This window comes from Equus caballus, chromosome 22 (assembly GCF_041296265.1).
Source record: "Equus caballus isolate H_3958 breed thoroughbred chromosome 22, TB-T2T, whole genome shotgun sequence".
NCBI classification, from domain to species: Eukaryota; Metazoa; Chordata; class Mammalia; order Perissodactyla; family Equidae; genus Equus; species Equus caballus.
Genome location: NC_091705.1, coordinates 50168232 through 50236154, shown reverse-complemented (window position 1 = coordinate 50236154; position 67923 = coordinate 50168232). Strand labels below are relative to the sequence as shown.

The 67923-nt window shown below is 61.8% G+C and overlaps 2 protein-coding genes across 2 annotated transcripts; one reads left to right on the top strand and one right to left on the bottom strand.

Annotated features, from left to right (window-relative positions):
* The first annotated feature begins 14809 nt into the window (after positions 1 to 14809).
* Positions 14810 to 28309, top strand: CHRNA4 (cholinergic receptor nicotinic alpha 4 subunit). The gene is made up of 6 exons (XM_070247950.1): positions 14810 to 15072; positions 16321 to 16472; positions 19594 to 19638; positions 20441 to 20550; positions 23165 to 24545; positions 27882 to 28309. The coding sequence occupies exons 1-6, from the start codon at positions 14991 to 14993 to the stop codon at positions 28005 to 28007; spliced, it is 1896 nt and encodes a 631-aa protein (XP_070104051.1). The 5' UTR covers positions 14810 to 14990; the 3' UTR covers positions 28008 to 28309.
* A 7151-nt stretch (positions 28310 to 35460) lies between these two features.
* COL20A1 (collagen type XX alpha 1 chain) lies at positions 35461 to 67625 on the bottom strand. Its single transcript, XM_070247260.1, has 35 exons — positions 67210 to 67625; positions 65675 to 65787; positions 64911 to 65021; positions 59192 to 59335; positions 58744 to 58887; positions 57258 to 57416; positions 56810 to 56929; positions 56065 to 56229; positions 55126 to 55290; positions 54705 to 54862; positions 54252 to 54381; positions 53254 to 53399; positions 53050 to 53173; positions 52713 to 52849; positions 52069 to 52198; positions 51560 to 51702; positions 51261 to 51393; positions 50737 to 50879; positions 50412 to 50541; positions 48630 to 48665; positions 47179 to 47317; positions 44971 to 45113; positions 44601 to 44710; positions 43941 to 44099; positions 43769 to 43846; positions 43176 to 43262; positions 42359 to 42412; positions 39855 to 39908; positions 39663 to 39716; positions 39261 to 39314; positions 38363 to 38434; positions 37603 to 37638; positions 37436 to 37484; positions 37044 to 37190; positions 35461 to 35626 (listed from the first exon to the last, which is right to left on the bottom strand). Exons 1-35 carry the CDS (start codon positions 67488 to 67490, stop codon positions 35601 to 35603), a joined length of 4074 nt encoding a protein of 1357 aa, XP_070103361.1. The 5' UTR covers positions 67491 to 67625; the 3' UTR covers positions 35461 to 35600.
* Positions 67626 to 67923: the final 298 nt, after the last annotated feature.

The following is a 67923-nucleotide window of genomic DNA, read 5'->3' as shown; positions in this document are numbered from 1 at the left end:
GGCCCCAGAGGAAAGGCAGGCAGGAGAAAGGCTGGCTGTGCCATGTCAATGGACTCCTGAGAAGGACAAGACTGGGGCTGGGGGCAGCCTGGAGTGGACGCCAGGTTTGTCTAGGCCCTGGTGAGGGGCGTGCCCTTCCAGCTTCTGGACATGTCCTGGGGGCAGGGGCAGCCGTGACCCCATGCCCTCGTCGTGCCTTGCTGAGGTTTCAGCTCTGAAGAGACCCTGGGCACTGGCTCTGGGCAGCAGGGAGGTGGGGGTGGCAGGGACGGGAGTGAGGCCCTGGGGACGCCCCTTCCCACCTGCCTCACTAGAGACCGCATCCAGCAAGGACGGCCGTGGGCACAGAAACCCCATGAGAATCACTCACCTCTGAGTTAGCAGTCTCTCCCACAGAACACCACATCACCTTGTTGGGAGCTGAGCGCCCCCCAACATTTGCAGATAAAGAGATAAAGATTTGCAGATTTGGAGATAAAGGACGCACACACTCTAGTTACTGGGGCTTGGCCTCCCGGGGTCTCTCTAGGGGACAGAGAAGAGCCCACTGCAGGCAGAGGGGGAGCAGCAGCTAATTAGTGGAAGGTGAGGAGTGGGATCTCCGTCATCAGCCCATGAGCCTCACCAGAGTTTCGCGGAGCCTCTTCACCGGACGGGCATCTGATGTGGATGTGGACGGTCGCTGTCGGAGATCGGACACCAGCGAGCAGCCCCAGCGTGTGCCTCCAAGGGGAGAGGCCATCTGAGCTGCCCGACTCAGAGACCCCCACTCCCACTCCTCCGCCCCGTGGGCTCTGAGACAGTTCGCTTCCCTTCAGGTGTGCAGCATGTGGATTTAACGACCCCTAATTCCAGGGAACACAGGAGAACCAATGCTTGGAGGACCCCTCCCTCGGGACTTAGATTTAAAAGGCCTTCTGGCTTTAAGCAGCAAGACTCTGGATTTGGGGTTTAGAACCCCAATACTTGGGGTTCTAATACTTGGGGTTCTAAACTTGGGGATTTCTAGAACCTGGAGAGCCCTTCCCCTGCTGCGGTCACCACACAAGGACCAGCCTTCAGTCATGCCCTCTCTGGGAGCTCAAAGGATCTCGGTCAAGGCTACCCCAAGGCCCTGGCACTCCGGAGACAGACACTGGAGCTTCTTGATGCAGAAGATGCTGCTGCTGGGGCCTGTGCGCTGGGGGTCCAGGAACCTGGGCTGCATCTGGGGAGGCAGAGCTCACTGGAAGCCTGGACAAGGGCCATGGTCAGCATGTGGCCCTGGCCTGCTCGTCTGTGTCCTCTAAGGCAGAAGCACCCCCTCAGCCCAGCAGGGTCTGCCGAAATGGGATGTCGGAGACATCAAGGCAGCAGAAAGGAGGAATGGGGGCTGTGGGGGCTGCTACAGGGGAGCCTGTCTGGCCAGGGGAGTCAGAGTGCTCCAGGCCCATCTCACCATGAGTCCTGCCCCTCCTGGGCCCGCCGTGACGGTGGCCTTCCAGGAAGATGACAAATGTCAAAATGGAGGAATTAAGGGGCTGCCGGGCAAGGCCCCTTGATGCTGGGGCCGGAGCCGGTGGAGGCAGACCCAGTCCTGTTTGACGGCTGTCTACCAGCCTTCTGGGGAAGGAAGAGCTCAGGAGGGAGGTGAGACACCGTGACCAGGACCCCAAGGGGCCCATTCCCTGCAGCCCCACAGCACAGGCCACCCCCTCACCTGAACCACAGCAGCAACCTCCCACCGAGGCCCTGCTGCGACCGCAGCCCCTCGATCTGTGTGCACCACTCAGAGCCCTTGCAACAGGCATCAGGCAGGACCCAGAGACCAGTCGCCTGTGTCTGTGTTGGGCCCTGGCCGCACCTGGGGCCACCTTGGCTCGCCTGTCACCTGCCATGCTGGCCTCCAGGACTCCCAGCCTCCCATTCACCCGGCTGACTCGGTCCATCTGCAGCTTCACCCCAAACACCATTTTCTTGGACGTCTTCTTGGAGCTCGCTGTCCAGGGCAGCACCCCCATTGCTGGCTCCTGTCATTCTCTCTACTTCTTCTCAGAATTTTGCACATTTTGCATGTCTGATCATTTAACTATTTCCAACAGAATCAGTACCCCTGTTTGCCCACTGTGACGGTCTCCAGGGCCCCAGCCCAGCACCTGCCCTGTGCTCAGAAAGGGGTTGAGGGTCTGCAGCCTGGGGGTGAGCGAGGGCCAGGGAGGAGCACAGAAGGGGCCCCACGACAGGGCTCCCCACCAGCAGCTGTGGCCATGGCGCCCAGCCTGACACCCACTGCGATCCTCTGAGGGGCTTTGCTGCAAAGGCCTCTTTCTACTTGGGCTCCAGGCACGCGGAAAGGGGATTAACCATCACGTGGGAAAAGGGCCCCCACTTCAGAGACCGGCTGGCCAGACCCAGAGGGTGAGCCTCAGCCCAGGACCTTTGGCCTTGGAGCTGAGAGGCTGCACTGGACTGAGACTCAGCAGGAAGCTCAGTGTTGACTGGGAAATCTCTCTGAGCCACTTAATTCTGGGAGAAGATTGGGGTCAGGCCTGAGTAGGTGGGTAGGTGCCAGCCTCCCCCGGGGTGTCAGCACGATTTCCCTGCGCAGGACTGTCAACAAAAAGCCGATTCTGTGCCCTCCTCGTAACCCTTCTCAGCCGAAGCTGGGTTCTTCCACTGGGCCTGCGGGTGGCCCGTTGGCTCAGGAGCTGTTCCCTGACCAGCACCCTATGAACCGTGCCAGAGCCACCATGCCGAGACATGTCACTGCCCTCGACCTTGTCCCCAACCCACCTCAACCAGGCACCAGCCCTGTCCTGGGTCAGGGCTGATCGAGGTGGACACGGGCCCTGTCCTGGAGCTGCTCACATCTGGCCAAGGTGGAGAACAGCAGGGACACTGTCCTCTGAGAGGGATGTTGAGAGGGCTCTTTGGGGAGGTGGCCTTTCATCAAGGTCTCAATGACGAGGGGCCGGCCTGGTGACTCAGCGGTTAAGTGCACACATTCTGCTTTGGCAGCCTGGGGTTTGCTGGTTCGGATCCTGGGTGCGGACATGGCACCGCTTGGCAAGCCATGCTGTGGTAGGTGTCTCACATATAAAGTAGAGGAAGATGGGCATGGATGTTAGCTCAGGGCCAGTCTTCCTCAGCAAAAAGAGGAGGATTGGCAGCAGATGTTAGCTCAAGACTAATCTTCCTGAAAAAAAAAAAAAGATCTGAATGACGAGAAGGAGCCAGGCAGTGGGTGGGGCAGGCCAGCAGGGAAAGGCCCAGCTAGAATCTTCTAGAACCTCGCATTGTAGCATGCAGAGGCAAGAAAGAGGAAGGTGGGCAGATCACTTGGGTCCCCTGGGCTCGGGATGTGGTTGAACAGTACCCAGGAGCCCCTCCCTCTGCCGTCAAGACCATCCTGGATTTAAGCTCCAGGATGCAGGGTCGGGGACCTACATCATTTCAGTTTCCCATGGGGCTGGCCCTGTGCCAGGAGGTGTTTGCCAGGCTGAATGGGATGTTTGCAAGCCAATGGCCCCAGCTTGGTTCCTTCCAGCCAGACTCAGCCTGCTCTGGGGCCCTGCCGACCTGCTGTCCGGCCAGGTCTTGACCTGGGCTGCTCACTGCAGAACAGGGGTCTCTGACCTCTTGCAGCTCCAGCATTTGGAATTCTGTTTTTACAGAAACTGGTGCCCTGCTCCGGGAGCTGCTGCACCCCGGCAGCCGTACGCCCAACTGCATCACAGCCCAGAGCTGCTGGAGTGAGATCCGGGTCCTCACGGGAGGTGGCTTCTAAACCTGCCAATGCTCCTACAGCGCTACGCAAAGGTGTGGAGCATCCGGGCTGCGATGGAGCCAGGCCACCAGCCACCTGCCCTCTTGTCTGGGTGTGTCCCTGTTCCCCGTCCCCCTGCAGCAGGGCGGCCAGCCCCCGGGCTCCATGCGGAAGTGCAGGAACAGCCCCCTCCTCAGGCCGGCACAGGGCACAGGGGACGTCCTGTCCCAGGCAGGGGGCAATGCCCTCCAACCAGCAGGTTCTGAGCACGTGGTGACCATGCAGAGCTCCGTGCTGGTTGCTTGGTGAGAAGGAGGCGTCCAGTCCCTCAATGGTAGAAATGGCGTCTCCGATGGGGCTGAGCCAGAGAAAGGACATGTCCTGCCCTCTAGCCCACCTCAACCAAATCTGTGTTTCCAACACCAAGGAAACGTATTTAAACTCTGCAAATGGACGTCAGGGTAATTATCTCTGCTCAGGACTGGGACAAGGTCCAGAGCCTCCCTGAGAACAGGCCAGGGATGTGTCAAGCGCTTCGGAGAAAGACAATGAAGTGGAAGGGGGTGCTGGCACAGGGACAGCCCAAACAGACACTGACCCTGGCCAGGCAGAGAGGGAGGCACAGGTCACTCCACCACCACCTCCCCAGCTGGGAGGAAGAGAAGGATGGGGAGGGCTAGCTGAAGTGGAGGGATTGCAGCCTGCTCTGGAAGCTGGGTTGGCTTAATTCACGAGAGTTAGGAAGACACCGTGAATATTCATGAGGCTGCGGCCTTGCCCAGGTAGCTGAGGCCTCACTGGCATGTGTTGTCTTGGCTCCTTCTCCTGGTTTTTGGAGCCGTGAGGAGCTATTTGCAGACATGTCTTTGTCAACAGGAGGCAGGGCTGGGTTTACAGAGCTTTCCTGAGCAGACGGCTCTGGCACAGCTTGGGGAGGACGGTGGGGTGGGGGCAGCAAGAGGTTTGACTGACCAGGATGCTGGGCGCCTCTGTTCTAAATTGGGGGCATCGAGGAGCTGTGATACTGGAGGTGGGGGGAGAACCTGGGCCAGCTCTCTCCTTGTGTGGATGACCTCGGCTTTGTCATCCTGGGAGTAACAGAATAATAACGCTGCCCCAGATGCTTGTGACCGTCCGTCTGCTGACAAATGGTAGACATGCCGGAAATTGAAAAGTCCTCCATGCCGCAAATGAGCACCCTCCCATCTCCTCCCTCCCCCCCCAAAATGAGGCCATGGATGGGCTCAGAAACCCAAAGGCAGGTGCATGGAGCCCCCTGCCTCCTGGCAGGATGGTATTTCCATGCTGGCGACAGGCACCCGTGCTGGGGTCAGGGACACATCCAGCTGGGTCTGAATCAGCATGCTAATCAACAGAACCTAGTCACCAAGCTGCATCTCCTCCTCACCCCGTCCTGGCCCCCAGCTCCCTGTGCAGAGGCCGAATGCCCAGCGTCCCCTCCAGGAGGGGACTGAGACCAAGAGCCTGAGGGCCCACTGGACCTCACTGCGTCCATGAACCTGGGACAGAACGAGCAGCAGTGACAACGGAGACAGAGGATGATGGGGCTCTGCGGGGAGGGTGTGGCCCTTGGGGGTCCAGTGGGGCCCTCGGGAGCTGGTTTGGGAGCATCTCCACCACTCAGAGTCCTCCTCTTTCTCCCTGGGGCTCCCGCATCTCCTCTCCCTCTAAGCCCTGCCCCTGGGGCCTCTGGTCTCAGGCTGCCCTCGCTCACCTGCCCAGCTCGGCTAGAGCCCTGGAGCCTGGGGGCTGGCTTCCTCACCGAAGTGCCTGGGTACCCAGAGGTGCCAAGTGCAGCTCCATCCCAGCTGTCCCTGCAGCAGAGCCCCCACGAGAGGCCTGTCTGCCCAGGGTGACCCACTGAGGATGGGGTCGGCAGCCCCTGGTTTGTCAATGGTCCCTGAGCTGACTGGGGTGTGCCAAGTGGCCTCAGGAATCTCGAGTGCCCGGTGCTGGTTGGAGGACGTCTGAGGACAAGAGCCCTGCCCCCTTCCGGAGCAATATGCTGATTTGCAAATCCAGTTGCTTGGCAGAGGGAGCCTGTGCTCTCTGGATCAGCCCCTGGGCCTGGGACCTGAGCTCCCCCCATTGCAGGCTGGAAATGGCGGTGGTGTGGATGCCCCCCAGATTCAGTCAGGCTGTGGATGTTGGGGGCCCACCTTCCCTGCGGAGGTCCCTCCTGAGCAGGAGGGGGGCGTGAAAATGGCGTGAGTGAGTAGGGCAGGCAGGGCCCCAGGGCCTTGCCACAGGAACGAGGTCCCGTGTGGGCACGTGGGTTTCACAGGCGGTCCTGTACAAACTCATGCAGGAAATGGCCCCTGGCCTCCAGGACCGTCCCTTGGTCTCTGGCCCTGTAGCCATGCTGCTGGCTTTTGAGAGAGATGTGGGGGCCTCCTCTGCTGGGCCTCAGCCAGCTCAGGCCCCAGAGAGACCCCATGCCCCCCACAGGAACCATGCGGCTATCCCTGGTCCCATGGCCGGATGGCATTGTTGAGTTGCTAGGGGAGTGGGGCTCACACTACCACCGTTTCTAGCCTGTTTGTGGGAACTCAGGCCCCCAGAAGGTGGCCTGGAAGGTCCAGCAGGAAGGGTCCAGCCCAGCCTGAGGGGCCCCGACTGTGCTGCTCCCCAGGCAGTCTGAGATGGCCACAAGTGCAAGTGGTCTCAGCAGCGGGAGGGCAGCCCATGTCAGGGCCACTGTCCTGGGACAGCCACGCTGCCACCTCCGCCCGTGCCCACTGAAGAAAGGAGCTTCCCGCGTCTGCAGTGCCTTCCCTGGGTTGGGGACATCCCTGCTCTCAAGGTCTGGGAAGAGAGGGGCAGCACCCCCATTCTACCTGTGGGGGGCAGAGCCGAGGGGACGGAGCTTGCTGAGGTCTCGTGGCCAGAGGGGCAGAATCAGGCCTGGGTCTCCTGACGCAGGGTCCTGGGCCTCGCACACTTCCGTGAAAGTGGGGGGCCCAGGACACGTGTTCAGGAGTGGAGGTGACAAGCTGGGGAGGAGCATCTGCTCTGCCCCAGGCCTGCAGGAAACAGAGCCCTCCTTGCTCGGGCAGCTGTGGGGCCCAGGGGCCGGCAGGGGTGAACGCATCTGCACCCCCTCCCCCGGGCTGGTGAGGCCCGTTTCTGAAGATTGAGTCCTGATGGCCAACCCCAGGAGGAGCTCCTTCCTCACCTGGAGGTCCCTCGGGGGGCTCTGTGGGCAGCAGCCAAGTCTGTTCTGAGCAGGACGTGCCAGTGGCCTTCCCTGTGCCACCTCCAGGATGTCCTGGCAGCTGCCTGCCTCAAGGGGCTCAGGGCCTGGTGGGGTAGATGGACACACAGCCAGAGATTTTAGGCCCTCCTGAGTCGGCAGAATTGGGCCAGGCCCAGAGCACACTCATGGCTGTGCTTGTGGGAGGGAAGCTCCACAGGTGGCCAGGGGACCCCAGAGCGTGAGGTCGAAATGCTGAGGTGCTTCCCTCAGCCCAGAGGGGCCTCCTGCCCCGGGCAGAGCTCCATCAGGAGCTTCGGGGGTCTCTTCTCTACCTGGGGCCAGGTTTAGGGGCCCAAGAGAGGGCAAAGTGACAGGAGGTGAAGGAGAAAGAAAAGAATTTGGCAGGAGCGCTTCTCATTCTCCTTGGAGAGTGGCTGAATTCCCCTCTGGGTCTGTCTGCAGCCGCAGTGGCTGCCTCAGCTCCGCTCAGTGGCTCACCGTCCACACACACAGCCGTTCAGACCATGGCCTGTCCTCCCTTCCCGGCCCCCTCCTCCAAGGGAAGCTCAGACCCTTGGCCCTCCCAGGCCGGAGCTGCATGGATCCGACCCTCCAGGACATCTGTCTGCAGGGCTCAGGCTGGGAATCGCCAGCAGACAAAGGGCTTTTCTGCGCCAGAGGCCTGTCAGGAGGTGATTCTTCCCAAAGTGCCAGACTCGCTCCCCCTTCCATCATCTACCTCAGGGGCAGCTGCCGGACGGCTTGGCTGTGTCTGCTGGCTCCAGGGACGGACAGGAGTTCAGAGACCTGCTGGTCAGAGGCTGGGTTAGGCCACATGGGGTGGAGCCTCAGGTGGGGTCCCGGGGCAGCTGGCAGGGCACAGACCCTGTGTCTGTGGGCTCCACACCTGGATTCTGAAGGCACTTGAGTTGAGACCCTGCATCCAGCCCCTTAGCCGTCGGCACAGGCACCTTCCTCTGAGACAGCAGAAGAGTAACTGCCAGAGGGCTCCCAGCAGCAGCAGCGGCACCGACGGCTCAGCAACTGCCGGACACTGAGCCAGGTGCCAAACACACACTGCCTGGCGTCCCTGCATCCTCACGATGGCCCCTGCGTTGGGCGCTGTCGCCACCCCCCGCAACAGCTGAGGAAACTGAGGCTGGAAGGATGCCCAGCTGGCGGGTCCAGTGCCCACTGTGCTCTGGGTCAACAGCAAGACTCGGAGTCAGAGCAAGTGCCGTCACTCGCTCCTTCCAGCCAACGCTTGACTCAGCAGAGTGTTTCCCTTGGAGGCCGGAGCCCTCCTCTGGGTGTGTTTATAGATAATTAATGACTTAGCAGAGAGGCAGGCCGGGGTGTGGAAGCAGAGACACTCAGAACCGTGAACCTGGAGCCCAGCCAGTGGCAGATCAACACTTGTCTACAAGACCCTGCAGGGTGTCGGAGGACAAGGTCCCGCTCCCAGGAAACCCAGCTGTGGCTGGAGTGTTCTTGAAGGTTGGGGAGCAAGGCTGAGCCCCACTCACATGGGCACAGGAAGAGAAAGTGTCTGCAGGGACTCCAGCTGTGGACCAGAGCCCCAGCAGGATGGGCACCTGCCAGCAGCTGCTGTCTCTGGAAGGCACGTTCCTCCAGGCAGAAGCTGCGGGACGTCAAGGACGCCGGGGCAGGAGGAAATCACTGGGGCTGCAGGCCCTGACTCGGCCCAGTACGACTGTTTCATGGCTTAAATCCTGAACCTGGGGGAGCTGCAGCGTCTGGGGAGGGGCCTCTGTGCCACTGTCCACTTCTCTGCTGCAAGGACATTTGGTGTTTTCTAAACTGCGATGCTTTGGTGGAGTTGAGGCCTCCCAGCCGCCCTCTCCCCTCTCCCCCAGCTGTCGTCCCAGCATCTGGGTGACCTCCAGTTGAGCAGCAGAGGTGTCTCTCTACGGGGTCTGGTTGAAGTGTCTGCAATTGAGGACAGAGGAGAGCATTGCCCCTTGGAGATATCGACCCCAGTTCTCCTATTTCACTTGTGCTTTACGGCTTTCAGAGCTTTTGTTGAAGGGAGTGGGTAAAGACAGGGGCTCACAGGTCTTCTTTCTCCCATCAGCCCCAGGGTTGCGGATGGGAGAGGCTGGAGCTGTCCGTGGTGCTGAGAGCAGGGAGGCCGAGGGGGCCTGGGAGACAGGACGGGGAGGAGCCTTGCCTGGGGGAGGTGGCCAGTGGAGGCCTCTGCCCAGGAGGGTATTTGATTCCATGCAGCGGTCAGGGTGGCCTAGGAGCTAGACACTGTTCCCTCAAGCCCTCCCCGGTAGTGTGTGCTGGACCAGGGCTCCTACTGAGGGATTTGACCAAGGTCAGGCCAAGGTCGTCCTAAGAGCCCCAGGGAGAATGCAGCCAGGGTCAGCTGAGGCTCTGGGGGGGCAGTGTCCACTGCGTGTCAGGGGGAGGGTCCCATGGACAGGACTGGCTGAGAGGAGTGCTTCATGGGCCGCCCGGCAGCGGGAACGACCCCTGACCAGTGGGAGGGCAGGGTGGCCTTGTCAGGCCCAGTGAGGTGAGAAGCATTAAATTCACTCCTGACCCATCCTTGACAGATGACAGGAAAATCGATGAGGTGGAAATGGAACCCTCTCCAGTTCCCAGCGTCCCTGCTCCTGCCTGACCCAGCATGGTCATTATTCCTCCCTCTTGGGGTTTCGCCTGCTGGTAAGCCCAGAACCAATCCCAAACACCTGGATCCTCTCAGCCTGAACGTGCAAGGCCCGGATCAGGGTGGGGTTGAGGTGCAGCACAACTGGAGCCCACTCTGGATCCCCCTCCCTGACAGTCTCCCGGCAGGCATCTGCTCATCCATCCATCTACTCATCCACGCATTCATTCCTCCATGCATGCATTCATTTCTCCATCCATCCATCCGTCTATCTGTCCATGCATTCAACTTGTTTACTCAGCCCCTACTAAGAGCCAGGCATCTTTTTTTTTGTTTGAGGAAGATTAGCCCTGAGCTAACTGCTGCCAATCCTCCTCTTTTTGCTGAGGAAGACTGGCTCTGAGCTAACATCCATGCCCATCTTCCTCTACTTTATATGTGGGACGCCTGCCACAGCATGGCATGCCAAGCAGTGCCCTGTCCACACTGGGATCCGAACTGGCGAACCCCGGGCCGCGGAAGTGGAACGTGCGCACTTAACCGCTGCGCCACCGGGCCGGCCCCAGAGCCAGGCATCTTGAAAAAAGCAAAGAGCCTCTCATTCATTCATCCACTCATTCATCCATCCATCTAGTCAGCCACCCATCCACATGCTTCCACATGTTTACCCAGCCTCGACTCAGACCCGGGCATTGTGTGCAAAGCTTAGAGCCTCCCCTCACCAACTTACATTACTAGCAGGGGTGGGGGTGGAGGTGAGACCAACAGATGACACGCAAAATGATGTCTGGAGATGAAGAGTATGGGAAGAGAAACACAGCATGTTATGGCGCAGTAGCGGGGGGCGGCAAGAGAAAACACATCTGGAAAGTCCATTTACAAGAGAGCACAGCACTTTTCATGTGTGCCCTCTTTCAGGGCTATTTGGGCTTTAAAGGGCCTGCTGTGACTGACCTTAGGAAGAAAAGGAGGGACATCAGATACAGTGTCACCTGGGTAAGACGGGGGTGAGGCCTGGCTGGAAAGGTGGAAGAGGAAGTCCCCCAGGGGTGTGGGCATACAGGCAGGACCCCTGCGCCCCTGCTGGGCTGGCCAGCACTGCCCACGGCTCCCATGGGTCACCAAAGCCCCACTGGGTCCCGGTGCTGATGGGCCCGCCTGTCCCCTCCCGGGCCCACCTCTGCTGCCTCTTTCTCGCCTGCCTCCCTCGGCCCCCAAGAAGATTCCTTGTTCCCGTGCGGCTCGGACTTGGCACTCAGCTGAAGCTCCCACCTTTAATTCAGATTGCTGTTTATCCAACAACTGGTTACCATGGAAATGTCCTTCGAATGGGGTGGAGGGTGGAGGGCAGGCACGGCACGTGGGGGGGGGCCGGGGGGGTAGCCAGAGAGAGAAGCGCCTGCAGAGGTCACTTTCCACGTTCCACGTCAGCCGGTGCCAGTGGCTGTCTTTGGAGTTGGCATGACATTGGCTGGGGGGGGCGGGGTGTGGAGAGGGGTCTTTGAGGAGCCTGCTCCACAACCCTCCCCCTCTCAGCCCCCACCTGCAATCACCCTCAGAGGACGTGGCCCCTGCCACAAAGGCTCCCCGGGGCAGGGAGGCTCCCGGGCCCCAAAGGCCTCATTTGTCTGTGAATTGGGGGTTTTCCTTTCCTCTGAAAGAGGCTTTCAGAAGCAGCAGAGGGAAGGGCCCAGAGGCCTGGAGTAAGGACCTAATTCAGTGGCTGTCATGATTACTAGGTTCCCATGACAAGTGCTTTCCAGCGGGCGCAGGTGGGGAGGGAGGGCCGTGCAAATTAATGAGTTAGACATGATTAATCTCGCTGCATTAGCAAAGCCCCAGGGAAAGCCAGACAAGGTTGCACAGATGTGTGTGAGGGTGTGCACGCCAGCCACAGGGCTGTGTCTGCAGGAGCCCCCGGGACCTGTGCTGACCCCAGTCTGACCTCAGGTGCCAGGAGAGACAGGCCTGCTGGACTTGGCTGGGCTCTCTGGCTGAATTCACCTGTGGGATTGGCCATGGAGAGTCACCATCTCGACAGCTTGAGCCCAAGTGAAGAGAAACAAGACAGGGAGCTGACTCAGCCTTTGAGTTGCTGCAGCTCCTGCTGAGGCCCTGCGCTCCTCTCCCTGTGCAGATGCAGCCCAGGGGGCAATTCCAACACCCGGCCAGGGGTGGGGGCCAGCCTGATTCTCTGCATGAGTCCTCGGGTCAAATCAGCTCTGAGTCTGAAGCCGCCTGGAGATGGCTGTCAGATTTGGAGGCCTTGGCCCAGGCTGAGTAGTTGTCTGGGGGTGTGTGTGCCAGAACCTGGAACTTAGGCAAACTCCCCACCACGTGCCTGGCCGTGGGTGGACATCCATGGTCCCTGGGACTACCTCCCTGTATGCCCCTTCCCCCAGGAAGTCTTCACGGATTGGCCCAGCTCACCGTGACCCCTCTCTCCTTTGACTCCAGCCTAACATTCGCAGGAGCACTCAACTTTAATGGGTCCCTTGGGATGAGCCTAAAAGCAGAGGCATGAGGGAGCATCCTGGTTTCCGACAGGCATTGGTGTGTCCCAGAATGACTGGCAGATATTGCTTTATCAGCCAGCAGCAAACCCCGGGTATGCCTCACCTTCCTAGTGGTCACATGAGCGTAATGGTGACCTCTCTTCATGGGGATGCTGAGATCATCAGGAGAGGCTTCCAGAAGGGACCCGGAGCACGTGGGATGGGCTCTGCAGGTTGTCGAGCAGGCACTGTCCCGTTTGTTCCGGGACAGTGTGGAGCAGGGACTTTCTCATCGAGGCAGGATGTGAAACACAGGGGGCAGCGAGCATGCTCCCACCCAGGAGCCCCTGATGCTCGTCGGGCTCCCTGGGTCTCCTCCCTGAGAGAGAGGCTCCGGCAGCTTCTAAGGTTCTAAACTTCATGTGGCTGGTGCCCTGGGGGGCAAGTGGCCTCTGCCTGCCAGTGGGGGAACGTCCCAGGGAGGGCGAGGAGGTCGCTGGTTTGCCCTCCTCCCTCCCTTGCACCTGGTTAGCAATGGCAGAGCCTGTTCTCCAGCTCCTGGTTCAGGACAACTCTCCACTCAGCTTGGAGAACCTTCTGGTTCCTAGCACAGAGCTGGCTCATGGAAGGGGCAGAATAGATGCCAAGAAACCCAGGGTCTGACACTGCCCGGGTGGGTGGCAGCTTGGCTGAGAAGGAGGAACAGGAAGAGGGGTCCTGCCTGGAGGGACTGTGGCCTGCCTGCAGAAATGGATGCCAACCAGACCAGGCTCCGGCCTGTGGGCTGACCTGTGGGAGGGTGACGCACTGGGCTGGCCTGTCCAAGAGGTTTCCCAGAGCACAGGCTTCCCTGGCTCCAGGAAGCACGGACCATGGGGCAGCATGAGGAGATCATCTCAGTGGGGCACAGGCGAGCCTTAGGACATGCTATGCCCGAGGCCCAGAGCAAGCCAGGGTGCAGTCCCTGAAGCCTGGGTTGGAATCCCACTACCAGCGACACGACCTTGGGCATGTGGCTTAACCTCTCTGTGCATCCATTCCTCATCGGGATGCAGGAATAACAAGAACCCACCTCACAGTGGTGTTGTGAGAGCCCAACTCGTCCAGGTGTCTCAGTGGCTTGGGCCAGTGTCTGGGAAGCCCACAGACTGGAGCAAACATCACTGCTGAGACTGGCTGCTGCTCAGTAACCAGCATTTTGAAAGCTGCGTGCCTGGGAGCAGACAGAAGGCTCCTGTGGGAAGATCCCCTGGAGGCCTCAGAGCAGGTGTGCCATGAGCTAAACCTGGAGCCAGAGTGCTTTCCGGCTGGGGGCAGGAGCGGGGGGGGGGGGGGGGGGTACAGAGGTGATATGGGGCAGGGAGAAATGAGGAGGGGGCAGGGGGTGATGGGGGCAGGGGAGATGGGCTGACAAGGGAGATGGGGAGGGGCAGAGAGAGAGAGATGCAGAGGGGCAGGCAGAGATGGGGAGGGGGTAGGGGAGATAGAGAGGGAGCAGGGGAGATGGGAGTAGGGGAGATGGGGTGCAGGGGGTGATAGGGGGCAGGGGAGATGGGGAGGGGCAGTGCCTGTCGCTGGCCAAGCTGCCACCTTGGCCCATGCCTGTTACTGGCACAGGATCCCCTGCATGAAGTAGAGGAGGCCGAGGGAGCTCCTGACCCCCATTCTGCTCCCCAGGGGTGGCTGTGGACGCCAGGGGAGCGCCGGGGCCGGCTCCAGGCCTTCTCTGCCCGCAGCCAGACCGAAGCCTCCGTTTGGCGCTGGGTCCCCCTGCAGAGCTCCGGGCGGGGGCTGGCGCGCGGGGGTGGCCGAGGGTCCCGGCCTCTGCGGAGCGGCACCGTCTGCTCGCGAAGCTCCAGCCCCACCGCACAGAGCGGCCCCTCCCGGCCCCTCCTCCAAGCACCTGCTGCTCGGGCGGCAGCCGCCTCGACCCACCTGAGGCGGAGCCCCCGCCAGGCCCGGGCGCCGCGGTCTGTTCTCCGGGCACCTGGCCCAGACCCTCCGCCTCTGTCCACCGCGAGCGGGATGGCGGGACCGCCCTCACGCCGCGCAGTCCGCCGGCTTGCAGGCCGCCCGGAGGTGGGGTGGAGACCCGGGCCTCAGGCCGGACCTGGAGGCGGCTCCGCCCCGGGCGGGGCGTTACGGTCCTTCCCTGTCCCCAGAAAGGCGGGCCGCGGGGCCTGGGCTCCCAGTGGATGCTTCCCGGTCCGCCAGGGACGGGCGGATGGGGGTCGGCTCTTTCCTGAACGCCTCGCTGGGGAAGGCGACGAGCGACTTGTGATTTCCAAACTGCGAAGCGGGGCGGGGGGGATGGAGTTAACCAGACGCGTGCGGGGCGCCCCTCCTCACACCCGGAGCCCCTGGGTGCGCGCCTCGCCTCCAGGCAGGCGGCGGGGGCACTGGGGCTGGAGACGGGGTGGGGGTCAGTGTCTCGTGGTCCGGAACCGGTGCCGGGATCCCTCAGTCGCATGCGGTGACTACGGGGCCCCCACATGACTCGGGCGCGCCCCCAGCCGAGGGAGGACGACGAAAACTTTACCCCCTCGCCGGCCGAGCGCAGCCTCCGCGCCCCTCCCGCCGCGTGGTCCGTCCCCCCTTCCTCCTCCCCTCGCGTCCCTCGCCCTCCCTCCTGCTCCCTCCTCCCTTCCCCCCTCCCCCTCCTCCTCGCCGGCTGGCGGCGGGCAGGTCCGGGCGGGGCCGCGCCGCTGAGCCCACAGCCCCGCACTCCGGCCCGGTGTCCGTGCGCCGCGCCCCGCGGGAGGAGCGGCCGAGCAGGCCCGGCGGACGGAGCGGCCCGCGCGGCGCGGGGGGCATGAAGTTGGGCGCGCGCGGGCCTCGGAGCTGGGGCGCGGCGGAGCCGGGAGCTGCCCGCGTCTAGAGCCCGCTCGGCGCGCCATGGAGCTCGGGGGCCCGGGGGCGCCGCCGCCGCCGCTGCTGCCGCCGCTGCTGCTGCTTCTGGGGGTCGGCCTCCTGCCCGGTAAGTTTCGGGGCGCTGGACGGGCCCCGTTTCGCTCGGTTCAGGGCATCCTGAGACCTTCGGAGCCAAAGGAGGAGAGGCTCCTGGCTGCGGTTCCAAGCCGCGGGGGCTCCTCCACCCACGAGACGCAAAGGCTGTGGTGCGGGGCGGGCTGAGGCCGGCGAGGAAGGAGTTAACCCGCCCGCGAACGCGAGGAGAGGGGTTTGGGTGGGGGTAGGGGCTGCCGTTTCAGGAGCTGGACCCAGAAGCTCCAACTTGGGGAGAGAGAGGCGGGGCCCATCTCCCCCGACCCCCACCCCGCCCCCATCCCTCGTCCAGATTTCCCTGCAGACACCCCGTGCCTGCTCCTTGTTTAGGGGATCAGAGGGGTGGCCTCTGCCCTTAGTGGCGCCTCTTGGGCGCCTTTTCTACTCCCCCAGGTTCCCTGGGGCAGGCAAGTTCCAGCCCCCTCTGCCTCCCCCTCCCCTCCCATCCCCTGGGCAGCCCCGGGGGTCTAGGACTGACCCCAGGGGAGCTTGTGAACCCCTCCTGAGGTCCAGTCTGTGACTCACAGCTGAGCAGGATGGAGCTGAGAGGGGGAGGGAGCGGGGGTCTCCTGTCCCCTCCCCAACCCCTCGTGCTGTGTAGGCACCAGTGCAGGGAGGCCTCAGACCACAGCTTGGCTGGTGGGGCTGGGCTGAAGGAGAGGGCCCCTCCCCAGGCAGCAGGGGATTCCTTCTGGGGGTGAGTCAGAGTTGCTGGCAGCCACAGGAAGCAGGCTCTTGGTGGGCAGACCTCACTCCCCTTCCTCTGTCTCCCCACCTGGGCCTGCACCCTCTGCCCTCTGGCCCCTGGTGTCCTGTCCTGCGGTTACCCCTACCTTGCGCTTGGAGGCAAGGTTCTCCGAACTCTGCTGGTAGCCAGAGATACAGCCTCTCCCCCCAAAGTCATGGTCTGACGAGGAGACTTATCCAAATTGGCACTTATCAGATCAGTTCCCAGCTTCTGTGGTGAGGTGCAGGTTGCTAGGAAGGCCTGAGGGATCTGGACAGGCTCCCCTGAGGGAGTTACTTTTACACCTAAGAGGAGAGGAGAAACCCAGGCGGAGAGTCAGGCAGCACATGCAAAGGTCCTGAGGTGGGTGGAATGTGCTGTGAGGTACTGGAAGGAAGCCAGGGTGGTTGAGCATGGCCTGGTGTGAGGCCGGCAGGGGTAGCCTACATGGCCACAGTTCCTCACCCCTGAGCCACATGCCTGCCCGCCCAACAGTGAGCAGCGATGTGGAGACCCAGGCCCACGCCGAGGAGCGGCTGCTGAAAAAACTCTTCTCTGGCTACAACAAGTGGTCCCGGCCTGTGGCCAACATCTCGGATGTGGTCTTTGTCCACTTCGGCCTGTCCATTGCACAGCTCATTGACGTGGTAGGTGCCGGGGGTGGGGAGCGGGGCCTCGGGGCTTGGCCGTCACACATAGGTCAGAGGGTCACCCTGGAGCGAGCACCCATGTCTGGAGGAGGCCCCCGGGCGGGGGGAGCCTGGAGGAGCTGGAGGGCTGCCATCAGCTCCAGGTAGGCTGGGTGTTGGGGCCGCGCCCGAGCCCCGAGGAAGGGCAGGTTCTGTGGGAATGGACCCCAGGCCCCACGCTTTCCTCACTCCACCAGAAACACCAAAATGCCACATTTCACCAGTGGGTCAGGGCCGTCACCTTTAGAAGCAAAGAGCGGAAAATGCCTCTGTGGGTGGTGGCTGGCCTGCAGTGCCCTGGCGGCACCTGACCCCCACCTGGTCTGGGAGGTCCCCATTATCCACCCACTGGCCTGGAATATTGGGAATGCTGGGTCCCTGCGAGTCGGTGACAGGTGTGAGTATGTCTGCCTTCCTGGTTAGGGACCCAGGAGCTGCTGGGAGGCCGCTGGGGGTCCATGGCTCTGGAGGAGCTGGGGGCCCATCCTCAGGTGCCGTCTGACTGGGTGGTGGGTGCACAGCCCAGGCCTTGGAGTGTGGGCTCCGGCCTGGCGGGGAGGGGCCTCTGGGAGCCTGGCTGGCTCTCCGTGAGGAGGTCAGAGGCCCCCTGGGATAGGAAGGGCTTGGGTTTCCACACTAAGATCCAGCCGGCTCTGGTTCTGGGGAGGGAGCCGGAATTCGTCCAGGTGCAGGGGGCTGTTGATACCTGCCATGCCCACCCCGCTCCCCTGCCAGGACCCCAACCTCGAGTCAGCTTGGTGAGGGGAGAAGCCACTAGTTTTGGCATCTGGAGGCCCTGGCTCCAGGCCGGTGCCGTCACCTTAGTGACCGTGGCCACCGTCTTCTCCCATGAAATGGGATGGGCACAGCCGCGCCGTCTTGGGCTGCACAGCTGTGTCTGAGGGACTTTGGGAGATGGGAGGGCCTGTGGCCACATTCAGAAAGGCTCGAGCCTGGGCCCGTTAGCAGGGAGACCCGGTCGGTCTGCCCTGTCCTCAGCTGTGTCCAGGCTTCCGCCCTCAGGTGTCTCGGAACTGGGCCTCCAGGCTTCCTGTAAAGTGCTCCCGGCTGGGCCGCAGCCAGAGGCACGGGAGATGAGCAGGGTTTGCAAACCCGAGGTTCGCAAACACGGTTCCCAGCGGCGGCTGGCAGAGGGGGCCCTTGTCTGCTGCTCAAGGTTCTGGGTCACCTGCACCACCGCCTCCCACCTGAGCTCCTTGGGTCTTGCTCATCGCTCCCCACACCGCCACCTGTTCCCAGCTTGCCCAGGAGAGGGTGAGGCCTGTAGCACACGGCTCCACACCTTGGGGAGGGACCTGCTCCAGGCCCCGGGCAGCACAGGAGTGCTCTGCTATCCGCCCGAGATGCCAAGGACATGCCAGCACACGTGTGTGTGCTGTCCTTGCTTGAGTCCTGGTTGCTGGCTCGAGGCCCATGGTCACGTGTGTGGAGGGGCCGCCCCGCGTCTGGGCCACTCTCTGCCCGTGCCTTCACGGGGCTCCTGTACTTGCTGCAGGTCTGTGTCTGGGTGGGGACTGCTTGCGTGTGCGAGTTCACGCCTGCAGAGGAGCCTGAGGGATCCCAGGGCGCTTTCCGGGCCCTGGGCTGACATTGTGTGCTGTGAATACACAGGCGCCTGGGGGACAGCACGAGGCTGGGAGGGCACCCGGGAAGGAGGCCAGGCCCTGCCACCGTGAAGCTCATTCTGAGCCTGGGCAAGGGATGGGGCGGGCAGGACCGTGGCCAGGCAGGGTGGTGCGGGGCTCACTGCTGAGGTCCTTGGACGTTGTGTCCAGGCTCTGGCGCTGGGCCTGTTCAGGCCACACTTACTCCTCAGTGTCCTTTCGGGGGGTCCTGCTCAGGCAGCCGGGTGGTCTGTCCCAGGTGGCCCCTGGGGAGAGCAGGACCAGGGCAGTACCCGGGAGTGGCAGGGAATGATATGCCCTCTCCCTGAACTGGAGGATGGGGGGCTTGTCCCTTGGGGGAAGCAGGAGTGGGAGGCGCCCAGGCCTGTGCTTTAGGGGCACAAGGCCCTGCCCTGACCCTGGATGCCCTTCTTTGGCTTCAGCATCTTTCCCCATGGCCTTGTGTGTCCCTGGTCCAGGGCGGGTGAGGGAAAAGGCTGAACCGTCAGAGGGTGAGAAGAACCTTGTTCAGGTATTGCCCCCAGTACTCTGCACCCTGGGTCCTGCCCCCAACGCCCTGCACCCCATGGGTACCCTGCTGTCCGAGGGGTCTCCCCATCAGGTGCTGAGGGCCCCAGCCCAAGCCTTGGGCAAGGAGCCAGACCTGCAGCCCAGCCCTGCTCCCGAGTGGGTGCCAAGTGGGCTGGGGTGTGGCCGTGGCTGCAGAGGTCGGCATTCAGCACCCACAGGGTGGGACGTGAGGACCCGGGCTTCCTGTTCCAGCAGACCCCCGCGTCCCTGCGGGTGCCCGCGCTCCTCGGGAGGCTCCGGCCTGTGTTGGGATTTGACTGCTCAGAGGATGCTCTCACCTGCTGGCTCGTCAGCAGGAGCATGTCTGACGCCTAGCCGGGTGAACCAGTAGGGAATGCAGGGCGTGAGGCAGCAGGGTGGGCAGTGTGGTCCAGCCCTTCTCACCTGTACACCAGGGTGGCTTTGGCGGCAGGAGGTGCCTGCTCCTGGGGCCCATCTGCAGGGGGGCTGCCCAGCCAGCTGGAGGGAGCGGTGCAGGTGAGCAGGGGCCGGCAAGGTTGTCCAGGGAGGAGGCTGCTCCTCCAGCAGCCAGGGAGCCCTGGGGGCTGCCTCCCTTTCCCACACACCTGCCCTTAGCTGAGGGAGGCTAGGCCCTGGCCGCATGTGAACTTGGCCAAACCTTGTCCCCACTTTCCTTCTGGAAACGTTCAGAAGGCCTTGTCCCCACGTCCCTGAGTCCTCTCGGGGCGGCCATCCTGGGCTTGGCTGCCTCCAGGGATGAGCTGCTCATTCCCTTCTAAGGTTGCCCAGTCCCCATGTTCAGCCCTCGCTGCTGCTTGTGGGTGAGGACACTCAGGGCCGGAGAGAGACGTGTCCTGTCGCCGAGGGGACTGTGACCTCTCTTCCTCTCCTTTGTGTCCTAGGACGAGAAGAATCAGATGATGACAACGAATGTGTGGGTGAAGCAAGTGAGTGGGAGGGGAGCTTGGGCTGCTGCCCCTCACCCCTGCCTCCTCCTCACCCCTCCCCATCCCTGCCCCTCCCCCACTCCTCACCCCTCCCCATCCCTGCCCCTCCCTCACTCCTCCCCTCCCCATCCCTGCCCCTCCCTCACTCCTCCCCTCCCCATCCCTGCCCCTCCCCCACTCCTCACCCCTCCCCATCCCTGCCCCTCCCCCACTCCTCCCCTCCCCATCCCTGCCCCTCCCTCACTCCTCCCCTCCCCATCCCTGCCCCTCCCTCACTCCTCCCCTCCCCATCCCTGCCCCTCCCTCACTCCTCCCCTCCCCATCCCTGCCCCTCCCTCACTCCTCCCCTCCCCATCCCTGCCCCTCCCTCACTCCTCCCCTCCCCATCCCTGCCCCTCCCCCACTCCTCCCCTCCCCATCCCTGCCCCTCCCTCACTCCTCCCCTCCCCATCCCTGCCCCTCCCTCACTCCTCCCCTCCCCATCCCTGCCCCTCCCTCACTCCTCCCCTCCCCATCCCTGCCCCTCCCCCACTCCTCACCCCTCCCCATCCCTGCCCCTCCCCCACTCCTCACCCCTCCCCATCCCTGCCCCTCCCCCACTCCTCACCCCTCCCCATCCCTGCCCCTCCCCCACTCCTCACCCCTCCCCATCCCTGCCCCTCCCCCACTCCTCACCCCTCCCCATCCCTGCCCCTCCCCCACTCCTCACCCCTCCCCATCCCTGCCCCTCCCCCACTCCTCACCCCTCCCCATCCCTGCCCTTCCCCTCACCACCTGTGGCTTTCTCCTGTCCCGGCCCCAGGAGTGGCATGACTATAAGTTGCGCTGGGACCCCGAGGACTACGAGAACGTGACCTCCATCCGCATCCCCTCTGAGCTCATCTGGCGGCCGGACATTGTCCTCTACAACAAGTGAGCCCCGGGGGGCTTAGCGGGCAGGGGTGGCAGGTGCCTGTGTCCAGCCGTGCCAGGCTGTTCTGCTGAGGCCATGAGAGCAAGAGGCTGGCAGCGTGTCTGGGCCCCACCCTCATGAGCCAGGGCCAACAAGCCAGCCGGAAGAAGGAAGAGGGAGCAGAGGAGGTTGTCGGAGTCTGGGGGGCAGGTCCACCTGTGAGCTAAGTGCCAAGGAGACGGAGGGACGGGTGCGCGTGGGCTCCTGGGGGCTCCATCCCAGCCAGACCAGCCCCGAGCCCTGTCTCTCCTGGGGGCAGGGAAAGGGAATCGGACCCCCCATGACTGAAAACCCAGAGCTGCTCCCCTGGGGCTGCAGTCACTTTCCCAATCAGCCCCTGGCCGGGGCAGGTGTCCCATGCCACATGCCCTCACTTCATTTCTGGAAGAAAAGTCTGGGCCCAGGGTGCTCTTGAAAGAGGTGAGGAAGCTCCCAGAACTGCCTGCCCGCTCTGGCCACTGTCCCCGCTTCTTCCCTGCCGTGCTCTCAGGCCCTCCCCCACACAGCCGTCAACGCAAGTCCCCAAGCCCTGCTCCTCACGTTCCTGAGTAAACAAAGCCTGTGGCTGAGCCGGCCCAGCTCGGAAGGCTGGGCTGTAGCCTGATCATGGCAAGGGTTATTCTGTGCCAGGAGCCAGGGCTCTGCAGCCCGGCCGCGGACGGCGGGCTCAGACTTGTCCCTTCCCGGGACCCTCGCTGGGGGTCCCTGAGCCTGGGGCTGCCCGATGTCCTCTCGTGTCCCCGTGTCGCTGCCGTGTCATCGCTGGGCCAGCGGCTCTGAGCGTGATCCGTGCGGGACCCCTCGTGGCAGGCCCAGGCCTGGGCGGAGTGGCTCCCCCGGCACTCACAAACGAGCAAATGGAAGCACTTAGGCCCCTCGTCCAGCCATCTGTCCAGCCCCTGCCTCCCCACCGCGAGACCCCAGGGGGCTCCTGCACAAAGCCCCTTCCAGGGCCCCGGGCGTCGGGCCTGACCTACAAAACCTCGCTCTTTGATTAAGAACGATCGGGCTCCTCTTCAACCTAATTGATTCCAGTAATGGCAGCGGGACGCGCGGCAGCTCGTAAAGGAGCTCGGAGATGGTTTTCGGGGATGCATTAAGAGGGGGCAGCTCGGGGAGCGGGGGGCACAGCACTGCTCCCCCCGCGGGGCACGCACTCTGCTCTCCGCAAGCCGCCCAGTCTGCACCACGAGCCCTGGAGTCCTCTGGCTGCCCAGCCTCCCTGGGGCCGCGCTCAGCACCCCGCCTGGCGTAGATGCGTGGACGGCAACGCGTGCACTGTGGAGCGGCTGCCTCCAAGGCCTGAGGGGCTGGGTGTGAAAGGAAGTGAGGGGGGGCAACGAGCAGAGGGTCTGGGCAGCTTCTCCAGTTCAGCCGTTGTGCCTGAGGGACACGTGGTAGCCGTGCCACCCTCTGTGCTGAGACCAGCACGCTGTCGGTGGGGCTCCGTGGGGCTGTGGAGAGGTCTCCCGGCAGCAGCTTAGAGTTGAAGAGGGCAGGGCCTGCCCCAAGGGGCTTGAGGGACGGCCGCTGCCTCTGCCTGTCTGTGGGCTCCACCCACAGTCAGCGTGGATGGGCTGGGGCCTTGTGGGGAAACTGAGGCCAAGAGAGTGGCACACCACAGCCCGGGGTACACGCCCGGGACCAGACTCGGGAGCAGACCCTTCTCGCTGCAGAGGGAAGGGCATCGGAGCTGAGCGCAGCCAACAACAGGCACAGGCAAGGGCTATGGGGCTGCTTGTAGGTGTCCCTGAGTTACCACGAGCCGGCTGGCTCACCCCAAATGTGCCCGTGTGGCACGCCCCACCCGCAGGCATCCTCTTGGAGAAACTCAGGCGGACATCTCTGTCTGAGAAGCCCAGGGCTACAAGCTGGCGCTCTGCCTGAGGGAGAGGCAGGAGGGCCGATGACCAGAGGCTGGAGTTCACGTCCTGCTCGGATGGCCCCGTCTGTGCTTCCATGGGCTGCCAAGTCCTCACCTGTGCAGGGCGGGGGTCCTTCCTGCCTCTGAGTCGTGGGGGGTGCACGAGGAGACAGCACTGAGAGTGCTCAGTGTCGCTGGCATGCACAGTCTGGAGCAGAGGAAGGCAGCCGGACGGGTCTCACCCCGAGTTTGGCCCCCCCCAGGGGTGACCCATGGGGGATGAGGCATCCGTCCGGGAGGCCTCGTGAGGTTCTTCAGTCTGCAGTGTGGTGCCCAGGGGCCGCTTTTGCCTCTGAGGGCCTGGATGTGGCGTGGACGGCCAGGTGGGCAGAGAGGCCCCAGTCCCTGCCCCAGCCCCCAGATAATCACATCATCGACATCCCCACCAGGCTGTGTGTCAGGCACGGTGCACACACGGCTGCTTCGAGGTCTCCATCCGCGTGTGTCCCCAGTGTGGGGGTGACCGAGCTGCGGCGGGCAGGTGAGTGACGTGCCCAGCGCCACCTGCCCAGCTCTGCCTGGCCCTGTCCCCTTTCACCACTCACTGCAAGGGGGGAATGTGTGTGTGGCTGGCGCACAGGGGCCTGAGAGCTGGGCACCGGGGCTGTGGGTGTCGGCGAGTCTCACCCCTTCTCTCTCTTGCTGCCCAGCGCGGACGGGGACTTTGCGGTCACCCACCTGACCAAGGCCCACCTCTTCCACGATGGGCGGGTCCAGTGGACACCGCCGGCCATCTACAAGAGCTCCTGCAGCATCGATGTCACCTTCTTCCCCTTCGACCAGCAGAACTGCACCATGAAGTTCGGGTCCTGGACCTACGACAAGGCCAAGATCGACCTGGTGAGCATGCACAGCCGCGTGGACCAGCTGGACTTCTGGGAGAGCGGCGAGTGGGTCATCGTGGACGCCGTGGGCACCTACAACACCAGGAAGTACGAGTGCTGCGCTGAGGTCTACCCGGACATCACGTACGCCTTCGTCATCCGGCGCCTGCCGCTCTTCTACACTATCAACCTCATCATCCCCTGCCTGCTCATCTCCTGCCTCACGGTGCTCGTCTTCTACCTGCCCTCCGAGTGCGGCGAGAAGATCACGCTCTGCATCTCCGTGCTGCTCTCGCTCACCGTCTTCCTGCTGCTCATCACCGAGATCATCCCCTCCACCTCGCTGGTCATCCCGCTCATCGGGGAGTACCTGCTCTTCACCATGATCTTCGTCACGCTGTCCATCATCATCACCGTCTTTGTCCTCAACGTCCACCACCGCTCGCCACGCACGCACACCATGCCCGCCTGGGTCCGCCGGGTCTTCCTGGACATCGTGCCGCGCCTGCTCTTCATGAAGCGGCCGTCCGTGGTCAAGGACAACTGCAGGCGGCTTATTGAGTCCATGCATAAGATGGCCAGCACCCCACGCGTCTGGCCCGAGCCCGAGCCCGAGGGGGAGCCCAACTTCGTGAGCGGAGTCCAGAGCCAGGGTCCCTCACCCACCCCGTCCTTCTGTGGCCCCCTGGATGAGACAGTCAAGCCCCAGCCTGCCTGCAAGTCACCCTCGGACCAGGTCCCCACTCTGCAGCCCTCAGAGACCGAGAAAGCCAGCGCCTGCCCCTCACTGGCCCCAGGCCACCCACCTACTGGCACCCGGGCCCCAGGGATTGCCAAAGCCAGGTCCCTAAGTGTCCAGCACATGTCCAGCCCCAGCAAAGCAGAGGGCGGCGTCCGGTGCCGGTCTCAGAGCATCCAGTACAGCGTTCCCCGAGATGCTGCTGCCTCCGAGGCTGAGGACCCAGCGGCCAGCTCCTCCACTTCTCTGAAGGCCCCCTCGACCGAGCTCCCACCCCCAGACCAGGCCTCTCCGTGCAAATGCAAGTGCAAGAAGGAGCCAGCCTTGGAGTCCCCAAACACCGCGCTCAAAGCACGCAGCACCAAAGGGCCGCCCCGGCATGTGCCTCTGTCACCGGTCCTGACACGGGCAGTCGAGGGCGTCCAGTACATTGCAGACCACCTCAAGGCAGAAGACACAGACTTCTCGGTAAGTCTCTGCCCGTAGCTAGCCCCAAACAGGACAAGCAGATGCTCTCTGCCTCCCTTCCCACTCTGCAGGAGGGCGCGGCCAGTGAAAGCTCCAGAAACCAGGGCCCAGAAGGGCTGCTAGGCTCTGGGGCCCACAGCAGCCCGAGCCCCACCCTGTCCCGCTTCCCCTTCCCCCAGCCTCCAACACTAGCCTGGGGGCCCTGAGGCGGAGCTGGGGCAGGTGGCCCCAAGTGGCTAACCGGGAGGGGATCACTGGAGCATCCCTTTTGGACTTCAGGACACAGGGAGCCTGCAGTGACAGGGAGGGGTCTGCTGGCACTACCTATGCCCAGTGAGCCTCTCCCTCCGCCCCAGGCCCTGGCGTGCACCCTTCCCCGTGGGGCCCTGGGGAAGTGCTGGGGAGCCCTGGAGGGACTGGAGGAGTCTGGGCCCCAGGGTTGGGGTGAGAGGGGCTGAAAGGAGATAGGATGGGGCCAGACAGCCTCTTTGGCCTGGCGGGAGGACAGGAGGATCGGGGTCTGGGACACAGCCCTGCCCCTTCAGCCAAGCAGAGTCGTGTGGGGGTAAGGCTGGCCCATCTGTGAGGCTGTGCAGGGACCCGGGGAACCCAGAGAGCTGGTCCTCCTGAACAAGCATGGCTGGGAACACCATCAGAGGGGCACCTCAGTCCCCAGCATGGCTGGAGGCCGGCCTGAAGAACGTCTCGAGTCCTCTGCTAAGTGTCGCCCTGAGACAGGATGGCCCCATGCCTGCTGTACCTGGGTCACGAGCGAGAGGTTACAGGGTGTGCCCGGGCCCCCAGCCGGTGCGTGGTTGGCCAGGTCTGCCCGCACCCCACCTTGGGGGAGTTCCTCTTTCCTTCTATAGACATTGACCTGCCCGGCACGTGTAAGGTCTCAGGGGCCAGGGGTCCCAGCTCAGATGTGGGAGACTCGGGACCCCGTGGAGATGGGAGGGCAATGGGACTGCTCCCTGAGTCCCAGGCTCTGCCGGCCACGTCTTGGAGCACCCGTGAGCATGGGTGCAGGCTGATGGTGGAACCCCCAGTTCAGAGCATGGGCAGAGGGAGGGAGGGTGGGCCCAGCACGCAGGTGGGCAGGGGGAGTGCCCTGCCCACCCCAGTCAGTCTGCTCGGCCATTACTAGCTGCTCAGCCTGGGGCCTGGCATCGGTGGGGCTGCATCGACCTTGCCCTGCGTCAGCTTCCTCCTCTGCTGGCTGGTGGCTGCCACTGCCCTTGACACAGACTCTGGGTTGGGTGTGACACAGCTGTCCCCCCTCCCTGACCTTCATCTCATCGTCAGCTCCTCGTTCCGTCTGCCTACTCCGAAGGGTCGCTGCCTCCCTGAGGCCCAGCCTGAGACAGTTTATCGGACACGTGTGGTCCCTGGGGACTGTCTGTCCCCCTAGCTGAGCAAGCCCTGGAGAGGAAGCAGGGCCCCCGTGCCCACACACCACACCCCTGAGAAGTGAGTCGGTCTCCCACAGTCACCCCACTGAATCCCAAGAGTCTGGGAGTCCGTTCTGCAGGTTTCTGCAAGTTTGGCCTGGGAGAAGCGGGCTCTGGGAATGCGTTTTGCTGCCAGCTCTTGAAACTAAACAGGTCCCCAAGTTGGCAATGTGACGACGTGACGTGTGGGTCTGAGCGGCTGCTGAGTGACCGCTGCCTTCAGAAGGGTAATGGCAAACATAACAACATCCAGCGGTCGGGTGGCGCCATCAGTCAGGGCTGGCTCCTTGGTCCCATGCCCTTCATCTGTATCGCCTTCCGGCTGCCGCGACCTGGTTCTGGTTTCTGGGCGTCCTGGGCTCTGGGGCGCGAGGCACTTGACAAGAGTGGACCTGGGGTGAGGATCAGGGTGGCTTTGGTCTGCGAAGGCTTTTCATCCTGGAACCGTGCTCAGACGGAGGATGAAGGACGGCGCGCGGCTGCTGCAGGGCCTCCCTGGCGCCGAGGGCCAGCAGACTTTTCATTTATAAGTGACCTGTGTGCTCTCAGGTTCTCTGTGAATAAACACGGCCCTTTCAGCTGGTTTAAAACCATCAGGACGCCTCTGATGAGAGAATCGGGGCGACAGCGGCCATGAAGAATCCTCTTCCCTCAGCACCCGAATCAGGTCAACTGAGCCTGCCCCTCCCCGGCCGTTGGACTGTTAGCGCCCAGCTGGCCTGGGCCCTGGGGCTGCATCCTCTCTGGTCACTCAGTGCTGACAGGCTGCCCACTCAGGACCTGCTGTGGCCTGGCCAGGCTGCTGCACCCACCTCCCCACACCTTTGCTCCCGCTCAGCCCCAGGGAGAGGCCAAGGGGTGGGGACCCGGGACCCTGGGGAGGCGAGGGCCAGGGTCTGCTCCACTCATAGAGGGGGCACCGTGGCCCATCCTCAGGTACTCTGTGTCTCAGTGTCCCCGTCTGTAGACAGGACAGTCCCTCCCTCATCGGGTCTGAGTGAGCAACTGCAGGTGATATGTCAACCTGCCTCATATGCGCTGGTTCCCACGGCCCGTCCCCGCTCCGGCATCCAGGATGCCCCCTCAAGCCTGCTTTCCCCAACCTCCCCTCCGTGGAGCCCTGTGCCCTGAAAGCTCTGCCTTGCTCAGAGCCTGCTCGTAGCACCGGGCCTCGCCCAGCTCTGGCATGTGCCTTCCCCCTCGAGAGACTTAGGGACACAGCTGAGGGGCCTTGGGCCCCCCTGGGGCAGGGAGGGCGGGCATAGAGGGAGGGCAGGTGTCCTTTGCTGTCACTATCGGGACATGGTCTACCCCCAGGGGTTCTTGTTAGAAGTCAGGTCCTTGTTACCCAGCACGCTCCTGGCCCTTGCCCTGCACAATCAGGGCTGTGGGCGCCCCCTCTCTCAGCCCCCCTTGCCCATCTGCAAAATGGAGGATGCCCTTGGTGGCCTCCACAGTGCCCCTTCAGCTTTAGCAAACTGAGGGCAAATTCCACATGAAATGGCCTGGGCCCTGGTCTTCTTCCAGAGGCCCTCACTGTCCCACCTCCGTGGAGCCCAGGCACCCTGCCAGGCAGGTGAGGTCTGGTGGGGCCACAGCACCAAACCCACCTCCCTCGGCATCTGCGATGTTGGCCCCCCTGTTACAGGGCGCTGACCTGTCTGCAGCCCGCAGCTTTTCTGAGCCCACACCTCAGCTGGACAGGTCATTTCTCTGCGCCCCTCCCTTCTCATCACCTCAGTGCAGGTGTGCCGCAACCCTGGTTCCCTTGGGGGCAAGGACAGGAAATGGAGAACCTGCCATGTGAAGCACCAGGTTCTAGAAGGTTCTTGCTGCCCCGTGGCCGAGGGTGGGGATCTGGGAGTGACTGTGTGTCTGTTTGCAGGTGAAGGAGGATTGGAAGTACGTGGCCATGGTCATCGACCGCATCTTTCTCTGGGTGTTCATCATCGTCTGCCTGCTGGGGACCGCGGGCCTCTTCCTGCCGCCCTGGCTGGCTGGCATGATCTAGGGGGCCAGAGGCTGGAGTGGCCCAGGCACGTGCAGGACACAGGTAGCGTCTGTGGGGCCGATGCCGGCTCTCTGCACTCTACGGGGTCACGCCATTTGCTGAATTGTCCCCCATCTTCCGTCTCATGTAGGACGGCCTTGGAAAGAGCCATTGCCTCCTGGGGGAGCCGGTTCTGGCTCAGTCCTGCTGGGACCTGCCCCGGAGGTGGCCCTGCTGGAAGGGGTGGCTGGTAGATGCCTATTCTCATCTGTAGGGCGGTGTCACTGCCTGAGTCTCATTAAAGTTTATCCAGAGCATGGTGACACGCTGGCTTCCTGTCCAGACACACGTCTGACCGCTGTCTCGGCAAACATCCCGGCAACCCAACTGTCCAGGGGCCGCGACCTCCAGCCCCACTCAGCCCCAAATGCCCTTCATCCATATGGGGTCCCGGAGGCCCAGACATCTGAGCACCTGGGTGTGGGGGTGCTCCTCAGACCCTGCAGAGGCGTCAGCCAAACCCTTGGATCTTGTTGGCTGGGTGCGTCCTGGCAGGGACTTTGTTTTGTTCTGGGTAAATTAGTGAAACCCGGGATTTGTGCCCAAGGGGCACTGGGAACTGGAGACGATAAACCTGGTTCCACTGGGAGGAGAATCAGGCGGCAGGTCCCCCATAGGTGAGGTCCCTCGGCCCCAGAGTCCGGGCATCTGCCTCTCAGAGGCTCTGGGGGGTCTTGGTGAGCACTTTTCGGGGGCCCAGTGAGGTCCCAGGCCCCTGTGGTTTGTGAGGGATCAGAAACAGGGCCCAGGGCTCCCTCAACACCTGCCCATGGGTTGCCCTTCTGCTCGCAGCCCAGGAGACCCCCTCTGGGGCACAGACACCAGGAAGGACGTCCTGACACGGTGGCCGTGGTGAGGCCAGGGCCTCGAGGAGCAGCACGGGGGGGGAGGGGACCCCATGAGCCTCCTGCCCTCGGGCCTGTCCCCCACTAGGCTCACTGCAGTGTGGGAGCCCCTGCCCAGAGGGCATCACTGGGGCCCATCTCACCCTCCCCCAAAGGCAGAGCGCCGGCAGCACCAGCAGTGTCCCCCGTGACCCTGAGAAGACCTGCCCCGTGGTGTGGGGTGGGGTGGGCGTGGGCTGCCCCCGTCTCCCTGATTCTCCTGAACCCTCAGGCTCCAAGTGTAGGGAGGGGGGACAAGGACCACGTGGCCCCTCCCCTGGGAGCGACATCCGGGAGGAGGAAGGTGGCCAGAGGCTGAAGGAACTGCTCCTCCTGCCTCTCCAGTCAGTCCGCGCCGTGCAGGTTCCAGACGCGATCGCACCATCCTCCTTATGTAAGCGGACCCGGCACCAGATGTGCGCGACAGCTGCTAGGAGGCCTGGCGCCCGGCCCAGCCGGGATGTTCTCTTCTGGGTCGGGAGAGGCCGCCGAGCGGCTGCCACGAAGACGCCTCTCCCTTTCTTGTTTTTGGCTTTTTCTTTTTTTTGAGACAAAAAGAAAACTCAGACCATCCACACACACAGAGCGCCCATATCCCCGCCACACCTTGAGGACCGCCACCGCTGTCCTGGCGGGTCTGCCTCCAGTGTGTGACTGCGATGCATACGACAGACAGTGACCTCGCGCCTCGGGTCAGGGGCTTAACCCGAGTCACTCCTGGCCCAGGGACCCGCTCCACACCAGGACGCACCGCGCGCTGCCCTCCAGCTGGCCCCCACACGGAGGCTCCACCTCCTTCCCCAGGGAGGGTTTGGCCTGTTCTTGAACTTGGAGTCAGTGGGTCCCCAGCGCCGGCCTTTCTGTCGGGCCTCTGCACTCGAGGGGCATGGCTGAGGTTTGTCTGGGGCCTCGTCTCTGTCGGCAAACAGTCTTGTCGTCAGTTGCTGAGCAGTGTTCCTCTGTCTGAACAAACCAGAACCCAGTTTGTTTCTCCATCCCTGACAATGGGATTCGTTTCCACTGTCGATGGTTACGACTTGAGCTGCTGTGAGCACGTGTGCACTGGTCTTCACCAGTGGGTGTATGTTCCCATTTCTCTTTGTATTAAGCATATTTTTATTTTCTCTGTCTTGTGACGTTTTGACATCTTGGGGGCCTTATGGACCCGGGTGGAGACTGCCCCTCCAGGGCTGGCTGGTCCCGGCGGTGGACGACCTGCCCGGCGCACAGCTCTCAGGTGCAGAGGCCCGTCTGGAGCCTGCCCACCACACTCCTATCCAAGCCTCACACACCACGCTGGATTTCCCCATCCCACGTTGCCGAGGGCCGGGCACCAGGCAACCCAGGCAGCCCCTGTGCCTGGAGCCCACGGGCACTGCTCAGACTGACCCATCCGGGGCTGGCCACCCTGCCTCGCTGCCCTCAGAAACCCCAGCAGAGGCTCCAGCCAGGCCTTCCCCTCGCTCCCTCTGCCTCCTGACCCGGGCGCTGCCCTGAGGCCCTGCAGAGCCCATTTCTCTGGGGAAATGAAGTGACAGACTCTTCTTTCAAGGGCCTTGGCCTCTCTGTGTCATCCCTCCGTCAATTTATGAGCTGAGACCCGGCACAGAGCACTCTTGGTGCATGCTCTTGTGGGGTCGTGCGGTTGTGGGGTACAGGCACACTCACTGTTTTCCAAAGTGGCTGTACACTCTGCTTTCCCACTGGAAATGGCTGCCAGCCAACCCTCGACGCCAGGGATGGCAGGCCCGGCCCGGCCATGACGAGTCGAGTTCTGTGGGCACACGGCCCCGTCGTTCCTTATGTGTCGACAAGGGCGGGCCTGCCAGGTTATGACAGAGGCCCCATGGCCACAAAGCTGAGTCTTTTCTGCCCGGCCCCTCACAGGAGCGTTTGTGATCACAGTGACCTTGACAACAGGTTCTGTGCTCTGTGTGTTTTATTCTAGTTGCTTCCGTTTCCATCTGTATAAAGATGGTGGTTGCAACCCCTAATCCTCTCTTGACTCTCAGCTTGAAGCGCATGGCTTAGGACAAAGACTGAGGCCTGTGCTGGGGCCCTGGGGTTCACACGTGCCTGCAGCAGATGGTGCCAGGCGCTTCCACAGGGCTCCACCACGGCACCCCTGCTGCCGGGCATGGGCATCCCCCACCCACATCCTGGCTGACACGTCTGGACACTGGCCTGGCTCACGGGTGACACAGAATCACGGAGGGCACAGCTCTGTCCGTCTTCCCCCAGTCTGGCCACGCCCACACAGCCAGCCCGAGGCCTCCACCCACCCCACACGCAGGCTGGCACCTCCTCTGGGCGTGCCTGGACTTGGGTCTCAGCAGTCACACAGCACGTGCTCTTGTGCCGGCTCCTTTCTCCCCCTGGTGTCTGAGCTTCGTCCCTTTGCCACACGCACCACGTCTGTGCATCCGCTCTGCTGTGGGATCCCGAGGTGAGGCCACGCACCGCATAGTCATCCGCTCTCCTGCTGGCGGGAGGTGTTTCCAGTTTGGGCTGTCGTGAGCAATTATGCGCGAACACCTGGAAACAGGTTTGGGGGCACAGGTCTGCGCATTTCCGCTGGATGTAACTGGGGGTGGCTGCTGCGAGGTGGGTGGCACGTGCGGTTGGTGTGTTGGCTGCCTTCAGGCCGTCTGCAGCGGTCATGCAGTATGCTGCTGCCCTCAGGGCTGGATGTGGCCACGTCTCTCGCTGGGTCTAGTTACGTTTCTCCAACTAGTGGTGAGGCTGGGTGTCTTGTCAAATGTGAATTGACTGTTGGTGTTGCTTCCGTAAAATGCTCATTCTTGTCTTTTGTCAGTATTTTGGATCTTCAATATTGATTTCTAATTTAGTTCCGTTGTAGACAGAGAATATTCTATTTGATTTCAGTTCTTTTAAATTTGTGACACACGTTCTGGGGCCAGCGTGTGGTCTCTCAGCCTGTGTTCCACATATGCTTGAAGAGGCACTCGCCTTCTGTGGTTCGGGGAATGTTCCAGAACTGCCCGCAGGTCGAGTTGCTTGAGCGTTGCTCTGGTCTCTGGCGTCTTTGCTGACCCTGTCTAGCTCTTCTGTCTTCCCGAGGGAGGAGCGCTGACGTCACTGAGACCGTGGTGGGCTTGTCCAGGCCCCCCCAGCTCTCAGCTTGTGGGTTCTGCATTTTGAAGCTCTGCTGCCACACTGAGGGCAGTTGTGTGCTCTCGGCAAATTGCCCCCATTCTTACATAATGTCCCCCTTTTTTCTGGTGATTTTCTGTGTTTCGAGTCTACTTTTCCTGATGGTAACGCAGCCCCTTGTCTCCCTTTCAGTGGTGTTCACGCGATGTGCCTTTTCCATCCTCTCGTCACGTCACCGCATGTAAAGTGGGTTTGTAGACCACAGGGTCTACACCACACCCCAGTGAAGGACAGAACATCCTCATCACCGGGGAAGCTCCCCCCGCCCCTTGCAGCCAGCCCCCTCCGCACGGCATGAAGCCGCGCTGGATTTCTGTTGCTGTAGATTCCTCTCACACGTTCCAGAACTCCTCATCGGTGGGACACGCCCGCTGCGTCCAACCCCTTGGGCTCAGCACGATGTCTTGGCTCCACCACGTTATGGGCATGGGATTCACTCGTGTTTATGACTCGAGCACTGTGCATCTGTTCACTGGTGGGCGTTCCGGTTGGCTCCCGTTGGCTGTGTGGGGCTCGATCATTCCATCAACAGCAAACTTCACTACCCTGGGGTTTCCACTCTGTGGGGTCTAATTTCTGATTATTTTCTGTTTCTGCGGAATACACTCCCAACTGCATTTCAAGGAGGATCTTGTGTTACCCTCTCAGACTCTCTGGGCCTCAGAATATATTTTTGCTCCATTCATTGCAGCGATAATTCTTCTGGATTGAACACCTTGAGGTCATCATCCTCATGTCTCCTGACATCGAGCCGACTCTTATTCCTCCATAGAGAGATTTTTAAAGAGTGTTTCCATTGTCTTCATTGGGTTTTGCATTAATGAATCCAGGAGTACATTCTAAAAATTGATCCCATTTGGCACTTTGAGCCTTTCAATCTGAGGTTTCAAATCTTTCTCTAACTCCTCATTCTTTAAAACTACGGATTTTGATATCCCACCCTCATGCACTGAGTGTCCCTCCTCCTGGGCTGGCCTGGGGAGGGGGGCCTCACTCTCCTCTCTCCCTCTGCCCTCGCCGACCCCACAGCCCACTGTCTGTGCCCTGACCACTCGGCCCTGTGCTCATCTTCCTGCTTCTCCATGGATGTTTTCCATTCTGTATTTCTGAGCATTTCTTCCTTATACCTGTTGTGGTTTGTAATTAATGGACCACAGAGAACGTGCGTTCTTCATCTGGCCTGTCCCGCTCAGTGCTTTCGCTCCTCAGATGCCTCGTTTTCCCCTTGTTAACTCATCTCCCAAACCCAGGTGACAGTGGTGTGTGCATGAATGTGTGTGTGCATATATGAGGATACACGTGTGTGTTTGTGAGTGTGTGAATGAGTGTGTGTGCACGTACAGGGATACACGTATGTGTTTGCATGTATTGTACATGTGTGTATGTGAGTGGGTGTGTGCATGTGCACATATGGGAATATATGTGTGTTTGCATGTGTATGTATGTAAGTGGGTGTCTATGTGTACATGCATGGGGATACATGTGTGTTTGTGAGTGTATGTATGTGTGTCCACATATGGGGATATACATGTGTGTGAGTGGGTGTGTGTGTGCACGTATGGGGATATACGTGTTTGTGTGTGTGCATGTGACTGCGGGTGCACGTATGGGGATATATGTGTATATGCGCGTGCATGTATTGGGACATACGTGTGTGTGTGTGTGTGTGTGTGTGTGTGAACGTGTGCATGTGCATGTATGGGGATATACGTGTGTGTGTGTATGTGAATGGGTGTGTGTGTGTGGAGAGATCCTGGGAGGGATGGCTTCTTGTCCTGTAATGGCTTCATGTGGACGACTACAGTCTGCCAGTCAGCCATGACAGGTCAAAGTGCAAAGGGCCAGCAGCTGGGTTGGTGTCTTTCTCCAGCCTGCTGAGCCCCGCCAGAGGCAAGGTGGTGCACGCAGGTGGGGACGTTGCTGGATGAGCAGGCCTGTACCGGGAGCCAGCTCCTGCCGTCTCTCCCTTGCCACAGTGGCAGCTCCTGGAAGAGGCACTGCTGTCCCCACTTCCTGCTCCGGCACCAAACACCCCGCAGCTCCAGCACCTCCTGTCTTCCTCTCTGGCAGCATCCTGACAAGGGTCTCTGCTGCCGCCCACGGCTCTCCCTCCCAGCCTCCGATGACAGTGCCTGGGGCTCCATCCTGGGAACCCAGGGAAGCTGGCCCCGTGGCTTCCACTCACCTCTACATGGCAGCACCCACTCTTCTGCCCCGGTGAACCCACGGGCCCTGCCCTTCTCCCCTGGCTACTGTGGGTGCCTGGACCTGCTCTCTGGCCCCAGGACCTGTTCGCAAGGTCTCCCCACCTCCCCCAGGGGACCAGCCTCCCACCTGCCCTCCGCTTCCAACCCATCAGCTCATCCAGAGCCGCCTCCACTCAGTCCAGTCACCTCTGCTCAGCGGACTGGGGTGAGGTCCCGGCCCCATGTGGCTCCCTGAGGTCTTATCGACAGGTCATCTAAAACAGACACCAGGCTCCTCAGTTCTCTGCTCAGAATCCCCAGGGGCTTCCAGTCGCTCTTAGGACAAAACCCAGACTCCCAGCCCGCACCCCGCTGAGCCCTTTCCTGGCCCCGTGCCTTCCTGCCATTTGGGTGGTGCTGGCAGGTCCAGCCTCGGCCTCTCACGTGTGTGCCCCCGACTGGAACATCTGACCATGTTCCACCCCTCCCTTGTTCTTGTCTCTGCTCAGACGTCACCTGGGAGGTCTTTGTTGGCCCCATGTGTAAAGAAGCCCTACCCCAAATTCCCTGGGCTTTAGAAAACTACTTGGCATTGAATCGGCCACAGCAGGTGCCACCCAGAGGCCCACAGCTTGTGAGCTCTCCGGGTGAGTAAGTGTGGACAGCCGGCTAGGGGAGTGGTTAACCTCCAGGCTGGTCAGGGGGAGGAGGGGGCGCTGGGCAGTGACAAGGCCTGGGACCAGCAGGTGAGTGGATGTTACTTGAGAGGAGGGACCGGACCAGGGAGATGGGAGCCCCCGAGAGCACCCAGACGCCGACACCCAGGCTGGGCCCCGAAAGGTCACATCAGCGTCTGAGGGCAGGCCGGGCACCCACCTCAAAGCCCACACCCACCAGGTGACTCAAAGTGTGGCCGAGGCTGAGAACCCCCAGCCTGGGCGGGGACTAAGCTCTGGGGAGCCTGGGACCGCAGTGGCCTCTCGGGAAGGAGGGGTGCACGCGAGGAAACAGGGAGTCTGTGGGGGGTAGTGCTTGCGGCAGCTTCTCTCAGAGAGACGGGGTGTGGAATCTCAGACTCCAGGTGACAGGGACAGCCTTGGGGCCCACGACCCGCCCCCCGCCCCCCGCCGCCCTTCCCCCGTAATGAGCAGCCACCTCCCTTGACAAGCACTTGGTGGTTTATCTGAGGTTCCAGGTCCGTCTTCTGCCTCCCTCTCCTCCCACCCCCAGGCCCTTCCCAGGATGCGCTTTCCAGGTCCTCCAGCACGGCCGCTCCTGGCGTCCAGAGGATCCAGGGAGGAAGTGCAGGCTCAGTGGGGGCAGCACAGGGACTGTCCTGGCAGGGGAGAAGGGCGACCTGGTCCAGGAGGCGAACAGCTGGCAGCCCAGCCCATTGGCACCGTGTGCCCAGGCCCCCCAGAGCCCTGGCGTGTCCAGCTGGGCCGTGGGCAGAGCAGCATCGCTGTGAGCCCTCTGCATGAACCTGCTCCTCGGGTCGCTGCTCCCATGTGCCCCCTGCCCTGACTGAGCTCCCACCTGGCCAGGTGTCTGCCGTGGTGCACACCTGCTCCCCACACCTGCTCTGCATACCTGCTCCACACACCTGCTGTGCTGACCCCGATCAAGGGTCCCCTGGGTGCCCACTGGGCCAGCTCAGGTCCTGGCAGCTCTCCTGGCTCCCCACACCCACCTGCAGTCCTGCTGGGCTCCCCCAAGGCCCAGGAGCCTCTCCATGCCCCTCCTGCCCCAACCCAGGGTCCGCTGGTCTGTCTTTCCTGTGCCCCTACCCTGGCCGCCCCTCAGGAGTTCCCCTTCCACAGACCAAAGTCTCTCGCTCCTTCCAGGGGTTCTGGAGCCTTGTTCTGCTGCGGCCCAGGGCCGCCTATCTGGCTGAGGGCTCCAGGCTCAGCTGAGAGGAAGGCAGATGTGCTGGGCCGAGGGGAAGGTGGGGTGCCTGAGCCCCTCCTTGGGCCTGGGGGTAGTAGGTCCAGGCCTCAGGTCAAGGCTGAAAGCTCAGGGATGGGCTCCTTGAGCCCTAAACAGGCCCCTGTCATTGGTTCAGTGGCCCGGGTTTAGTGTAAGGTGGGGGGCTGGGTGGGGGAGGTGCAGGGTGGGGTCCTCATGACAGCACCTGCCAGCCTTGTCTAGATGGTAGGAGCAAAGATGGGGCGTTTATCCCAAAGGCAAGTGTGGGGGACTGTGACAGGCCTGTGGGCCCCCAGGGGGCTTCTCCCAGGGGGAGCCCTCTCCTCCCAAATGCACAGCTGGAGGGGTGCGGTGGGACCCCCTCTTGCCCACAGTGCAGAACTGTCCTTCCTGCCTGACCACAGTCCCACCTCCTCCGTCTCTTCTCTCCCACCGAGGCCCATGAGCTCCGTCTCCCCATCCATCTCAGCACCTGAGCTGTGACTGCAGCCCGGTCAGAGGGACGGATGCACGACAGGGTCCCTGGACCAAGCCTCCTGCTGCGTCCCGAGACAAGGAGTGGGGGAAGGAGTGTGCGTGCAGGAGAGGACCGATGGGAGGGACAGAGGGCGGGGACATGGTGCCAGCCCAGGCTTCCTGGGAGACTGGGGAAGGGCCTGCTTCGAGGAACCCAGGAAGCCAGGCAGCCTCCATTTCTGTGGTGACCAACCTCTGTGTGGGCCCCGGGGGCTGGTGCTGGGGCTGCTGGGGTCCACACAGAGTGACCAGCCCCAGCCCTCAGGGGAGAGCTGCAGTCCCCCCACACCCCTCCCCCAGGGGCCTGGTACCTCTGGCCTCAGGGCGGTGACCACCACGACCCCCTTCTCCAGGGAGCCGGGCCTCGCTGGGCGTGCCGGGGGGCCTGGGGGCCTCCAAGATGGGCATGGGGGGCCTGGTGCTCTCGTGGAGGAAGGAGTTGAACTTCAGCATGTGCGCTGAGGGGCGGAGGTGAGGAGGGGTCAGCAGCAGGACAGCGGCACGTGGAAGACCCTCTCTTGCTTTCCCCTTGCTCTGCACATGGCTGGGGAGAGTGGCCACCAGGCTGGGTGTGCCTGGTGACTGGGCCCCGGGGCTTCCTTCCAGCCTCGTGGGGGTGAGGACAGAGATGGGGGGAGGGCAGTGGGAGGCTCAGGGGTCCTCACGAGGAGGCTGGGCCACTCACTCTGGATGGCAGACTCGCAGGCCTGGCTCACGAGCTGGTAGACGGTGGCCAGAGACTGTGGCTCGCCCTGCGAGGGAAGACAGGCCATGTGGCCGAGCGCCATGACCAGCCTGGCCAGTGTGCACGCCAGTGCCTCCTGTGACCCCTCGGGCAGTACCTGGACCCCAGACGCTGGCCACACTCACCTTCTCTCCCCGCTCCCCCTTGGGCCCCGGCAGCCCCTGAAGCAGGAGGAGACGGAGAAAAGCAGGTCAGCAGAGTGACACGCTAAGGGACTCCAGCAGAGAAGCCTGGACTCCCGCCACCTGCTCACAAGCCTCCAGGGGCTCTGGGCAGTAGAGGCCTTGAGCCGGCCTGGGTCAGCTTCTCCTGACTTCAGGCAGACCTGACTGCCACTCACAGCGTGGGGGGTCCCATCCATACGGCGGGAGGGAGACCAGCCTCCAAGACCCGCAGGGCGGGCAGAGCCGAGGGCCCATCCTGAATCCCTGGTCTAGGAGGGCTGGCGGCAGGGAATCCTCAGGGGCAAAGGACCCACTTTTTGCCAATGCCAGCTGGTCCCCAGCAGCTGGGACGCTGCCCCAGGGGAGAGCAGACATGCTGAAGGGCCCAGAGCCAGCACCCAGGCCTAGAAGCCAGCCAGGCGGCACAGAGCACTTCCCTACCCCGGCTCACCTCCCTCCACCTCCCGGGAACCTGCTGGAGCCCCCACCCTCTCGAGCCCACAGGATCCCCTGCCCCAGGCCCTGGTCTGTCCTGGCCTGCAGGGGTGGCCCCGCTTTCTACTCCCACAAGCCCCAAACCCAAGCCCTGCGCAGGCCTCGCTTTACGAGTGTGCTGGTGGCAGGAAGTCCCTGAGCGGTCAGCGAGGCCCGAGTGGTCAGCAAGGACAAGTTTGCACACCTTCGTCTTCCCTCTCACCTTTGGTGTGGGGAGGGGACTTACCGTGGGCCCCACGACCCCTGGGGGTCCTCGCTCCCCGCTGGTGCCCCTGGCCCCTGCCACACCCCGGAAGCCCTGTGAAGATGCAGAGCCCGGGCTTGGCTGCAGCCCCGGCAAGTCTGGCCCCTGTTCCCTCCAACCCTGGCTGCCGGACATCCCGGTCTCCACTGCCCTGGACCAAGACCAGACCCCTTGCTTGTCCCCAGCCTCCTGCAGGCTGCACATCATCACCCTGCCCAGGTCCCACTGTCCCCACGCTGTGCCAGGACAGACCCCACCCACGCCACCCGTAGGCGCTGACTCTGCACTGCGCAACCCCTGGCTGTGTTCCAGTTGTCCCCAGCGTGACCACAGGCCAGGACCCTGCAGGATCTTGGTGGGGGCCGGGCTGCCTGCCTCAGACCCCGCTGTGGAGCAGCTCCCAGGCGCTGAGCTCAGCACTGACCGCCGGGCTTGGAGAGAGGGTGTCTGAGCACAGGGTGTCCTCGGGCTGCCAGGGGGTATCGTGCTGCTCTGGACGCACAGAGGGGAGAAGGGGGCCTGGGCCATGTCCCCACAGCCAGCCTCACCTGTCTGCCCTCCCCAGGCCAATCCGGAGCACGCACCTCCTGGCCGTGTGGAATCAGGTGCAGGCGTGACTGGGGTGCTGTACCAACTGCCCAGTGGGGGTAGAAAAACCCTCGCCAGAGCGGCTGCTGCCATACTCCAGGGCACAGGACACCCATGTGCCCAGCAGAGCCCTAGAAGGTTCTGCCCAGGGGAGAGAGACCTCCCCAGGTCCCCACTTGGGGGTGACCAGGCTGCAGCCAGGATGTGGCCGACTGTCCAGTTCAGCCCCGAGGAACCTTGTGGGGAGTGGTGGGGGCGGGCATGGGGGGCTCAAGGAGGAGGCGGTGCCTACCCTGGGTCCGGGGGGTCCGGGCAGGCCAGCAGTCCCCTCCAGGCCTCTCATTCCCTGAGGACAAAGGAAGGGGTGAGCTGGGGCAGGGGGCCCCTACCCGACGCGTCCCTCCCATGGTGACCCATGTGGCCCCCGCGAGCAGCACCCAGACACCCCATGACCCACCCTGTGAAGGCGGGCTGCATACCCGCCCCTTGCTCTGAGAGCAGACAAGGCCGGCCAGGCTCGGGGCTTGCCCCCGCCCCGGCCAGTGACCACACCTGCCCCCCGAGGACTGATGCTCCCTCCCCCCGCCCAGACCACCTGTGGGGGCAGGATGGGGTGGGAGTGGGGGGTGGAGAGGAGAAAGCCCCCTCCACAGCCTCCATCTCAAGACCCTCCCTGAATGAGCTTCTCTCCCACCTTTGGTCCCTGGAGGCCGACCTTTCCGGGGGAGCCCTGGTGGCCGGGCCGGCCCTGGAAGAGAACAGAGGCGGCTGGCCAGGCCAGGGCCAGGGTCTGTCCCAGAGGAGGAGGCCCGGTCCCTGAGACCTGCATCCCAGCACGTGCCGCCATCCCTGCCCACACGCCCTGAGTGTGGTCTGACCCCGCTACCTGCAGGCCCGGGAGTCCATGGTCCCCCTTCTCGCCTTTGACCCCTGGTGGACCCTGGAGGGGAAGACGGACTGGGCAGCAAGGCAGAGGGGAGAGAAGGGCTGGGGTGGGTGACAGCGAGCAGGAGGGAGATGGGAGGCAAAACCTACCATGGGTCCCTGTATGGTGCGACCCTGGGTCCCTGGCGACCCCTGCTGACCTCCAGGACCCTTGGGTCCCATCTGTCCGGGTGGTCCTGGCTCTCCCTGGAGACACAGGGGGAGGGCTGAGAAGGCACGCAGCCCCTCCTGCAGCCCCTCCCCGATCCTGCCCTCAGTGGCCCACCCAGGCCTCCGGCCAGCCATGGTATCCAGACCCAGGCCCACACGGAGGCGTCTGCTCTCATTCCCTGAGGACAAAGGAAGGGGTGAGCTGGGGCAGGGGTCTCATACCCCACACGTCCCTCCCATGGTGACCCATGTGGACCCCATGAGCAGCACTGCCCCACGCTGGAGGGGTCCTGCCACGGCCCCACCTAAAGCCAGGAACTCGCCAAGTTCGCGTCACGGGTCACAGAGCTAGTGAACAGGAGTCGGGAAATATAAACCAGTCTGTCCAGCCCCAGGCCAGCCCGCGACCCTGACTCGGGTTTCCAGTGGTGGGGGAGTTGGGGGGACAGTGAGAAAACCCCGACGGGCCAGTCACAGAGCTCTGAACCCCAAACACCAGACTCAGACCTCACTGAACTTTCTAGCAGACCTCTAAGGGAAAGACACCAACGCTACTTGAATAGTTTGAGACGGTGGAAGAAAGGAGAGAATGCTTTCAAACAATTTTTGTGAATTAAGCAGATCAACGTACCAAACTCTGTAAAGAAAACAGCAGACGTTGTCATTTATGAACATCAGAGAAAAACCCTAAATAAAACATTAGCAAACGGAATCCTGCAGCATTCGATGGACAGGAAGCTCTCAGTGACCAGGCTGGCTTTTTAATGGATGCAAGAAGAGTTCAGTGTTTAGGAGTGAACCTAAATCATTCACTAAACCAATGCTCCAAGAAGAAAAATTATTTGACTGTGTCCATAGCAGCTGAAGAAGCACTAAATCTTATTTAATATCCAGTCTTGACTTTTAAAATCTCATTATAAAATAAGAATACCACCACATGTCGCTTAACAACGGGGACACACAGAAACACGTGATTAGGCGATCTCTTCGTCGAGCGAACATCAGAGTTACTCACACACACCCGGCAGGTAGCGCCTCCAACACACCCAGGCTCTGTGGCACTGATCCTACGGGACCACTGCTGCCTGTGCAATACGTCGTTGACTGAAACATTGTTATGTGGCCCCTGACTGTGAATGGACTCTACTATCACAGGACAGAACAACCTGTCCCGGTTCCCAGGCCAGCACCACACTCAGTGGATGGACAGTGGGGCCTTTCCATTCAGTCAAGATGAGCGGGTCTGCTACCACTGCTGCTCTTGGACAAAATTCTGGAGTTTTCGTCAACACCATCACAAAAAAAATAATGAGAGTCATAAAAATTGAAAAGGAGAAAGTGAAGTAATGTTTTTCAGGTGATGTAAATTTAAACCAGGAAATTCCAAGAAAGCCATGTGAAAATAATAAATTATTACAAATGAGATCGTTGAGTAAGAAAGGAGAGCACAAAACAACACGTGGAGACCGAGGTTCTGGGAAGACGGAGGCAGAGCCGGGAGCGCCAGGAACGGGTCTCCACCTGGACAGCAGCCATGGCAGGCTGTCCGCAGTCACCGCTGGGGACTTGAGCCTGTGGAAAGCTTGGGATCAAGAGTGAGCTTAAGTCAGGGAGGGGCTGGTGGTCCATCACAGTATGGTGAGGACTGGGCGGTGGTCTCACCTTATGCACAATAAATTTAGAGGAACTGACGTTTGAATGTGTAAAGGTTCTGGAAGGAACGAGAGGAAGTGCCTCTGTGCTCTGACTGAGGAAGAGCTTCCGAAACGGACCGAGACAGGCAGGACCCACGGCAGACAGACCCATAAGCCTGACCAGATAAAGGTCACCTGAAAAAGCTACACAGACATGCACACGGCCAGCAAGGTCAAAGGATGACAGAACGGCGTAAAGCTCGTCGGCCTCAGCCCCCAGGTGTGGGGCGTCAGTTCCCATATTGCACAGGGCACTCCAGGAATGGACGGGACAGGGAGCCCGTGGGGAAGGGGCCAAAGGACCAGAGTCCAACAGAAAACCCCAGCAACTTCCAAAGGGTGTCGAGCTGCTTGTAAGAGACGCAAATTCACATGTCGTGGACAGACATCTTCACCTACTCCTGTGACCCTCCTTGTTCTCGGGTGCAGGGTGGGGAGCTGGCCCCTCACTGAGGAGGGGAGGGTACCTGCTCCCAGTTGGGGAGCCCCTACGCCTGGGGGAGGTCACGTGGGGCTCACTCCTGCGTGTTTGCGAATGTGCTGGGGGCTTCTTCTGGAAGGTGGGATCCAGGACCCCACCCCAGGACTCCCCACGACTTACCCTGGGCCCTGGGGAGCCCTGCTCTCCTGGCGCTCCATTCCTCCCGGGGAGGCCCTGCAGGAGTGCAAGCAGGGCTGAGCCCCAGCACCACCCGCGAGGCCGGTGCACCTCGGGGCCCCAGCATTGCCCTGGACTCCAGCCCCACCTCTGGGTGGAGAAGGGGAAGGGGATTCTGGGGCGAGGTCACCCTGACCTGTCCTTCCCTGCCACGGCCGCTGGTTAGGTGCGGACTCGGGTTCAGGGGCCTCCAAGCTCAAACCCTGGCCCCTCCCTGCTGAGGTCTGTGGACCACTGAGCACCGAGTGAGAGCTCGGTGACTGACCTTCACCCAGCACCCTGGAGCCTTGGGCTGGCAGAGGGGCTGGCCTGCCCCATGTGGGGCCCAGGGCCTGGAGAGCTGCCTCCCCTGGGGCCTGGACGGAAGGGCCCCCCTCCTCCGGGCTGCCCCACAGCCCAGAGTGCCACGTCACACCAGCCTGCCATCACCAGCACAGTGCTGCAGACTGGCTGGGCCTCTGCCCCCACCTCAGCGGGGAAACTGGGGACATGCTGGATCTCACACCAGAGCGGGGTCGGCTTGGGAGAGGGAGGCCAGTGGGAGGAAGGGGCTTGCCAGCAGCAGGCTCGTGGGCCGGGGATGGACGAGGCAGCAAGGAGATTCATGAAGTGGGTCCCATCTGAGCTGCAGGCCTGGGGACGGCTGATGCGGCCTGCGTCCCAGCTGGGGGCGTAGGAGGGGGCACCCTCATCTGCCAGTGGCAGTGAGATGTTGCCAGGAGTCCCTGGTCACCTCCAGGGGAGGGGCTGCTGGACTCACTGGAGGTCCTTGTGGCCCTGGGGGCCCAGGGCTCTCTGAGGAGCAGGTGCAGGCAGAAGGGAAGGCCGGGCAGGTCTCTCCATCCTTCTGGAAGGAAGAAGACCCCTGCTCATTATGTGGACCCTCTGCTAGGCTCCTGTCTGACCCTAGAGCTCAGGGTAGCCATCGACATCTGGGTCCCAGGAACCTCCAAACCCACATCTGGGAGGTTGGGGGGAGGGGAGGGGACCCCATCCTGGGCGCCCACCCCTCAGGCTGTCCAGTACAAGCCCCAGACAGGACTCCCTCATAGGCCCCCAGCATGGTCAAGCCCAGCGTAGGGACATGGGGAGTCGGCAGGCCCCTGCTCACACCTGCCCCTAGAAAAGCGAAGTGGTACAGCAGCAGCCACCCTTTCAGCTGGGGGCTCCCTGGCCCTCTGCAGCCTGCCCTGCCGCAGGACCTCCAGAACTCTCCCATCCAGCTGCCTGAGGTCTGGCTCTGCCCTTGGAGGCTGCCTCCTCCAGGAAGCCTGCCCTGATCTCTCCCAGCACCCATGCCCTGGATGGCCATCTGCCCAGGCTCCACAGCCTGGGAGGGCACTGCCCACCTACCGAGGCAGGGAGCTCGCAGCACCTGTCCTCCTCTGCCCAGGAGTCACTGCACACAAGCTGCAGCGTCTGGAGCTGGAACTACAGGCAGGAAGAGCAAGTCAGTCAGTGCAGCTTGGGGCAGGAATCTGCTGGCCCCACTGGCCCAGCCTCGCAGGACTCGGCCCAGGCTCACCGTGGCAGAGCTGCTCCGGAGGCCCCGGGCCTTGGCCAGCCTCCCCAACATGACAAAGCCGGTGGCGGGAGGGCTGCCAGCCTCCCCAATGGGCCTCTCAGCCACCTTCTGGCAGTCCACGTAGAGCCTGACCCTGGAGCGGCCCACAGCCACGTGCACCTGCAGGATACCACGGGAGGGTCTCCTGCAGCCCCAGCCAGGAGGGGCATCCGTCCCTGCCCACGAGGCCAGGGCCAGATTGGGAGGGTGGCAATGCCCATCACCTGAGGCCTGACCATACCCCAACTCTCATGGGACCCCCCCCCTTCACTGGGCCTCAGTTTCCCCTCTGCAAAATGGACCAAATGACACCTGCCAAAGGCCCCTCCCAGGAACTTGTGGGACCCAGAGAGAAGGGCTGGGATGCTCTTCAACCCAAATTAAGATGGGGATGTCCAGGGCAGAGGGGACCGCAGGGGCAGAGACCCCAGACGGGCTAGTGCAACTCTCAAGGGAGGTTCTAGCATTCGGGGGTAGCCATGGCAACCAGGGCAGCCTACGGTTGGGAGGCAGCCTTGTCCTGCAGAGCCCCATGGAGGGGTCTGTTCCAGAACCTGGGGAGCCGGGCAGGGTCTCAGACAGGAGGAGGCCCACTGTGATCCTTCCAGAACCTTCCAGGACCTTGTGGAAGCTCCCGAAGAATATCCTCCTCACTTCGGGCAGGTCGAAGGTGACCTCTTGCAAGGTGGCCCTGAGGTCGTGGTTGAAGTAGGTCAGTGACTTCCTGCTGGCTGTGAAGTGGGGCGAGGAGCACGTGAGGCCTCCTGGGGCAGAGGACAGGGAGGACCTGACGCCCCCCAGAGTGGAACAGGGGCGGCCCCCACGAAGGCGTGAACCCCAGTGCTCCCCAAACCTTGAAGGCTGGGCTGTGGAGAGCAGCCCCATGGGACACCTGCCCCCCGCTGAGGGCCAGAGGCAGCATCGCCCAGGACCCACAGCCTGCAGGGCTTCGAGGGGCGACCGAGGCCCACCGCCCTCCCTCTGGACTGACCGTCCAGCAGGACCCCCAGGACAGGCTGGAAGTCCTCAGCCGTCATCTGCCACAGTGCGAAGGCCTCGCGGGGTGTCTCAGGGAGCAGGCGCAGGAGGAAGACAAGTGTATGTTCCGGGGGCAGGGCGGCTGGGTGGATGTCGCTGTGGGGCAGAGGTGGGGCCACCACGGGCCTGAGAGCAGGCCGCGCCCAGCCGCGGTGCTGCTGTCCCCAGAACCCAGACCCCAGGCCCCAGGACTGCAGAGCTGCAGGGGTCCACAGGCCAGGCTGGGGCCTCTCCTGCCTTGGTTTCCCCATGAGTGGCATGGGGAACTCCCCCCAGGGCTATCGAAGGAGTCAACAAGAAGTACCCCTACGGCATGGCACACACTCTGTCCCCGGGGGCTGGCCAGGACCAAAGGCCATCCCACCACAGCTAGTGTCCACCACAGTCCCAGGCAGAGCTTTCCAGGACCCCGTTCCTCATGGTCTCTGTGTGGTGGAGAGGATGCAAGTCAAGGGGACCTGCAGGAGGGTCCCTGGGACTGTCTCCGGGGGTTCAGGAGCCCACAAGCCCAGAGGCAGCTCTGCTGTCAGAGTGCTCAGACTGGGTGGGCAGTGGGCGTCTACACCGGGGCCAGTGCCCACCCAGGGGGCTGGAGGGTGGGAAGGGGCAGGGAACAGGGTCTTGGGTCACCCAGTAAAACTGTTCCTAACAGTGCACCCTCCCCATTTGCTTTCATTTGCTCTCAGGATGACCAAGAGCCCACAAGACCCAGCCCAGCCATGTTCCTGCTGGAACTGGCCCCAGGGCCTTGGCACATGCTTCTCTTTCTTCCTGGGTTCCCTCCCCTCCCCTATTCTCTCCCTAGTGGCTCTACTCATCTGCCACCTTCTCAGGGAGCCTTCCTGTCCCCATTACAGGGAGGGACCTCTCCCACTCTTAGTGGCCCTGGAGTCTCATTCATGGTAGTTATCATGGTGGGGGGGCCACACCTGTGCTGGGGTCCACACCTACGCTGAGGAGCCACACCTGTGCTGGGGGCCACACCTGTGCTGGGGCCCACACTTGTGCTGGGGGGCCACACCTGTAAGGCCGTCCACCCCACCTCTTGGGCTGTGAGCTCCAGAAGGGCAGACAGACAAACGTGAAGCACCCATTACACTGTGAGGCCCTGGGAGAAGTCTGTCATTTGCAGAAAAGGGGCAGTTATGGGAGAGCCACCGCAGCATTCAACCACCGCGGCCGCCTCGTCTGCTCAGGGTTTGCTGCGAGAGTCGGAGCCGGGGTACGAGGAGCAGAGACTGCAGCTGTGTAAACCTTGGGGCTCCAAGCCCCAGATTAAAGATCGGACGGGAGGAGGGGCCATCAAGGAAGAGACAGGCGCTAGTCCCCTGCACAAAAAGTGCACCTTGCACCCCCCTAAAAAGAAACGAAAGTGGGGACAGACGGCAGGGGGTGCACACAGCAAAGATCGGGCAGGAGGCAGAGGGTGGTGAAGGGACGGTGGGCAGGCATCAATTCAGCCACGAAACGCCACGTGTGATGGGGCCAGCCCAGGGTGCCTACTGTGGCCGTCCTGCCACACCAGTGCTGTCTGGGGAGAAACAGACCTGAATCTTACTAGCATTGGGTGGGTTTTGTAAAATTACATATTTTGTAGTTTTCAAATTTCTATTACAGAGCTTGTGACAGACATTTGTAGTTTAAAACATTTTAACTTAAGAAAAAATGACGCCGTGCATATCAAAGTTCGATTTACGATTGCAGATATTTCCACGAACACAGAGGCTGGTTGCTTGACCCGAGTCGTCACGAGCGGAGTCAGAGCAGTTGCTTCTGACGAGCTAGGACATTTACCGATTCGCCTCATCAAATCAAACGCCCACAGGAGGCAGGGTTCTCAAGGGGACAAATTTGGTGGCTCCTTTGCAGAAGTCTGCAGGTTGGACCAATCGTCAGGCCATGTGGGGAAAAGCACCCACATGTGGCCTTATTCCACCCACGTGAGATTCATTAAGGTAAAAATTGAATTTCTGGAGCCCACATGCCGAGTGAGCACCGACTGCTGACGGGTCCGGGGCCTGGCTGGCTCTGGGGGATGGAGCCCTGGGCCTGGACACTTCTGCCTCCCGCCACCTCCCCTGGAGGGTCATGTGGGGACGTGGTGGGTGCCCCCACTGCGCCTGCCCCCCATCACATCACAGCCCGTCCCGCGCCCTCCCACCTGGCCCGGCGTGTCAGCTGAGCATCCTTGAAGAGTGTGAAGGTCCTAGTCGGGCCAAACGCTGAAGGCTCCATGGCCACACCGCGGACAGAGGCGTACTCCTTCTCCACCAGGCCGAAGGCCCCCATCAGGTCAAAGCCTGGACCAGACGTGGGGAGGACCGAGGGTCAGTCAGAGATGGGAGGTGTGGGGGGGAGGGGCAGGAGGTAAGAGAGGACAACCAGGTGTCAGGGTGACGGCAATGAGCAGGAGAGGAGAGAGAGGAAGCCCAAGGCAGGAGCTTTGGGCAGAGACAGGGAAACGGGGAGACAGAGACGTGGAGATGGCAAGGTGGGGAGAGAGGGAGACAGAGACATAGAGACAGGGAGACAGAGATGTGGAGATAGAGACGTGGAGATGGCAAGGTGGGGAGAGAGGGAGACAGAGACATAGAGACAGGGAGACAGAGACGTGGAGACAGAGACATGGAGATAGAGACATGGAGATGGCAAGGTGGGGAGAGAGGGAGACAGAGACAGGGACGCAGAGACGGGATTGGGTGAACATGAAGACGTCCAGAAAGGGAACACGGGGCCCTCAGGTGGGTGGGAATCTGGAGCTCAGGGCCTGGGTGGCAGGCAGGGGTCCACCTAGGTGCCCAGAGCCCCCACTGGCACCCCCGCCCCAGCCGTCCCTTCCCCTTGCCTCCGTCCTGACCGGGGAAAGGACACACAGGCAGCACTGCCGGCTCCTCTGTGTTCGCAGTTGTCGGCCCCCTCACCACTGTGTCCCACCCGCCCAGCAGAGCCCAGCGGTGGTCCCACCGCCCAGCCCGTTGAGGCCAGCTCAAAGTGCCCGTGACTTCCCCAGCGTTGATGGCACGAAGTGAACGAAAGGTCTTGTTTCTCTGGGTGCTCAGTGCGGCCACAGGGCAGGAGCGGGCAGCCTCGCCTGCCCCACCGCCGGCCAGAAGCAGGCCCTGCTCTGCAGCAGGTCTGAGCAGCCACAGCCCTGCTGCTCGCTGGAGACCCCGAGGGAGACTCCACCCTCAAGGGCCACCCTCCCCGCAACCTGTCCCCACTGCCCCAGTCCGCGCAGACCGTGGTGGGGCCCACACGTCGGCCCTCTCTGGTGAGGGTCTCAGACCCACGAAGAACTAAAGACACTGTGACCCCTTCGCCCCTCACACCGCCCAGCTCCTGGCCAGCAGAGGCTAGCAGAGGCCACACAGGACCCAGGGGCCCCAGCTTTGCCTCTGCTCTGCCACGTCCCAGCCCTGACCTTGGACGAGCGACCTTGGACAAGCCTTTGTGGGAACAAAGGCACCAGCCAACAACGTGAGGATGCCCCTGGAAGGTGTGCGCCCTGCCTGTCGCACGTCATCTTGGTTCCAGGCCACCCTCCCCATGAGGACCCGAGAGGAGCAGGTGGGGGTGGAGAGGGAGCAGCTGTCACTCAAGGGCGGGGCCTACCTGTGAGGGAGCCATCCGCGTGGAGGGCCCGGCAGGCTGCTGAGAGGTGACAGGGGCTTGGGTCAATGGTCTCCTCAGGCCTGGGTCTCCATGCCTCAGGGATGGGGAAACAACAGGGCTGCGTCCTGCGACCTTGGGGGTCTCACTTCCACGCCCCCAGAAGACGGTGCCCGCTGGGGGGGTTCTCGCTGGGGGCCACTTCCCAAGAGGGTACCAGCCACCCCGACGTGCCCCAGACGGCAGGGCCAGGGAGACGCCTGGGTGCGCAGACACTCCCATCAGGGGCATGTGCAGCACTGCGGCCTGGCTGGCAGGCCTACTCCGCTGCCGGGCGCATAGTAGGTGTTCAGAAGTGTTTACAGGTGAGTGAGGCAGGAACTGGGACCCAGAGGGCAAGAAGCAGCTCTCCCCTCTAATGGGAAGGGTGCGGAGGCTCGGCAGCTGCCCACTGAGTAGCGAGGCCCCCTTCCCCAGGGGCATTCAAGCCAAAACTAGATGGTCTCAGGAAGGGGATGAGGCGGTCAGGCTGACCAGCCTTCGAGGGCCTTCTGGTCTGAGCGTCTGCGACTGTCCAAGAGAATCAGCATAAACAAAACAAAAGCAATAGGTTCCTCTCAGCTGGGCCTGGCCTGCAGGTGGCAGGACCCCAGGACAACTGATGCCATATCCACTGCCGGGAGCATCAAGGCAGGGCCAGCCCGTGGGCCCTGGACTCTAGCTGCAGCTGCCCTGGCACGTCCACCCACCCGCCCTGGGATCTGCATTCGGCTTGCCCACACCCGCAGGCTGGACATCTGCCCCGCACCTCCTGGACGCGGATACAGGAGGGACACAGGCCTGGGCATCTGCAGGCGAGGTTATAGCTGGAGCCCTGGCTGCATCAGCTGCACAAGGCTGGTTGGACAGGGGTGGTGTTAACACTGCGGTTAGCAGTTGGTGTTCTACGATATGGAAGGTTTCACATGAAAACTCTGAGTTCCCTCTGCAGCACTGGGCCCCATGTGGGAGTGACAGGGCCCACACGTCCTGCTGAGTGGCCCCTCCAAGCAGGTTCTGGACTTCTGGGTGCTGGCCAGGGTCAGGGTCTGTTTGGGTCTGGGGGCCTGGCTGGTGTCTGGGGCCTGGCTGGGTCTGAGGGTCTGGGGCCTGGCTGGGTCTGAGGGTCTTGGGCCTGGCTGGGTCTGGGGTCTGGGGCCTGGCTGGGGTCTCAGGCCTGGGGGCTTGGCTGGCATCTGGGGCTTGGTTGGGTTCTGGGAGCCTGGATGGCATCTGAGGGCCAGGTTGGGGTCTGGGGCCTGACTGGGGTCTGGGGGCCTGGCTGGCATCTGAGGGGCAGGCTTGGGTCTGGGGCCTGGCTGGGATCTGGGAGTCTGACTGGGGTCTGGGGGCCTGGCTGGCATCTGAGGGGCAGGCTTGGGTCTGGGGCCTGGCTGGGATCTGGGAGTCTGACTGGGGTCTGGGGGCTTGGCTGGGTCTGAGGGTCTGGAGGTCCACCTGGGGTCTGGGGGCCTGGTTGGGGCCTGGGGACCGGGTGCCCAACTGGGGTCTGAGGCCCTGGCTGGGTCTAAGGGTCTGGGGTCTGGTTGGGTCTAAGGGTCTGGGGCCTGGCTGGGTCTGGGGTTTGGGGGCTTGGCTGGGTCTGAGGGTCTTGGGTCTGGCAGGGGTCTGGGATCTGGGGGCCTGGCTAGGGTCTGGGGCCTGCCTAGGTCTGAGTGTCTGGGGCCTGGCTGTGTCTGGAGTTCTTGAGCCTGGCAGGGGTCTGGGGTCTTGGTGCCCGCTTACCTGTCCGGCCTGTGGCTGACACAGCCATACTCTCCCCTGCTCCGTAGACTGCAGAGACCAGCACCCTGTACTTGGTGGCTGCCAGCAGGTCGGGGAGTATCGCATGGCTCCTGGGTCCTGGAACAGAGATCTGGGGGGACAGCTCCCCTGAGCAGCCCCTCTGGAGTGTCTTTGCTCGTTTAGGCATCTCCGATCCCTTTTGTCTCTGTGTCCTACCCTGGAAGATCTACCACTCTCAACAGGCAGAGTGGGCTGTGTTGGCCCCATCGCCCCCAGGACCCAGGGGCCCACAAGGCGACAGCTTCCTGGTTCCACCAAGACCCACCGATTTCTCGGGTCCTGAGCCTGAGGCCAGCGTGTAGGTGAGCCGGTAGTGGAGGACGTGGCCACTCGGGGGCGTCCAGCTGACCCGCAAGCTGTTGGGTGACTCGGAGGCCACGGTCAGGTTGGAGGGTGGGCTCCGGCTGACTGTGGGGAGAGCACAGGGGCTGGGAGCCTGTGCCCTGTACCACACCCATCGCCCCCACTGCCCCCACAGTCCCCCACCACGCCTGCTGCCCCGTGTTTTTGGCAGAGACAGGGCCACGAGGTCAGCTCTGGGACTGTTTTGAGCACTGTCACCACACCGGGTGACTTGGATCCTCAGCCACCCCCAGAACACCTGCTCTGAGGGCTCAGGGAGGCCCTGGGGACCCAAGGGGGCAGGCCAGAGGGTCAGGGGCTTGGGGAACTGCCTATCAGCGGTTCTGGGAGTTTGGGGTCCTGGGCCATGGAACCAGGAGAGTCTGGGGTCCCTCTGGGCTGTTCCTGCCCCCCACACAGCTGAGGGGCAGAGCAGGGGTCACCTACGGGCAGCGTAGCGGAGGGACACGGGGTCGCTGCGGGCCCCGTCCCTGTAGTAGGCCAGGATGGTGATCTCGTACTCCAAGTGCCTCCCCAGGCCGGGCAGGACAGCTGTGCCCAGGTTGCCAGGGACAGAGATCTGCAGAGAGGAGGGACCAGGTGTCCACTCTGTGGAGTAGTGTCCACGTTGGGGCCCGGCTCACAAGCCACAGGCAGGCAGGTGTCCCCAAGAAGCTGCAGTGGGCTCTGAGCAGCCCCAGAGCTGGGGTGTGGGAAGGGGGTGGTCCTCTCTCCCCACCCCACACCTCATGGGCCTTCCCATCTCCCAGGGGTGTCCACTTGATCTGGTAGACGAGCACGCCGGATGCCGCTGCGGCTGCCCAATGCAGCTGCACCTCGTCCCCAGGGAGCTCTGTCACTGACAGCTGGCTAGGGCTGGGGACTTTCCCTGGAAGACGGAAGAGGGAGACTTCGCTAGCACAGGGCCACCCTTGGAGAGAAGGCCCTTGGGGGCAGAGGGCACCCCATCCCCACGCGGAAGCCGTGCCACACACGCCCCCTTTCCCAGAACTGGGCTGCGGGCTGGGCACAGGCCCTGCTTCCTAAAGGTGCCCCAGCCCCCGCCTTTGCTCAGCCCTGGGGACCCTGGGTCCCTTCGAGGGCCCTGCACCCCAGCGTGACACCTGTCTGCCTGTCCCCACCTGGTTCAGCGCTGCACAGAGCAGACACCCCAATATCCGTGTTGACCTGAACTGTCTGTCGGGGCAGAAGGATGCAGCCCAGCCTGGGGACCCCTCAACGTCTGCCTACTTACGTGTGGTCAGGCGGCCGGTCAGTGTGGAGGAGCTGCCACCAGGGTAGAGGCAGGTGACTCTGACGGTGTATGTGGTGGAGGAGGAGAGGGGGCCTAGGGTGGCCGACGTGGCATTCCCAGGAGCCTCCGTCTGCAAGGCAGGTGGGGACACCCGCAGGGCCTGGAGCCGACTCCCCAGGCCAGGGAGTAGGCAGCCCCTGCCAGGATGGAGACCCAGGCTCGGGACCTGCTAGCCAGGACTGCCCCGTGGCCACCCCTAGAATGGGGAAATTGGCATAGACGGGGGCGTGGGGTGCAGGACCCACCACACTGGGGTCCTTGGGGCCTCAATCACCCCACCCACCCCCCAAACAGCCTCTTACAACACCACGTGCCCCTGCACACATCACACCGTCATCTACACATATCTATCTGACCCTTTGCCTCATGTCTGTCTCCTCCCCGCCCCTGCCAGCCTGGGGTCCCCAAGGGCTGGCACACTGCTCTGCGCTCCCCCTGCCCCAGGCCAAGGCTGGAGTGCACCAGGGGCGGGGGTTTTGGAGGGCTGAGGGCACTGGGCCCCCTGTGGACAATTCATTGCCCTGGATGCCAGGTCCCGCGGTGGTCCCACAAGACATTGGGTCCCAGGTGGGGCCTTCTCTCACCTGCCCGGAGTGGCCGCCCTTGCTGGAGACGTAGCTGACCCTGAAGAGGCGCACAGGTCTTGGGGTGGCCTCCCAGAACACACGGGCCGAGTCGTGGCTCACATCCGAGAAGCCCAGTCTGGTGGAGGCCAGGGCAGCTGCGGAGCACACCAAGGCCTCAGGGACCAGCTGCCGCTCCCTCCCCATGTGTATGGGGGAAGGGTGGGTGCTGGCCAGAGCTAGTGGGGCCACCAGGTAGGGTCTGGCATCCTCCACTGTGTGGAAGGCTCAGGGGACCAGAGTGGGCCTCTTCCCGGGAGTGCGAGGGGGTGGCAGCCTGATGGGGCCAGGCACTCACGGGTCCTGGCGCGGACGCCCCGGCCCTCGCTGGCCTCTGCCCCTCGAAGGCTCTGTACCCAGACGTCGTAGTCCCTGCCCGGCTCCAGGCCGTCCAGCAGCACCTCTGGCCGCCCCACCCGCACCTGCAGGGTCAGGGCACACACGCTGGCCCCTGCCGGCCCCCTCCTCCCCCGCCCCATCCCCGCAGGCTGAGGTCACGCACCTCTCTCCTGTCCGCCTCGCCCTTGGAGGGGGCAGGCGAGCACCAGACCAAGTAGTGGGTGGCCCCGGCCGCTGGCTGCCAGGTGAGATGCACGGTTCTGGGCGTCACTGCGGCCAGGGTCAGTGCCTGGGGTGGTGGCAGAGGCGCTGTGGGGACAGTGGGCGCCTTAGGAACGCGGCCCAGGCAGAAATCCTACCCAGGATCTCGAAGCGCACTGTGCATGCGTCTCCACGAGACAGAGGCCGGAGAACAGCCCCCAGGCGGGGAGGCCCCACAGACAAGTCTCAGTCTGTCCCCAAACTCCATCTGGGCCAAGTTCCAGGCTCACAGCTCTGGGGAAACACGGCCACCCCTGGGGTTTCTGTTTAAGGCCACTTGCCTTGCGGGTGGGGATACAAGGGCCCCAGGAAGAAGCCAGATGGAAAAGGCCGTGTGGTCTCATTTTTATAAAATGCCCAGAAATGGCAAATCCCTGGAGACAGAGATCAGGGTTGCCAGGCCTGGGGGGTGGGGAGGACTGGGGTTGATAGCCAATGCATAGGGGGTCTCCTTTTGGGGTGACAAAAATGCTCTAAAGGTGACTGAAGGGATGGGCGCACCACTGTGAATACACTAACAGCCAATGAATCGCACACTTGAAGTGGGGGAGTTGTAGGCCACATCTCAATGAAGCTGTCGAAGGGGCTCGTGGCTTCTCTGGGGGCCTGCAGGCCAGGGGGGCGGGAGCTGCATAAACCCTGCGAGCTGTGACAGGAATGGACGGTGTGATGGTGGCAATGACACAAATGATGGTGCTTGGGTTCAGAAGAGAACACTGAGGGCAGAAAGGCCCAGTGACTCAGCCTCGGTCACACAGCAAGTTGGGGGAGGTGCCCTCACCTGGGTTAAGACTCAGGACTGCTTGCTGCCCCACCCTTGCTGGTGCCAGGCTCCAAGGTGATGCTGTGGGTGAGGGTAGGCCCCCCTCCCTGAGCCCAGGCCCACCTCTACCCACCCACCTGTGGTTGCCAGGCCCCGCAGGCCCTCGCCGACCCCGGCCTCGTAGACGGGGAACACGGACACCAGGTACTCTGTACTGGAAGTCAGGTTGTGCAGCTCTGCAGACGAGGTGGGCCCCTCCACCACCACCTGGAACAGGAGCTGCGATGGAACGGGCAGGGAGGGGTGCCGGGGGCGCAGGGAGACAGCTCAGGTGAGGGCTGGGGTCGGCCCCTGCTTCCTTTACAGCGGCATCCCTGGCTCCGGGAGCAGGGCAGCTGTTGGCCACAAACCTGTCATCAGAGGTGAGTGCCCGCATGCTCTGGCCTGCTGCGGCCACCGGAGGGTGCTCTCAGGGTCTGGCTTTGTGGCGGCTGCAGGCTTGGCAGGGCCACACCCACTCTGCTCAATCCACATTGACTTGGCCACGGTGGGCCCTAACTTTGCGGATGCAGGCAGGGGCCAGCTCTCACCTCCCGGGGGATGCCGCCCTTGGAAGGCCGCCACACAATCAGATGCTTGAGGGGTGGTTTCGGGGCTGGGCTCCAGGACAGGTGGACACTGGAGGAGGTCACCTGAGTCAGGACCAGGCTGGTGAGAGCAGAGAGGGGGTCCGGGGCCGGAGCAGCAGCTGCCGGCGTCACTGTGGGAAGGGAGGTGACGGTCAACTGCCCCAGCAGGCAGCTGGCATTGGCAGCTCCACCTGCTGCCCATGGCAGCCACTTCCAGGAGGGACAGTGTTTCCCCAGGTGGGGGTGCAGACCCCTCAGAGCCATGAGAACTGGGGCGAGAGGGGGCTCAGGGCATTCCTTACAGGAGCCACGGGGCCCTGTTCCTCTGCTCAAAGTGGCTGCTGTGGGCGATCCTGCCCTCGCATCACCACCCACTGCTCACCTGGGCCCCCGCGCGGGCTCCTGCCCTGGACCTTCTGGCAGATGAGGCGGCTGAGCAGGCCGGCCAGCGTGCCGAGCTGGGGGAAGTCCTGCACACTGTGGACAGTGATGTCCAGCGGTTGGGACGCCAGGAGCCGCAGCTCCTCCTCATCAGCATTCTTCACGCCTGCCCACGGGGTTCGGAGGGTGAGGACGTGCCCATTCAGCACTGGGCCCATCTTACAAACGGGACCACTGGGCCCCTTGCCTGAGTCACTCAGCGTGTTGGGGGGGTCCCTTCCCAAGCCACGTACCCAAGACCCCACAGGCCCCAGGATGGGGTCACCCGGCGGGTCCCAGTGACAGGCGGCAGCCCGGGGGCGAATGCGAGGGGGTGCTGAAGCCCGGACGGCCCCTCGCAGGCTGTGCTGCGCCTGCCTGGGTCTCGTGGCATTTGTGGCCAGGAGGGAGCCCAGTGTGCTTTCTTTGGGGTCCTGAGCACACTCTGCTGAGCTACTGCACACCCGGGGGCTGGGGTGGGGCATGTGCCAGAGGATTTGGGGCACCAAGGAGGGTTTCTGCTCCCAGGAATCCGCCCCCAAATCTAAGGTTTCCTTCTCAAGGGACAGAGTTAATAACTGGCCAGAGCAGCGAGCAGAGGAAGGCCCAAGGCGGGCTGGGCCGTGGGGCAGCGGGTGCCACACGGAGGGGTGCGGGGCGGGGAGACGTCCACAGACTGTGCTGCAAACTGGCCGACTGGCCAGGGAGGGAGCAGCCCCGCCCACAGACGCGGAGCTCCTCTCCGAGCCGAGACTCATCCTCCCCCTTCGCAGACGCGCGGCGGAGGCTCAGAGGGGCCACGAGACCTCCAGCCCAGGTGAAGCCGGGGTGCAGACTCCCACCTGCAGCCAGGGGCCCACCCCGCTGCAAGAACTCCAGGGAGAGCCCGGGGGCTGCTCACCCACGGCAAAGACGTCGACTCCCAGCTCCTTGAGGACGTGGCCAGCAGTGCGGGCATCGTCCTGGGACTTGCCGTCTGTCACCAGGATCACCACCGTGGCTGCCTCTGGACGGGGACCCGCTGTGGGTTTCAGGTTCTGCTCCAGCACGTGGGTCAGGGCCAGGCCTTGGATGCAGCGAGAAAGAAGTGCAGGAGGCCCCCACGCCCCTCCTGAGTCCTCCCCGCCAGAGACGGCTCCACCAGCCATCCACCCCAGCACTCTGCCCTCCATGCAGTCCTGGCCCCCTTGGGCTGGTAGTGCTGGGAGAGCAGGGACACCAGCTCTCCTTCCCTCAAAGGCACCCCAAGCTCCAGGGGGGTGCCCCACACCCTGCCCCTCCACCAGCTGGCAGCAGCACTGGGAGCATCGAGGGAACAGGGAGGGGCCTGCCCGTGGGGTGGACCCCGAGGGGGAGGCTTCCACTAAGGCCATGCCCAAGCCCACTGGTGGGCCCCTCCCAGAAGCTTCTATGATTGAGGAGCCATCACTCTCAGCAAGTTGGCCTGACAGACACTGTGTTTTTTCCAAAGACAAACAGGGCTGACATGCCCTCTACAGAGGCGTGAGTCAGGCTTGCCGTTCGCCAGCCCTTGGGCCTGGTTTACACACTGCAACTCTGGGAGGGTGACCCATAGGACGGGGTGAGGGGCATCAGGACAGACCTGAGTAGACCCCCAAGGGTGGGGTCACGGGGCCCAGGCAGACCTGTGAACGTGTTTCCCCCTCTGTAGCGGAGACCGCGGATGGCTGCCAGCACCTCCTCCTTAGTGCCAAAGGCGTTCAGGTCCCACTCTGTCTGGGGGTCTCCACTGTACTGAGTCAAGCCTTGCAGGGAGGGGTGCACACAGCCTGCTGGAGTGCTGAGCTGGGCAAGACACCCAGCTTCCTGCTCTGCACACAGCCTGGCCTAGGGTCACCGGAGAGGGCGCCTGCTGGCTGAGCCCCAACTTCCCACCCAGAGGAGCCACCAGAACTGGCCCCAGGAGCCGGCTGATCCTCCAGTGCGGTGGGGCCCCTCCCCTCCTGCCCAGGCTGGACAGTGGGCCAGTGGGCTAGAGAGCACCTCCCTGCTCTCCCGAGGAGGCTGCCCAGTATCCACCCCACTTCCAGCTCCTCAGGAGGGGTCTGGCCAGGCCTGGGGCCCGGTACCCACCTACTTGGACTTTATCCGGCCCTATTTCAAAGGGCTCGATGACACTGGCCAGGAAGTCTTTGACCTGCTGGAAGTGACCGTAGCCAATACTCCAGGACCCATCCACCAGGAAGATCATGTCCACAGGTGTAGGGGGCGTGCAGCGGAACTGGGGGCCGGCTGGGCAGGCGGGGATGAGGTGAGGTGCTGGGTGATGCCCATCGCTGCTCTAGGACCCCGAGCCGCTCTGGGCTGGGCTCCAGCCCCCAGGATCCCCTTCCCTGGGGCTGGGGGAGGGGGAGGGGCCGTGGGCCTCTGGCCTCCAGTGCAGCGTGGGTCCCATCACTTAGAAAACCCCACATGAACCTTGGTCCATCGTCTCAGCCCTTCCGAGCCCCCCAGAGAGGGTCAATGAGACACCATGTGCTCCAGCAGCCTTGGCAGGGCTGCTCACTGCGTGGTGTCCATACAGGGGGCTGCTATGCAGGGTCCACCTTCCCTGCCCAGTCGACACCCATGCTCAGAGGGCAGCAGCTGGGGTGGGTGAGGGGTCAGCACTGTGGACAGCTCCAGGCAGGGCTGGGCGCTGTCTGTGGGGCCAGCTCTGGGCTGAGGCTTCACCGTCGGAGGTGGGGGGTCCTGAGCACCCAGGATCTCTTTAGAGACAAAGCCAGACCCCCCGATCTTGGGCTCCCTGAGAATTTTGCAAGACAGCACTTCCAGGCGGAGCCCCAGAGCCAGGGCCAGACCCCGCGTGGAGGCTCCTGGGCAGGGTAAGTGAGGTGAGACCCCCGCCCAATGCGGGAGGCACAGCCAGGCCCTAAAGACCTTGTGTGGTGGGGAGACCATCCTGGTGGACCTCAAGCCCACTGGAGACCCAGACCCAAGACCCCACGTGAGAGGGGCTGTGCCTGTATGAGAAGGGAGACACCTCCTTCCATTCCAAATCTGATTTGGGAGATAAAGTCAGGGACATCCAGGTCCAACAGACAGGGGAGGCACAGCCCTGCCCACAGGGCCTCAGGGCCCGGCAGAAAATGCCAGGTGTGTCTGCGCTGCCCCGGGTCACACAGCGGCCCCACCCCACAGGCCAGCAGAGGTGGTGCCCTGGTGGTTTTACCTGGCTCCTCTCTCCCTCCAGCGGAGGCCCTGGCTCGGCTCTGTTTCTCCAGGCCTGGGGTGGGCTGAGTGGGCGCCTTCCCCCCAGCATCTGTCAGTGACCGCTGCCCCTCGCCAGGCACTCCTGGGGGAGGTCACAGCTCTGTCACCTCTCACCTGCACAGGCTGGGGGGCGCTGGGCACTGGAGCCCCAAGTACACCCCCAGCGGGTGACCTGCTCTCAGGGGTTAGAGTGAGCCCAGGAGGGTGGCAGGTGAGCTTCAGGTGAAGCTAGAGAGTGTGAGGTCAGATGTGAGGAAGAACTTCCCGGCCACATGGGGAGAACACGTGAGATGCTGAAGATTACTCCCTCCTCCCCGAGACTCACCCTCACCCCACTTTGACCCACCAAGAGTGGGTGGGTCTTGGCTTGGGACCAAGGCGACTTGGGGCTCAGGGTCTAGGCTCCCCATACGGGAAGGGGTGGGCTCCAGGGCTGCACCCAGTGGCCTCCAGCTGCTCCTGCCCACGGAGTTACTCTTCAAATCTGTGACTGCAGAGAGACCCGAGGGGCTGTCAGGACCCCACCACCCAGGGTGGTAGCAGAGGCTTCGGGGGCCTGCGCACAGAACCCTCGCCACAATGGCGCACCCCAGGCTCCGTGGGTCCCGGCCCCCGCGAGGCAGGCGGGGGTGTCAGGAGCTGTAAGCTGGTCTCCCAGGCAGCTGCATGGGGAGCTGGGACTCGAACCCAGGCCTGGGACTCCCAGCCCAGCTCCCGACAGCGCTCAGCTCCCCCCGCCGTTCCATGAACACTCACCCCAGAGGCTGGAATCCCAAGTGGGGTGGTGGACTTACTCACAAACTCCCTCCGAGCCAGCAGGACGTTTCCTGAGCCAGTGAGCTCGAAGATCTGCACGCTGTACCCCTTGGAGGGGCTCAGGCCGCCCACGGTGGCCTTGGGGGTCTTGGTGTTCAGCATCACCTCCTGCTCTGGGTCCCCTGGCGTGGGGGTGGGGAGAGCTGTCGAGGCCGCCAAGGTGGGCGGGTGTGGGTATGCATGTGTGTATGTATGTGCTGTGTGCCCTCCTGGGTACCGCATGTGCTTGTGTGCATGCAGGCATGCCTGTGTGTCGGGGAGAGGTCAAACCCTCCAGGTTCCTCCTCTTCCCCTCCCCTCCTCCTCTGCTCTGGGCAGGCAGTGGGTCTCTGCTCCTCCCTGGGGGTCTGCTGGGAGGGCCTGTGCTCCTGGGTCATGAATTGAGAGAGAAGGTATCTCTGCAGCAGCAAAATACTACGTCCTTGAGCAAGCCTCTCCAGAGGGGCTTACCCATAACCCCCCGGTGCCCAGGACAGCAGCCTCGGAGACACCACGCAGGTGTGAAGATGGAGAGGGAAGATGACTGGAGGAACCAGGCCCCCGCTCTGTGCACGGGGCTGGACGGCATGATGCCGATGAGCCTGTAACGCCTCCAGCTCTGACTCCGTGAGTCCTAGCTCGGGGGCTGGGTTTCAAGTATTAAAGACAAATAGAAGATTCCAAAGGGTACATGGCCATATTCTCAGAGGACCTGGGGACACGGCCGTATTCTCAGAGGACTTGGCCTAGGAACAGAGCGGGAGAGACCGCTGCTGGGCGTCAGGAAGCACTTGGCGACTCTCTCGTCCAGATGCAGAAGGGCATGGAGGAGAGACCCTCGCTCCTGCACCTGGAGAGGAAGCCACCTGTCGCCCATCATGTGTGGCAGGTGGCTCCCAAACCCGGACCTCGCCCCGCACTGGGGAGGTGGGACAGGGCGGGGAGTCGTCGGGGTCACTAGGCAGGCGTTTTGTTGCCATTGTGATTTATGGCTAACTTTTACTGAGCATTCACTGCGTGCCTGGCAGCAACCCAGGCGCTTCACATGCACCAAGATGTGAGATCTTTGCAAACCCGTTACCCGACTTTGTAGATGGGAAAACTGAGGCCCCAGGGACCAAGCCACATAGCCACTCAGTGGTGGAACCAAGATTTAAACCAGGCCTGTGAGATTCCTGAGCCCACCTGCACAGATGTGTGTTAACAGTAACAGATGGTGGGAGTCACATCCATGTGTGCCCACACACACACGTGCATACATGCACACGACACTGCCCTGCTCGGTGCCCACCCACGTCACCTGGCCTCGGGGACTTGGGGCTCCTGACTTGTCAGTATAGGCTTTGCTCACATTTGCCCAAAGGCCTGCCATTTCTTTCTTCTGAACCCTCTCCTGTCCCCCCACCTCCACCCCCACGCTGCGTGCTGGGGGCTGGCTTCATGCAGTTGGAGCTTCACACACGAGAACAAAGTCCTAATCCCATATGCCCTGCACACTCTCACGGGCTCATTATTTTTAAAAGAAGCTAAGAATTTTTTAAAGACAAAGTGTTAAATAGATCACAAGCCAGCAGCTTCAATGCAATAGCTCAACAAGCACTGACTGAGGCTGCCTGTGCTCGTGGCCTGAAGATCCTGGCAAACACCGGTTCTACAGGGCGACCACCCATCCACTCACACCAGCGCAGAGACTACACGCAATGGCAGCAGTCAGGCTTCCGCTCTTGGGCTGGTGGGCTACGTAAATCAGACAACTCTCCTGCTGTGTTAGGAAAACTGGATAGAAAACTTTTAAGAATCTGCTTGAACCAAGAGCTAACAAGGCAGTGAAGAATCGCAAGGCCACAATCCAAAACTCAAAGAAGTCAGCCCAGCCACTGGTGCTGCCTTTACGCTAGAAGTGTGTTACCAACGGAATGTGTGCATCCTTCCAAATTCACTTGTCGACATCCTAACCCCCACGGTGATGTATTAGGAGGTGGGGCCTGTAGGAGGTGATTAGATCCTGAGGGTGGAGCCCCCAGCATGGAGGTGGGCCCCCATAAAGAGGCCCCAGAGAGCTCTCTTGTCCCTTCACCATGTTAGGACACAGCGAGCAGACGGGATGCTATGAACCAGGAAGAGAGCTCTCACCAGGAACCTGACCGCACTGGCACCCAGACCTCAGACTTTCAGCCTCCGGGACTGTGAGAAATAAATGTTGTCTGGGATTCTTGGCCTGTAGTAATTTGTCAGAGCAGCCCAAACGGACTAAGACAGGGTGGCTGGAAGAGAGGCCGAAGGCCGAGCAGGCTTGAGGGGCTTGGGGGCTTGAGGGACAAGAAGAGGCGTCCAGGCCCTTTGAGGAAGTGAGTCCTTGGCACCTTCCCTCCCCCCCCAGTTCTTTGGGTTGAGACCCTGAAGAGCCACACCGAGGAGCAAGCATTAATGGGGAGACACGGGCCCTTGAAGGGACTGAAGTCCAAAGTCAAATAATCTTAACTTCTAAATCTGAATGAAGATGACCCAAAACTGCTGTTTCACATCTGTCAGAAGCAAACACAACTGTGTCTCAAGGAGAACAATGTTCTACGAGGCCACAGATTGTTTCTGAAAGATTCCACAATGTCTGGCCCTCAATGCAAAGTAGCCAGGTGTACAAAGGAGCAAGACAACATGATCGAAAGTTAAGGGAAGCACAGACAAGAGAAAGAGACCCACAGATTTCCCAGATAGTGGAGTTGTGAGACTTTAAAATAACCATGCTAACTAGTTTGAGGATTTAAAAGACAAGCCCAAGAATTTGGGTATCAGAAACAATAAAAAAGAAATGCTGGAATGGAAAAACCAAATGGAAATTCTAGAATGGAAAACAAAAACTGGAGTTAGGAATTCAAAGAACGACTTCACAGCTTCTTAGACACAGATGAAGAGATAAATAGTGGAAGACAGGTCAGAATAAAAACACAGAATTAAGAATAGACAAAGAAATTTAAAATACAGAAGAAAGAGTAAGAGGCATACCCATGACCCACACTGAGAGGATGTGCACGTGTGTCGTCAGAGTCCCACAAAGAAGAGAGAGAAAATGGGGTCCAGGAAATATTTGAAGAGATATGGCTGAAGAAGTTTCCAAAACTATAAGAGATTAAGACACAGATTCAAGAAGTCTTATGAATGTGAAGCAAGATAAAAAGAGATCCACACCTAAGAACATCAGCTTAAATGTGCTGAAAACTCAAACAGAAAAAAAATCTTAAAAGCAGTCAGGAAAAAAAGAAAGTGAGACATTACATCTAATGGAGCAACAATTGGACTGAAGACTAAATTCTCAAAAAAAAACCCAAAACCAGAAACCAAAAGACAATAAAAAGATTCTTCAAAGTGCTGAAAGAAAGCGCCAGCTCCAAATTCGATCCCAGCGACAATCTCCTTTAAGAATGAAGGTGGAATAAAGACATTTTCAGACAAAAAAAAAACCCTCCAAAACAGAATTTGCAACTGGCGATCCATACTAGAGGAAACACTAAAGACTATATTCAGGCAGGAGAAAAGCAATCCCAGATTGGGAGGCTCCGCAAGGAATAAAGGACAATGAAAGGGTAGATACTTGAGTTGGTCTACATTAATATTGAACGGATACAACTACAAGGATGAAAATGCTCTTTGAGATTTGACGTAGATGCAGAATTGACATGCATGAGAGGGGGCAATCGCAGCTGTGATGTTCCAGGTCCTGGCACTATCCAGGGGCTGATGTAGCCGTCATGTCTGTTACGAGCCATAAGTTAATGTGCGTGTTGTCTCTGGGGGGATCACTGCAACAGTAAAGGCACACACAACTCCCAAGCAGACTGGGGACGGGGAATAAGAAAAAGCGCTCAGTCATCTCACACCTACTGATCAATCTTCACTTCACACAAAAAATGAGACACTAGACATTGTGTACCTCTAGTTGTGGTACAACAGGAATTACACAGAACCACTGAAAAATAATTCTTCTTAACAAAATATAATCAAACTTAAATCTCTGGGACCTAACCGTCAATCTACAGGCAATTTCAGGAGAGAGGAACAATCTCAGTGGCACCACGGAGCTGCCATCAGCAAAATGCAGAATGTCAGAAGTTCCCAGGACAAGCCATCTTCTTTCTTCAACAAATAAAAATGTTAAGGAAAAGGAGGAGGGAAGAAACTGTTTTAGATTAAACATTACCTAAGCCATAAGAACCAAATACAGTGTGTGGACTATGTTGGGATCCCAACTGCAAGAGGCCAACTGCAAAAGACGCCCATCAGACAAGCTGGAAGGCCTGGAGCACTTCTATTTGGGGGCACGGCAGTGGGGTTATTGCTGAGTCCTCCTTCTAGTGACACACACCAAAATATTTACAGACGAATTATGTGATGCTCGAGATCTGCTCGAAGCTAATTCAGTCTATGGGAACAAGGAGAGAGCGAATTTTCAACAATTAGAGAAGCAGTATGGGCCATATGTTGATAATTGCTGAAGCTAAATCACGGGAACCCAAGGTTTCATTATGCTCTGCTCTCTTCCCTGCCATGTGTTTAAGTTTTCCCATAAAAATTCAATTGCAAAGAAGACAACAAAGGAGAGAAAAAATTATAACAAGTGTAACAAAAAGAAAACAGGAAGATGGCAGACTTAACCCCAAATATAATCAGTAATTTCATTAAATGTAAATGGAAAAATGTTTCAATTAAAAGGCAAAGACTGTCACATTGGATAAAAACAACACCAATCACGTGCTCCTTGGAAGATGCATCTACAATGAAAGGCTGGAGAAAGGCTGAGCCAGCGAATGGGAAAGACGTTCAGTGCAAACACCACGGGCCGGAACAATGCTGACCTCACACAAAGCAGAGCGCGAGCAGATGGCCTCAGGCGTGTGAGGGAGTCTCATCAGAGGGTTCAGTCCACCCGGACGACACAAGAACTCTAAATCCACATGCACCTCACAACAGAGCCGCAGCACATGCAACAAAGACTGGCAACACCACCAGAGAAAGAAAAACCTAAGGAACTGTAATGGGGATTTAAAATATTCCTCTGAGTAACTACTAGGATAAGCAGACAAAGAAAATTAATAAAAACATAAAATATTTGAAAAATAAGGTAGATAAATTTGGCTTCACTAAAACATTAGAAAACTGCAGCCAAGTGCCAAGTGGGGTTGTCCTGGGAGCAGAGAGTGGTGGAGACTGGAGGGGCCTCAGGGGCCGGGACACACCTCTTTTCACGGGAACCCAGGTTTGCACTCGCAGTGTGCCAGTTGCTGTGATCACACCCCATTGCGGGCTTTCTGCAGGCTTGTGAGCTGGCAGCCGCTGTCGCGTCTGGAGGCTCTTTGCTGGGCCTGTGCTAACCTTCCCGGGCAGCCCGGCCCCTCCCGTGAACCGCGAGCTAGCCCTGAGAGTCAGGTGCCCGCCCGCGGGGTCGCTGGCACACAGATCCTGAGGGGCTCTCAGTGTGAGGAGGGGCTCACAGCTTCTTCAGAAGACACTGACTGAGTGCCTTCTGCATGTGCCAGACGTGGGGACGCAGTGATGGGAATTTTGAAGGCCTCCATCCCCAAGTTAGTGAGGGCAGACAGACAGGAGGGAAAGCAGAATCACAGGGACACATGGGTGCTGAGACGCAGGAGCTGGCACTGGGACTGCCCTGCTGACCACTGTCACTGCCAGCCCTCACAGCAGGGGGAGGCGCAGGCCCCTTACCTGCCACGGGCTTCACCTGCACCAGGTAGCCGAGGCCGCCCCCCTCTGATGCCCTCCACTTCATCTGCAGCCGGTCCTCGGGCAGCACGGACAGCCTCAGGCGGCTGCTCCCTGCAGAGAGAGAATGGGGTTTTCAGGACCGACACCAGGGACCACCAAGACCAGCTGTGGGGCCAAGGGAACCCGTCCTGAGCGGTGTGAGGGGGCGTGGCCACATCTGGGTTCTGAGGAGGCCTTGGCCCCACTGGGGGGACTTGAGAAGACAAGGCCCTGCCCGGGGCTGGAAGAGCACTGAGCCCTCCTAAGGGTCTGAGGTGCCAGGGCCGCCTGGTAGCTCCAGCGAGAGGGAGACCGCCCCACCCAGGGAGGCCCCCACCCATCTCTCCTAGTGGTGTCCCCCCGCCCTGTCCCTGCCCAGTAAGGATCAAGCCAGTGTCCTGGGTGGCAGTAACCGCCGGTTGGCACCCTTGGGTGCTGAGGTAACACAGCAGCTGCCAGGCCACATGGGGCCTGGAGCTGGCCCAGAGTCCTCGCCCAGTCAGCCAGAGAAGCCCCTTGCAACTACAGACCCCCAGCTGCCTAGGTCACAGCCAGGTTCACATGGCTCCATGAAGGTGGGGGTGCCCTGGAGTGGGGTGCCGTGGCCGTCTTGGGAGGAGGAGGGGCAGTGCTCGACCTCCCGGGGAAACTTCCGGGAGCTTCATGGTGGTGGTGGCTATTTTTGGAAAATGAAGACAGAGATGGGCTTCTTGTGGCCACCCCACCGGGAGCTGGGGCACAGGGAGAAGGGCAGGGGCTGCGGGCGCCCAGGGCAGACACAATGACGGCTTCAGAGTAGGAAGCAGCTGAGCTCGAACTCCGGATGGGCCCGCTGCTCCTGGCAGTGTCGGGCTGAAAGGCAGCAATGTCTTGGGGGTGGGGGCTTTGAAAAGCCACTTGTGAGCAGGGGGCCCGGCTCCCGCTCATGAAGAGCTCTCTGTCTCATGGCGCCTCTGACACAGTCGGGGAGACATCCCGGGCTGCCTTCGGGAGTCCGCGTGTTGGGGGCCTTGGCGGGGTGTGGGTAGACAGCTGGCGGCCAGCTGGCGGGAGGCAACCCCTAGGAGCACTCCCTCCCCAGGACCATCCTTGGGGAAGGGTAGCCTGCATATTAGGGCCCCGCCCAATCCAGCCCTCCTCCGTGGGGTCTGCCCAGAGCCTGAAAGGGACCCTGTGAGGGGCTGAATCCTGAACTCGAGTTGTCTGTGGGATCACTTAGTGACTTGGCCCCACCTTGGGGTGACCCTGTCAGACCCCCAGGGACCGAGGGACCCGCCCAGGCGGCAGTTGTCAACCTGTGTGCAAAATAAAAACGAGGAAAACATGCTGCAAAGTAAGAGAGGGGTCAGCAGACCTGCGGCTCCACGCTGGGTCTGGCTGTGCCATGCGCCCCTCCCTCTCTGCACACGGCGACGGGCAAGAAAACGCATTTCAAACAGAAACAGAGTCAGATGCAGACAGCGTTAGACCTCGGCAGTAACCCAAAGCGCAGCTTCAAACTGTGATGGCGCCTTCTCCTGCCCTCATGAGACTCAGTGGGAGCCAGGACCTGCGGGCCGTGGGTGAAGCCAGCCGGCTGCGTGACCAGAGCCTACAGCGCCCCCTAGGACACAGAATCTGCCTTCCCAGGATGGGTCCAGTCCACGCCCATCACGAGAGAAGCTCGGCAAAGACGCCTGCTGGTGTCGTGGGCAGCGTCCCTGCTGGGGTACTACCGAGGACAGGGCAGTGAAGGCCACCCGAGAGGGAACTGCCCTAAATGTCCACTGGGGAGTGGTTAGATCGAAGCATCCTCACTGGACGTGTGCAGCCACCAAGAGGTGTGGCCCAGAACACAATGCATGTGTGAGCCGCCGCGGGCAGGCGCCGTGCGGGGAGACAGCTCGGCAGGACTGCATGCTCACTCGACGTGCCTCGGCTGAGCTGGAAGGCTCTAGCAGCCTGCAGCCCACAGGGCAGTGCTTTCCCCTGGGGAGGGGGTTGGGGAAGGGGCTTTTTACTTTTTCCTCCAGATTTGTGCTGTTTGAAAACTTTACATCAAAAAGGCACCCGTGGAATAGTTCAAAACGAAACAGTAACATGAGAGAATTAAATGCACAGTGTGTTGATACCTTAAAAAAAAACAACCAGAAAACACAGAAGCACTCCTAAGCAAAGGGAGCCATCACGAGAGCAAAGGTCAAGCTGAAAACTGAGAGTGGCCCTTTGGGCAGAGGGGCACAGACGCCTCTGGGCCGTCTGGTCTTCACTCATTGATTACGTCTTCCACTGGGAACAGCAGCTCCTGGGGATGGTGGGGAGCCAGGGGGGAACGCTCGTCTGCTGCGGGGCCTCTGCCCTGGGCAGGTACGGCCTCGGTGGGTGGCTGGGGGCAGGCAGGGGCCACAGTCCCCAGGCAGCCCCCGACCCCACGTCCTTACCATGTCCCTGGCAGAGTCCCATGGTGACACCGAGCCATAGCCAGAGCCAGATCCCGTGGTGGGGACGCCCCCGGGCGCTCATGGTATTTAGCCTGCAGAAGGAGGAGGGCCACTCAGCCATCTGTCCATCCGTGTGTCCCCTCCTGATGCTGTAAAGCCAGAGCTACACCATCCACGTTCTCGTGGGCCAGGGGTCTGAGACCATGCTGGGCATCCCCATGTACACGTGGGGAGACCCTGAGACCTGAAGTCCTCATCTAGGCAATGCTGCACCCCACAGCCACCCCTACCCTCCCATCCACAGTGGGCCGGCAACCCGCAGGGCCTGGCCAGGTGCTTACTGGAGCGAGAGGTCAGCTGCCCTTCTCCTGCTCACCCCTCGACGCGTCTGACCCAATCACAGCCTCTGGTCCTGCATCCTGCCCTTGGGACATTCTCCATAGGCCAGCACGGGGCCCTGTCCACTATTCCGGTCACTCACTTGCCAATAGACCAGACTGGGACGGCCGCTGTCAGGGCCGAAGAGCTTGGGGTGGAAACTGAGGTTGGGTTGG

What these genes read in the sequence shown, in the direction of transcription:
- CHRNA4 (XM_070247950.1), top strand. Translation starts at nt 14,991, where the DNA reads ATGGAGCTCGGGGGCCCGGGGGCGCCGCCGCCGCCGCTGCTGCCGCCG. An exon ending in GACATTGTCCTCTACAACAA is followed by an intron (nt 20,551 to 23,164) that starts GTGAGCCCCGGG and finishes CTTGCTGCCCAG; the next exon opens with CGCGGACGGGGACTTTGCGG. An exon ending in CAGAAGACACAGACTTCTCG is followed by an intron (nt 24,546 to 27,881) that starts GTAAGTCTCTGC and finishes GTCTGTTTGCAG; the next exon opens with GTGAAGGAGGATTGGAAGTA.
- COL20A1 (XM_070247260.1), bottom strand. Translation starts at nt 67,490, where the DNA reads ATGGCTGAGTGGCCCTCCTCCTTCTGCAGGCTAAATACCATGAGCGCC. An exon ending in GACCGGCCGCCTGACCACAC is followed by an intron (nt 51,703 to 52,068) that starts GTAAGTAGGCAG and finishes TCCGTCTTCCAG; the next exon opens with GGAAAGTCCCCAGCCCTAGC. An exon ending in CCTGGGGGTCCTGCTGGACG is followed by an intron (nt 44,711 to 44,970) that starts GTCAGTCCAGAG and finishes CCCACTTCACAG; the next exon opens with CCAGCAGGAAGTCACTGACC.